The sequence below is a fragment of the Xiphophorus couchianus genome, chromosome 12 (assembly GCF_001444195.1).
Source record: "Xiphophorus couchianus chromosome 12, X_couchianus-1.0, whole genome shotgun sequence".
NCBI classification, from domain to species: domain Eukaryota; kingdom Metazoa; phylum Chordata; class Actinopteri; order Cyprinodontiformes; family Poeciliidae; genus Xiphophorus; species Xiphophorus couchianus.
This window is the reverse complement of record NC_040239.1, coordinates 14,504,910-14,556,388: the sequence shown is the minus strand read 5'-3', so window position 1 is coordinate 14,556,388 and position 51,479 is coordinate 14,504,910. Positions and strand designations below refer to the sequence as shown.

Sequence of the window (51,479 nt, the reverse complement as noted above, 5' to 3'; positions counted from 1 at the left end):
TTTTCTCATAAAAATAAAGACAGACAAGGGGAAGACAGACAAACACAAAACAAAGACAAACAAAAAGCAAAGACGCGTCTTTGGAGAGAGCCGATGCAAAAAGGCAAAATGGTGGCCGCTCTCTGCATTTTCTCTCCTGACACGAAATCTTATACTAAAGAGGTGTTTCTCTATTTAATTTATGCACTCAAGGCGTTCCTCCTGTTGACCAACTGGAAACTCCCTTAAGCACTCAGAGAAACTTGGAACTCCCCCTTTTCTACGCAAAGATCAAAAGGCCATCTGTCTTCGAGCGAGACAAAGAAGCAAACCGCTGCGCTCTGACCCCCGTGGCTCCCACGGTCATTCTGAGTACAGAACGATCCTGAGATAAGACCTCACAGATACCTGTGAAATCTAAAGTCTCTGTCTCCCAAGGAAAATGCTAATTTTATGGCCTCCTATGGCCCGGCCTCACAGCAGGGAGACTCCATTGAGTGATCTGCATTTTGGCCCCTGTTTGTCTGAATGCCTGCTCAATCCCAAATGCTCAACAGAAAACTGTTCCAAATAAGAGTGCTGAATATACCTTTTACACATGTCGTAAGATTAACTGTATTAAGCACTAAAAATAATATTTTTTCCTTAACAGTATCTATGTATGTATGTATGTATGTATGTATGTATGTATGTATGTATGTATGTATGTATGTATGTATGTATGTATGTATGTATGTATGTATCAAACCAGAAAAGTAATATAAATAAATCATTTTTATTTTTTATTTTGGTACTCATTCTCCACCTGCATCACATGTCAGCTTATTGTTTTATCTATTCTAATACCAATATTGTGCACTTTTTTTTCTCTAATCCTGATTAAGTTTTGTTTTGATTTCTCTACCAGTAATGGTCAGTGATAGGTTTATTTTAGGTCCTAACCTGCAAAGAATCAACCAGAGACACAAATTACTTTTCTGCAGAAGAGGAGAGCTGAGCCCGACGCGGATAGCCACCGTCAAACACCGTCTGGGATCAACTCTACCAGCTCTTTGTCTGCACTTCTCTTTTAATAGAAAAAACAAGGAAGGAGGTTGGGCTTTTTCACATAGTTACACAAAGAATTTGACCAATGACCTTTACTACAGGATGTTCTGGAACCTTCTGTGGACATGCCCTTACAATGGCACGAGGCTGACCACAACCAATCAGCCCCACAGAAAGCTGACAACACAGGAATGTGCAAACGTCTCTAGCCTCCTGGCAAACATACTAAAAATAGTTAATAAAGTACTACAAAAGAGAGAAGTCAAGTAAACAACAAACAGAATAATAATATGAAAACATAACCTTTCAAATAAACTCACAAGTAAATGAACTTAGATAATTTTTCTAACAGTCAGAATATTAATTTTATAACTTTAATGTTTTTTTTAAACAACTTAAATGCTTTTAGCACTATTAATAGTGATGACAGGATCATTTTAACACATGCAGCCTTGAGAGTCCTGATAAACAGTATAAGTAAATAGTAATTACTCCAGCTTTATATCTAATCTAAATCATAACATTAAACTATTAAGAAAGTATAGTTTCTTAATAGAAATTTAAACCTCCAATTTGTTGCAATGATTGCAAAACAAGGCAAATTAAAAGTTTAGTGAAAACTGTCCTGTCCTTATAAGATCAGGTATTAAAGTAGATATGATGAAAAAATGTGTAAGAGAGTTTTAAATGTAATGAGGATAGAAAGCATTGAAAGCAATATACACACGTTTAGTACGGTCTGTATTTGATTATGGCAGCATAGCTTTTGGATCAGCATCATCAAACATTACTCAAAAAATTAGATAATATTCAGTATCAAGCCTTGAGGTTACATACAGGTGCCATCAGAACAACTCCAACGTGACCTTTAGTAGAGATGGAGAGATGTCACTTCATCTCAGAAGATTACAGTTCATTTCAACTTACTGGTCTCATTTAAAGGGTCACAATGGAAATCATTCATGTCAAGAAATTTTAAAACCTACATGGGAAAAAGAAATTAAATTCTTTTAGGTTGGGCTATAGAAAACATTATAAAAGACGCTGACTTAACATAAATATCAATCAAGCAGTTCCTCTATAACCAGTTAATTCTTCTCTATTTCCTAATAGTATTGTTGATTTTACTTTGTTGGAGGAAAGGGAAAAAAAAAAGAAAACCTTTCAGATCCATATTCACTGCAATCATATTTAGATAAGAAGTACTATGTATATGTCCAGGTTTATACAGATGCTTCAAAAAACTCAAATGGCAATAATGGGGTGTCATTCATTGTTCCAGAATTCAGTTTTAAAACTGAATTACTGATGGAGTTTCAGTTTACACAGGACAGATGATGGGAATCATTCTAGCTCTAGATTGGATTGAGGAAGTTCATCCACTAAGAAGTGTGATATGTTCTGATTCGTTCATCATTATATTTATTGAAAAATAATTCTGTTAGCAGACTAGACCTTTTGTTACAGATTCAATTATTAATTTATAGAATTCAGCCAATGGGGTTGTTAGATATTTTTACATGGATGCCATCACATGTAGGAATAAAAGGAAATGAGTTGGTAGACAAATATGCAAGACAAGCAAAAAAAAAGAAGTTATATTTATACATTGGTATCATTCAGTAAAGGACAAATAAAATCAGTTATTACACAGAAGATTAAGGAAAGATGGCAAAAACAGTGGGAAGAAGAAGAAAGGTTGGTGAAATGAGGAGAACACGGTGAATTAGAAAGGCGGAAAAATTATACATCAATACGTTACTTGCCAACCGCCATAAAAAATGCGCGTAAATCGTAATTTTACGCTTAAAGCGTGTAAAATGACGCTCAGATGCGTCATTTTACGCGCCTGGGTGACGTCAGCTCCTGCGCCGCTATGTTTTGGAAAGCCGGTGGAGCTTCAGCTACTTCGTTATGACCGGTTTTATCCAGGTTTTTAGAACATTTCGGTTAAAAAGAGAAATGTGAAAATGCCAAAGTCTGCGAAAAAGCCCTGCACTACGCAGACCTCCATCAGCAGGTACTTTGGAGGACTGAGCAGCAGCAGCAGACCTCAGTCTGGGATTAAACCAAATCCGGCAGAGCATCGGCTCTCAAGAGGGAAGGTAAGACCTGCTACTTAAGTCATTGGATATCCGACATGTCATCTGTGGTTTGTTTAATGCAACTCTCCCAGAGTTCAGTTTCTCGGAAAGTATAATGTCACATGAAGAATGATTTAGACCACAGTTTTCATGGGCATTTTGTGACCTCTGCTCTATCAGCACTCAGTCATTGGAATCCTCCACTATTACGGTTTGAAAAAAGTCACAGCTAAAGGAATGATATATTGAATGTTCCAGTTATATTCCAGTGTCCAGTTATATTGAAAGTTGAGAGGAAGGAAGAAGTGTGGTAGGAAAAGATGCAAGTGCAACAGGGATAGTTGAACCCTTTATTGGAGGACTTTGAATCACAGTCCACAGGAGACCTTGATGTCTGAATATTGTACTTTATTCAGACATAAAGGTAACATCTGCAGAGCAGCCATTTGCAAGAATTTAAAAAAATATTTCATGTTTCCTTCTGCTGACAAACTTTATGGAGTTGCTGATTTAATTTTCCAACAAAACTTGGCATTTGTCCACAATGCTAAGGGAAAACTACCTGCTGGTGTTGCTCTTCTTTTATTGATCAGCAAACTGTCCTGACCTGTATCCAAGCAGGATATGATAGACACCAGACCCAACAGCGCTGATGAGCTGAAGGAAACCTGGATTAATTAATTAATGGATAGATTAATTCATCAAAACCTCAGCAAAGCAACAGGCTGCTTGCCTCCATTCTCTGATTCACAAATTCATGCAGAAAGGGTCCCAGCCAAGTACTGAAGGCTCATACTTTACAGTACAAGAACATACAGTACATTTCCATATATTTCTGCAGTTTTTTTATTGGTTTTAGGTAAAGTTATACTATTGTGATAAACCACATTTATGGCTTTCATAAGCACCAAGCTACAATCATCAAAATAAAAAACAAAAAACGATCGCTTTAAATATTTTACTCTGTGTGTCTACAAATCAAAATTTTTTAGTTTCTTGAATTAAATATTGAAGTTAATTAACTTTTAGTTACACACTAATTTATTGCACCTGTGATTATTTGGCTTCTGTACCTTAGTTGAAACTTTCCTCTGGTGATGAAGATGGGTTGCCATCAAAACGAACCAAACTGGCTGTGAAGGACCAACAGGTGGAAGACGTGCCGTGTGAGCCCAGACCTTCTCAGAGTGTTAAAGGTGAACACAAGCTTATCATCTAATTTCATTTCTTTTAAAAGTATTTTTTTACTGTTTGAAAACAGAATATTCTTGGTTTTTTTCTTCTCCCTAGAGGCAAAGCCAACATTGAGCCGAGGAGGAGGAGGAGGTCTCTGCTCCTCTACTTTGGAGAAGCTGAAAGGTTTCTCCTGCATGGCTGATCCGTTTCTAAGGGCCATCCAGGATGAAACAAAGATGGATGACCGCAGCGGCAAAAGCTCTAATACGAGGAGTTCTGTTTCGTCTTGTTTTACCGATTCTCATCAGCAAATCAGCAACATACTGCCTGGGATAGTGAAGGAGCGGGATTATGAAACACAGGATCGTAAAGAAGAGGATCCAGAGCTGGCTGCCACTAATCAGGTATGTTAAACAAATTCTTCTCTATGTGAAAAAGACATGAGAACATATTTAAACATATTTAAACATCATAGGTTGGTAGTTTAAGCCCTGAAGATAATATTTAGCTGCTTTCTGTAAATGTTCTGACTAGGGCTGCTCAATATATCACAAATATAACGTCATCATCATCAAAATATCAGTGTGCACAATATTCATATGACAGAGGACTATTTGGAGTGCGGTAATGGTTGGCTAATATATTTTACAAGTTCTGGAAGAGCCAGTTGGACATGCAGCAAAAGTTCAGACCTCTAACTCTTTCAGATGGGGTCAAGTAAAGCCAGGCTTGCGTCATCAAGCAAACAGTGATTGTTAAGTTTATTCTTCACATAACTCTGAAAAGATCACAAGGACATAAAGACTTGTCTTTAGCAAAAGGAGAGAAGCTTGTCAGACTTGGCTGTTTAGGCTAACTCCAACGAGAGCTTGCAAACCTTCAATATTTATTCTCTTCAAAGCATAGGCGTTCAACAGCACAGGCAAGTACAGGAAATGCATTCCATATATGGCAACTGCAAATACAGGCGTTTTACACAGGATGTCACAGTTCGCCTATATTTGTAAATGGCTGCGAAAGCGTCTGCATATTGTCTGGAAACTACTTTAACAGGAAAACACTTTTTGCAGACAGAAAAACACAGCAGATATAACAGTAAAAAGTGGTAAACAGTATCAACATTTCCATCAATGACATTACTCCAACTCTCTCTGATGCAGTGAGAATCCACTCAACAAGCTGAATATGTTACTCATAAGCATATTCTTTACTTTTGGATTAAACCTGACTCTAAATATTGCATAGCAAACAGTGCTTTGTTGTACAAAGATTGGGCACATTACTATAGTCATGATGATTAAATACTTTTTGTCACTTTGATCAACTTTGTTTTCTCTGTGCTTTTTTGATCTGAGGAGATAAATTTTAGAATAATTTGCCACATCCGTTGATAAACTTTGCAAATATTGCTCAGAAGGTACAAATGTTTCTTATTTCACTTCCTGTTTTTGGTTTAGTTTGTCCTTATTCCCTTTACCTGCTGTTTATTTTTCTTGTCATGTATTCTGTCTTGGCATTTCAGTCATACCATATCAAGAAGCTGGTTCCCAACATGTGTCGGAGCAGATTTGCTCCAAAAAAGGATATCTGAAGTTTGTGTCATAATTGCATGATTGACTTTATTAAATCAAGATTGCATCTTTGTGTTTTTATGTTATTCATTTATTGGGATATTCCTCAGTGACTGGAACCTGGAACAGCAGTTTGAGGGAATCAGTGAATCATTTACCTTTTTTGCCACTGAAATTTTACAGCTAATCTTTTTTAATGCATCACTGTTCACAGAGCTTAACCTCAACCTTGAGCACTGCTAATAAACTAAAAATAACCACATTTGAGCATATTTTCTTCCCCTGCAGGGATTTTGCTTGTCTAAGATCACAAAGTCAGGAGGAAGGGAGGGAGGCAAGGTTGCAGAGTCGCCATCGGATTCCAGCGCCCCCTGCAGACGCTCCAGAAGCACATACACCCCCCTGGAGCAGCAGGTCCTGGAGCTGAAACAGCAACAAAAGGATGTGCTGTTGGCAGTGGAATGTGGCTACAAATACAGGTTCTTTGGAGAAGATGCAGAGGTAAAAACCCGAACTTGCTTAAATAATCAGATGTAATCAAAACTCCAGTTTATCTGCTACTTTGCAAAAGAAAGAATTCTTATTGAAACTACACACTCCTCATTTCCTAGTACTGGGGGAGGAGAGAAAACATCTTTGCTCCAGATTTAGACCAAATAATAATTTAGAAACTTTTGCATTTGAACAGATTGCTGCAAAAGAGCTGAACATAACTTGTCACCTGGATCATAACTTCATGACGTGCAGCATCCCGACTCATCGCCTGTTTGTTCACGTCAGGCGCCTGGTGTCTCATGGACACAAGGTACCAGATGATTGTTAGATTCTGCTTCTCCTCTCCCTTCCACTCTGTTAGCAGAGACAGATATTGTCTTGTCACTTCTGTCTGTCATTTTTAGGTTGGTGTTGTGAAACAGACAGAAACATCTGCGCTGAAGGCATCAGGGACCAACAGAAACGCTCTGTTCAGCCGTCAGCTCAGTGCGTTGTACACCAAGTCCACTCTGGTGGGAGAGGGTATCCTTTCGGACATTTTCTGTCCTTACATGCCCCTAAAATAGCTTTTTCATCCTTTGATGTCCTTGACGAGGTATTATTTCCAGACGTAAACCCGGTCTGCAGAGTGGCAGACGTGGAGGAGGGGGGCTGTGCTGACGTGGTGTCGGACCCTCCTGACAGCTTCCTGCTGTGCATCAGTGAGAACTGGGACAAAGTGAAGAAGCAGCTCTCCGTGGGGGTGGTGGTGAGTCTGATAAACATAAACTACAGCTGAAACCAAGCAGCGTCGTATTCAGGTCAACAATATGAAGCACACCAATACTGAATGTATCTGAAATCTAGAAGATTTTAAGAAATTCCTAAAGGGAAATAGTTTTTTTTAGCTGTTATTCTGTATCTGAACCAGATAAACCATGAGAAGATCTGTAGTTATTTGTCAACAGGGTTGAGAGTGTCTGGCTGCCTCATGTTTTAAGACAATATTTTCCACCTAAAGAGGTTCTGTAGCTGATTACATCTTCTCCTCTGTTTAAGTGAGATATTTTCAGAACAAATTCATCTGTTAAAACTTATGTGAAAGTGTTGGTCAGTGCTGATATTTTATATTGGGTCTTTCTTGGCAGATGTTATTGATATTTGATCAAAATGATCAATGGTGCATGCACAGGTTTATGATGTGCAAAGTGTGAGATAAGTTTTCTAAAATATGAATTGTCATGTTTGTTATATTCAATCCATAACAGAGTATTAGGGCCATCATAGATTAAGATTAGGAATGAGTAAATATCTGCCAAAAACTTATTTAATATTCTTTGTTGTCAAAATATAATAAATTATCAAGATAAAACAAATTTTTTCCTTGATTAAAGGCATAACATTCCGATATGAGTACTGAAATATTCTCTGATGCCAGAAATTTGTAAGAAAAAAAATGTGAATATGTTTGAGAAAAATCTCTTATAGAAATATTTTTCATATGTTTGTCTGGATTAAGGAATAAATAAATTTACCATATTGTCATAAAGATTGTCAAGAAAATCCGAGCTCATCCCACTTCCCCATGCTGGAGATTTTAGTTTAACAGTAATAATAAATAAAGTTATCTTTAAAATGAATCACTCAAGTGACATCTAGGCCCAACAGTAGACTTAAGTGTCAATAAAATAAATCTAGTTGTGTGTGTTGTTTTTGTCTCATGCAAACTTTGCTTTAATTCTACTTTTTTCTATCTAATCATAAAAAATCATAGTCAGTCAGAGAGAGTCATTAAACAATTAATAAGTTATGGTTATAAAATCATAAATGAATGATAGATCAGAGAAGCTGAAGAAAATAAATGTGATATAAGTTATGGTTATAAAATTATAAATGAATGCTAAATCAGAGAAGCTAAAGAAAATAAATGTGATATAAATGTGATTTTGACATTAAACTTGAAATGGTGTAAGAAGGTGTAACTGCAATTAAACATCACTGATATGTTGGAGGTAGAGAGTAGGTGAAAGGTTGTGCAGGCAAGGGACACAGGAGGTTGAGCAACCCTGAGACATTGGCACAGACATCAGGAAATGTCTGTAAGACAGTGATGGATATGAGATCATCTGTCTAAGCAGACAGCCAATGAAAACGCACCAAAAGGGTGGATAAACCCTATAAAAGGTGGGTGCAAAAGAGGAACCTTTTGTTGGATCCTCCGGGCAGCTTCGAGCCAAGATCGAGATGGACAAAGAACTCTGCAGCTGAAGAAGAGCCGGGGCCACAGAGCCGAAGACTGTCCTGCACATGGAGACCAACCCGTCTGGCCCACAATCTGTGGCTTCGAATCGCACTTCTCTCATCGGCTGGGTTCAGACCCCAAAGACAAAGATGAAGACAAAGACAGGGAAGAAGAACTGGTGCCTTTTTTCCTGCCAGCACCAAGTCCTGTGTGACCTCAGCATCCATGCGGAGAAGAAGCTCATCGGACCTGCGGAGATCCTGGCCTTCGCCGATCAACATCTTCCTCCTGCTGCCACACCTTCTTCATCATCAAGCCAGGTCTGGGGTTCGAAACGCTAAACTCCGTCCGTCTCTCTCAAAGGTTCCCTTTTTTAGTTCTCAGTATCAGCAGTAGGGAAAGATGGACTAGATGATTGATTTTACTTATTTGATTATTTCTGCTACTGAATTAAGCTGTACTGACCCTTGCAAAAATGCCTTACTAATAAAATATTTAGCATAAAGAAAATCTAAAGATGTTGTGGACATTCAGTTAATGAGTCACCTTAAAGTTCTTTGATGGTTGTAAAATAGCTGTGATGTTTGATTCTGGAGAGGAAGAGGTGGAAAATGTTTTTAGGTTGCTGGTAGCCCATATGTAAAACAACATCCTTGGGACTCGCCCGAGTCACTAAAACCTACCTGGTTCAATAACAAATGCAAGTTGTAAAATAGAGAACGAGCGACCGTTAACAGGTGTGCTCTGTGAAACTAGTTGGCTGTAGGCTGCTCAGTCTGGCTAATTCACAGGGGGAAGAAGGGTGGGACACCTGGATGTAGGCCGTCAGATAACCAGGCGAATCGTTTCTCGAAACCAGCTTAAACAGAGTTTACTTCAGTTCTGGACAGGGTAAATCCCAGCAGATTTAGGAAACTCAACGGACCCGTTAGACGGAGAGCTGGTAGCACATCTCCCCTCTCAGAAGAGGAAGTACGAGAGTGAGAGAGTAGAGACAGAAAGGAGGGGGGGGGGTGTTGCGCAACAACAAGATAGATTTTAAAGACAACATTTTTAAAAAATAATTTCATCTTTGTTTAAACAAAGTTGGAAGGAGAATCATTAGTATGCACATTTAAAAATATTGCTGACTTTATTTGTAAAGTCAACAATCTAATGTGAACTGAGTGACCTAACTACCTCTTTACTCTCTAATCTTGTTTTCTCATTTTTCTGTTCCTGTGCTTGTATCTTGTGCATCAGGCGGTCCAGCCCAGCACTGGAGACGTGTTGCTGGACTGTTTTCCTGATGGTCCGTCTCGCTCCGAGCTGGAGAGCCGTATCCTGAGGATAAACCCAGTGGAGGTTCTGGTGCCTTCGGATCTTTCAGAACAAACCTCCAAACTGCTGCTCAGTATCGCTAATGCCAGGTAATCTGCTCTCACGCCACAAGGGGGCGACGTATTTTCATTTTTTTCACGGCAAACGTCTGTGCCGAGCTCATCTCTGCTTCGATAGAACTGAGTGTGTTTGCAGTTTGGTTCATTTGATTCTGAGGGATTGTGTTTAGATTTCCTCAGGCCGGCAGGCAGCCCTGCTGAGTGGAGCACTTTGGGCTTAGTGTGGCAGAGGAAATTGATACGGGCGCGCTGAGCGGTTATGAGATTGGGTCTTCAGCACAAGGCTCAGCAGGTCCACAAGATTCATTTGCTACTTAAGGTTGTAGATGGATTTTGCTCAAAAAATCCATCTACAATTGGATGGATTAGTTCACAAACTAAACTTCGCAGTTTAGTTTGTGAAGGTTTTTGGCTCAAAGTAAATAAAGATTTGATTTGGAAAGTCAATCATGTCATACTTTATGAGTCTCAAAAACACGGTTTGAACAAAGTTATTAGAAGAAAAATTACTGTTATGATTAATTTTCCAAATGCGGGTCACATTTACTGCATGATTATAAAAGTGATCAAAGGAGTTTATTGAGATAATTCATATTAGTTGTTTCTATAACTTTAATGTGTGTTAATCGGACAAAAAGAGCTTTATTTCCATGATTGACAGTTGGCAGATTTTTTACCTCATTTTGGTCAGAAAGAAATAAACAAACAATCTTTATATATATATATATATATATACTGTATATACACATACAGTACAGACCAAAAGTATGGACACACCTTTCTAATTCAATGGGTTTTCTTTATTTTCATGACTATTTATAAGGCAAGAAATCCCACTTATTAACCTGACAGGGCAACACTTATGAAGTGAAAACCATTTCAGGTGACGACCTCTTGAAGCTCATCAAGAAAATGCAGAGTGTGTGCAAAGCAGTAATCACAGCAAAAGGTTGCTACTTTGAAGAAACTAGAATATAAGGGGTATTTTCAGTTGTTTTACACTTTTTTGTTTAGTGCATATTTCCACATGTGTTATTCATAGTTTTGATGCCTTCAGTGTGAATCTACAATGTCAATAGTCATGAAAATAAAGGAAACTCATTGAATTAAAAGGTGTGTCCAAACTTTTGGTCTGTACTGTATATATACAGTATGTTCTGATACTGACCTGTAAAAATATTTATTTTTCCCCATAGGTACACAAATAGCATTGTTGCTCCTCCTGGTTAATATCTATATTACTATTGCATTAGCAAAAATTATTAACTTGTAAACAAAACGTTTTTGAGTTTTTGGGATTATTATTTTTATGTTTTTTACTTATTTTTCTTTTTTTTAATGGTAATTGGGGGCAGGATAAACTTTGGGTTCTTGTCCAGCCCATTGCTCTTACTGTAAATAATAAAAGTAATAAAATGTGTTTTGTCTAAATTCCTGCATTTTTAAGCATTTACTAAAAATAGCTGCTTTTTTGTATTTCTCACTCTGTTACGTCCTCATTCCTCATAGAGGAGTGTTGTGTTTCTCACAGTTTAACAGTGCTTCAGTATGTTGCAGTCATTGATCAGAGAAAGAAAGAAAGAAACATTTCAACTTGCTTGATGCAGGAGATTTCTTGTTCCAGTCATTTTCTGGCTTGATCAGCACAAATCTCCACTCTCCAATTTTACAATCTATTTATGACTTTGGTTTTGCAAGAGAGAGAAAACACAACTTCTTTTTAACATCAGGAAGATTTAGTTTCAACTGTGAGATCAAAAAGACAAAGAACTGAGATTTATGTTCGTCTGACTGACGACACGGCCAGCACCGCTGACGCTGAGCTGCTTTGTTGCGCCGTCCTTCATGTTCACATCGGCGCCAATGACGTCCTCTGTAGCCCGGCCATGACCACAAAATCCTGAGAAAATGAGACATGAGAAAGAGAGGGAGTGAAGAGCATTTGATTACAAGCCGTTAGTTGGATAAACAGGAGAAATGTCTGCCTCATTCTGCGTCTCTGCCCTTATAAAGCGAGATAGAGCAGATTTATTATCCTCTCTTGTACAATTCTTGCAACTATTTTCTTTCTTTTTTCAATTTTCAATCAGTTTCATTGATAATCACTGCTCCTCGGAGAGCTACCAATCAGAACCAAACTCCTCTTTGGCCTCTTGTGTCTCAGATAAATCTGTTACACGTCCGTAGCAAAGGGAGCTTAACGACAACATTTTCTTGCTGATTATTTTTTCACTGTTTTAATGACTGAACCTGAGAGAAATGATACATTGTGCATCAGTAATTCAGAGATAAATGTTTCAATGAGTACCAGTAATGAGGCTCTTTTAAAAGAGCAGCCCAGGAGAGCGTCTGAATCGAGGGATTTTCGTGGCTGCTGACGTCAGCGTGTCGGTGCTTCTGTCTCTGGGGTGGGCAGGCGAGACGGGACCCCTGGCAACGGACTCGTGTCCATGGAGTGGCTGGTAATGAGTCCCTCAGAGGTTGATTGTGACTGGGTGTGGTGTTGGTGGCTCTACTCATGCAGACAGAGAGGGAGTTTGCATTTTACCTGGAGGCTTAAGGTGGGGAATATTAAATGTTAAGATTAAATGCAAACATCCCAGAATAGATTCACTCCAGCTCATGCAAATTCACCAAAAAACAAACAACATGAGTGTTTACAATATATGTTTTTTGGGGGGAGGATTTAGTTTTCACCCTGCAGGAATGGTGCTAATTAAATATCTGAATTCACTGCAAACTCTAACGATTAATTTTTGAGTGTCAGTTTTTCTGATTTAACTCTAGTTGTGGCTCTGATTGATTGAGTGGCTCTCAACATTATTGTTTAAGAAAATGCTAATCTCCAAACCACTGAACAAGTCAATGGAGAAGAAGCATGGAGGAGAAACTTACGGGAATTATAATTAAGATAATGAATAATTATATGCATAGCTGAGATGCAAAATAATACATTTAATAAATAAAATTTGATGAATAAATAAATGACCAACTAACTGGGGAACTGGTGCCTCTCCAGTGGTCAGTAGGTGAGGACAGGTTGGGAGAAAAACAACACTTCTACCAAAGAAACGTCAAGTGTCTGAGTGACTTGTTTGGTATTTTTTTCATGTGGTATGACTTGTGTTTCTACATACCTCATACCTGGGGCAACCGTGGTTTTTAGGCCCATTTGATTATTTACTTATTTATTTTCTGGTAAAGGTTTTTTCAGCACTAGTGGCCTTTGTTCATTTGTAACTGGACAAGAAAAAGGGCAGCAGGAGAAAGTGAAGACATGCAGTAAATGATCCGGGGCTGGGAACTGAACCAGTGACAAAGACTGTAGCATTTCACATGTGGTGCAGCTGCTCTACCACTGAGCATTTTTATAGTGTCTATTCTCCTTTATTTATTTTTTTTCATCGACATTTTACATTTTTCTTGACTCTTTAAGAGGGATCTACTTCCTCCCCTTGCCATTTGGAAAACATTTTTTGCTCTTCTAGTTTGTGGTATTGTGGTATAATTTGCCATCACTGTTAAACTATCTTGAGTGCTAATGGCATAGGAGAATATTGGATTGTTTTTTAATCTGGCCATCGGGGTAAGCTCTACTTAAAAGTGTGAAAAATCCTTAATTTTTATTTATTTACTTTAATTTTTAAGTCATGCTGATGTAGAGGTAAAGACAGATATAGGAAGAAACATTTATTATCCGTAGATGATGCATTCTGATTGATATATACTGTAAATATATATACATATATGGCTCGATGCATTCTGTCTTTGTACTTAAGATGAGTCTGGATACTTATTTTCTACTTATCAGTTGCTCTTAGGTTTTATGGACAGTTAAAATATTAAAGCGATACTATTGGATGTATGAACTGACAGCCTGTTGAATTTATGTCAAATCCCTATTTTGCCTATAAGTCTCTAATACCTTTATATTTTGTATTTTATGGTTTTAGCTCAAAGTGTTAACTGTTCCAACACTGATCCTGTTTTCATTCTCTTTCATTTCTTTTTGCATGAACCTGAACCAGGATCAGTCTTGGCTGTCTAATATTTTAAGTCGGGCTGAGCTTAATGCAATCCTCACAACGCTCAGGCCCCATCAGGGTTTTGCAGAAATGCTCCTAAAACACCAACCGTGGATCAATAACCGCTTCAGTCGCAGTTCTTGTAAATGTCGTTATGTGGTGCAACTGACTGGCTCAGTGATTAATTGCTCCAGTTTAATTTCAAGCACAATGTGGGATCTATTGATTGTTTTTATATATTCTGAGCTCCTGGACGGACCATTTGCTGAACTGAAATATGATGATTGTGTGTTTGCGCATGGGTGCTGGAAAACGGAAGAACGAAAGTGCTTCAGCGCTGCGAAGAGAGCCATGGCAACAACACGCTAGACAAAGCAACAGAGTCCTTGAGAGGCGTGATGCCGAGAGAGTGGATGGAGCAAGAGGGAGATACGATGGTGCACCAGGGAGATGCAGAGGAAGATGTGGCTTTTGCATCTCTATAGTCTGCTTGAACACAATATGCAGCTGCATCTATATTTTTCTCAAGTAGATAACTGTGATCAAGCTGTGAAGTATCCAAGTTCAAACAGAGTGACGAGCAACACTGAGTCCGTGGATCGATATTAACATGTGGTTGTTGTAATAAATTAAGGTTATTGCTGTTGTTGTTCCCCTCCAGTGCTCAGACTGATGACCGAATCAGAGTTGAGAGAAGGGACAGCGCTGAATTTGAGTTCACCTCCGCAATGAACACAGTCGTCAAATTCTACTGTCACACCCCGGAGAAAGGTGGATTTTTATGTTCTGTCATTTTGTTCCGCTTAAAGCTTTTACTCTGAACGCATTTCTCTCTGTTTGGTTCCCGCTATTAATACCATGACAGCCACTCAGCGGTAACGCTGGATGTGTCTGACAAGGACTGAGCTATGACTCACGGCTGTGCTTTAGTGTTAAAAATCCGAACATGACTGCATGTTTTGTTTTCCTCCAGACTCGCGCTCTCTGTCGAGTGTGGCCTCCTTCGACAGCCCGGTCATCTGCTGCCTGGGGCCGCTCATTCAGTACCTCCAAGAATTCAATCTGGAGAAGGTTCTTAGAAATGAAAGGTACATGACACAGACATATCCTACATGATTAAAGTTGGGAAACATGGGAGAGATTATTGAGATAATGAATGTAATTCTTCCATATAGAGATAATAATTTAAAATTTTCTTTGGGTACAGCATTTACAAGAAAATGTTGCTTTTTTTCTTTGTTAAACATTACTGTAATGAATCTTTGCAATGTTTAAAATAACCAGGAACATGTGACAGGATATCTGATAGCCTGACACTTGTATTTATTATTACAAACATAAATTTTTTAAATTTATCTGCAACCTTTGAAATTAGAGAATAAAGGCCTTCTTATATATGCCAGTTGTTTCTTGTTGGGCTTGTGACAGTTTCTGTCATCTGATCTACACAACCAAACATTATAATTGTTCTAACAAGGGGAGGTAATGGTGTTTAAATAAGATTTTTCATTTTGTGCAGCTCATTTCAGCATCTGTCCAGTGAATCAGGGGGAATGAAGCTGAGTGCTGCCACTCTCAGGAACCTGGAAATCCTCAATAATCAGGTACATGCTCCTGTCATTTAGCTATTATGGCCAATTTTTGAGGAAAATAAGTTTGTATATGTGGAATTAATAAATGATTCATACTATGCCATGAAATATTTTAGGGTCACTCTTTGTATTTGCCTCTAACCCAAGCCTGTGCTGCAGGACATAATGCACTTTGTGTGGTTCTATAAAATGTACATGCTGCGCTGCTAAACGTTGTTTACTTTGGCTCTGTGTCAACAGCTCAAAATGTGACATTTGAGCATCTCAGCCTTCATTTATTTGTTAAATCATATGTTTTTATTTTTGTTGCCTAATGCGTCTGGAGTGTTGTGTTCTGCATGTCAGCCATAATGATCTACTCCTTGTGATTTCCATTTCAATAATTTTTATGTTCTTATCCTAAAGTGCTTTGCTGCTTGATGGTGCAAAGGTGAATTAATTATTTTTTTTTGTGCCTTTTCTTTGATTCATAGACAGATGGCAGTGTGAGGGGTAGTCTGTTGTGGGTGTTGGACCACACTCGCACTCCGTTTGGACGGAGACTGCTGAGGAAGTGGGTCAGCCAGCCGCTCACAGAGCCGCAGTGAGTACAGGTCACCTTTGACCCCAGGTTCATTCTCACTCACTGGGTTCTCAGTCAGCCTGTACAGTATCAGTAAAACATGTGACAATTATTGCTAAATGCCATAATAAGGATATGATTATTGAATTATGTGCATCATTTTACTTCTTTTTTTGTGTTTTGAACTATGTTTAGGTTTTTAAGCTCCGAGTTTGTGGAGCAATTTGTGATTTTTTCTTTTTTTATCTGTGAAAGGAGCTATACAAATAAAATGTACTTACTTACTCCAAAGCAACAGAGCAGGAGATTGATAGGTACAAGTCTGTCTGCAAGCTCATCTTTAAAAAGTCTTAAATCCATGTATCTAAAAATAAGGCCTTAGAATGTCTTCAATTCATTTAAATAATTGTAAGTTGACCTTAAATACTTTAATCACAGGACTTAAATGTTGTCTTGGCAGTATTAATTAATCGCGTATATTCAACATTTTATTTTCTTGTGGGACTTATACGTTTGGGTCTCGTTTTGCTCTATGAATCCCTTTTAACTTACCTTTGCTTACTTTCTGCAAAAACACACACCATTATGGGTAAGTGTCAATCTAATACAAGCTTGCTGGATAAAGTTTTTACATTTCTTTTGAGATTCTTCAGAATGGTTTTAAAAAGTCTTAAATTTGAGTTGTTGAATCCTGCAGAAACGCTGGTTTGGTGAAGAGAGATGGTGGCAGAAAATATTCTAGCTAAACCCTGAGTGAGCCAGGAATACCTTCTAATGGTAAAAACCAAACCAGTGACAGGCTAATGGTGTTAAATAATGTTACCACCAGTTGAGGAAGCCTGAGAGCCAACTGGGAGAAAACAAGAAACTCTGCTGCTTTCCAGTTCCTTCATATCCACTTTGCTTTTTGATATGGATCTTTAAGTAAAATGTCATGAAAACAAACTTTGAGAATGAAAAATGTTATTGTCATCTTTTCATCTTTATAATCTCCATAAATGAGCTCCAAGAAGAACTCCTATATTTTTTTGTTGCTTTAGTCTTGTTTGCCAATGAAACTGTGCAACATCCAAAATAAAAAACTCTGGTAAAGAATATATACAATACAAAGTCTATAATCTCAATATACATTGATTCCTCTACAGTTTACAGCAGAAGAAAGAATATATGTAAAGTTTGTTTAGAGTCAGCTGCTTAAAAAAACAGGGTTTTTCAGTCTAATTCTGCTTTTTATGCAGTCAAATTGCTAGTAATTTCTGTCTCTGAGGGCAGCCCTCTTTTCTTTCTGCACAGGGATTATGTTTGTGGATTGGGCACCGCTTTTCAGATTAAACGGATAACATCTCTGCAGAATTTAGACATGAATCTAATCCTGATTACACGCAGGCGGATTAATTCCTCGACACACTGCACATCAGCAAAAGGCACTAATGTTCTGGCCCAAAGCTAGACAATGCACCATGACTTTTTGTTCTGAGTAGGATGTTCAGGTCACAACTTCTCTAAATCTGCTCCAATCTGCTTGTTTGGGGGCTTTTTAATGGCCATACTCAGATGAACTCTCTGTGCTCTTCGGTGAATTGCTTTAATGGAGTTATTTGCAATTCAACATAAATACATTCTTTGATGTATTTTTACAATGATTTTTGTTTTATTCTGGAGTGAAATTCTTCATGTCTTCCCTGTCTGCAAAACCTCAGATTATTTTAAAATGAACAGCTTTTCAGAAATGGATCAAACATGAAGAGAAAGACCAAAAAGCTGAAAATAATATATTCTTTTTAATTAAACTGTGTTATTTATCTTAATTATAATAAAGTAAAAGCTATCTAAAACTGTCACCATTTTCAGGTGAATGAAGATCTTTAAACCCAGTATAAGAGGTTGGATTATGTCACTTTGAATGGTTGTACTGGAGTGTAATTTTTGGATTGCATTGGTGTTGCAGTCAAATAAATTCTCCCATCAAATGGTGACACAACCAGAAATATTAACATTAATTAAAATTTTTGAGATCTTACATTTTTGTTTCTCTTACCACATCTTCTAAAATAAAAGTGAAGTTACTGGAGTGAGACAACCACATGGAGTTTGGTGACTAATTTGCTTTTTAAAATATTTCCCCTTTTATTAAGAACTGAGAACAAAATTAAATCAACTACCCACTCAACAGAGTCTGACTGTTCAGCTTTACCACTTTTAAAACCAAAATTAATTGCCCACTTACAATTATTATTATTAACTAGATCTCATATCGTCTGACAGTTATTTTACTCAATCTTTTACTTACTCAGGTTTCGTGTGTTTTTCTTGTTCACATTTTGTGACGTTTCAGTCACAAATCATAATGTGTTTCATTCTCAATAAGATTTAGGGTCCGGACTTTGACTGGGCCATTCTAACAGATAAATATGCTTTGATCTAAACATTGTTGCTACTGCAGCTCTGGTGTTAAGGTCACAGTGGTATTAGAAGGTGAACATTTCTAAATTACAATTGAAACAAAAATGACTTTGTTTTAAAGCTTCGTGAATATGAAAACTGGGAGGTTTAGTTTGAGACAATAAAACATTTCTTAAACAGTTTTTTGAAAATTAGCATTTTTACATTTCAAGCTAACAAAGTCAAGCATGGGGATTAATTCGATTTTTTTTAATTGACATATTTCATAAACTCACAATAGAATATATTTTAGTTTATGTGACAAAATGTGATAAAGTTCAAGGGATATTAGTGACTCTGCAAGACATTTAACTGTAAGAATCAGCTCAGTTTCCCTCCTGCTTCCTGTCTGCTTTGCAGAGCTTCCACCTCAGAGTTTTTCCAGTTATGTGAATAAAGCTCAAACTGAGAATTTCCTGCAGTGTGCCACATGTGTGAAATGGAAACTGTAGGCAGAATCTGCAGTATAATTGCTTGGACCTTTTTCTGAGGTGTTCATGTGACAAAATATAAAACACTGCAGGAAGTCAGGCGGTTGTTTGGTACTTAAATGCAGCACTATAACTGCAATCAGCTGGGTTGCAATAATTCAAGAATCCAATTAGTGGCAATCATTTCAATCAGAAAGGATTCAGCTTTTCTAGGAACACATATATTTTGCTCCTTGCGTAGCTTGAACGTTTTGATGGCTTTAACTCCTTGCCTTTCAGCCCGTCTTTGTAATTCACACCTCTTCTCTTTCCTGCTGTCTCCTCCTTCCTCTCTCCTGCAGGTGTATAGCAGAAAGACAGGATGCTGTGCAGGAAATGATGGAGTCAGACTCAATAACTCTGAACTCCATCAGATCTCTTCTGTCACATTTGCCTGATCTGGAGAGAGGCATCTGCAGCATATATCATGGAAAGGTAATCAAAAGCACTTGGATGTATATTTTATTTAACTGTGTGTGCTATAAAGTTTTGTTATCCAGAGATGGTTATAAAGTACCTGACAATATGGTCTGACCCTCTCAAAGACAAAAAAAACATTTTCTTCTTCTTCCTCTCATCTCTATTGTTCTGTTTTTTATGGCAGACTTGATTAACAGAAGAGAGCAAGTCACCTCACTGTCACTTTCCTGATTGTCTAACAAAACCTCATTTCCCACCAGACCCATCTAAGAAGTGCCACATACCTTTCTTCTGTCTCCATATGCGTATTTGTGTGTGTTTGTCTGTGAAGCAGCACACTGGTGTATTGCTTCGTGCTCATCTTTCTGTCTCTTTCATTTAGGGTTAAAAGAAAATGATCTGATGTCTTCAAACGTGGACACACAGCGAGCACACGGCGCCAGGCCTTAATTGTCATGTTGCCCATCTGTAGCTAAATGGGTCTGTGTGAAATGGCCTGTGTCTCAATGGCTCCATTGACATAATGGCAGGGAGGGCATGCCTGTGGTCTTCTGCTGCTCTCTGTTTGTTTTTCATAAAAGTGCAACGTGGGGGCTGCAGACGTGGGGCAGCACTAAAACCGCAGCGAAGCCTTTAGTACCAAAACCCCCGGCGGCGTGACCGTCATTGATGTGAGGCTTCTGACTTGTTGCCATACAGTAATAATATTGGATATACTCTCTCTCATCAGAGCCATTCCCAGGGAAAAGATTGATTCATGCTTTATATTAACTTAATTTAATTGCCACAGCAATAGTGTTGACGGTAGAAAACAGGGGCTGCTGTTATTTAAGGTTGACTGGTTTTATATTTGTCATCATGTTTACTGGAACCGTTTCCCTTTAAACACAATTTAAAGCCTTTATCGCCATTTTTGAATCAAAGTTTTGACATGTGAAGGTGCAATATTTTTAATCTTTTAAAGGAACAGTATGATGCAAAAGACCTAAGTGTGGCTGTACATTACTGACAATAAGTGGGATGAATTCACATTTTCTCATTACTCTTTCTTTTGCACCATCATGAAGATCATGTCACCTGTCAGTTTGGGCAACACGACTAAAAGTCCATCCAACAGGACAAATTCAATGGAAAGCAAACATTTTACACTAAAAGACAGAACTTTTTTTTATCACTGTCTGACATTAATATTGGTCAGAAATGTTGCAGTTGGAACTCTAATCTACAATTTCATGTGTTTTTACAGCATTTGCTTTTATCGTGTATTATCTGCTGGAAATGGGTTTATTTTTATTTTTTTTACTGTAATATTGTAAAAGCTGGCAGGCTGTGGTTTATTACGAGTTATGTGCTATTTGTCTGACAGCTTTTTAAGCCTCAGTCACATTCAGGGCAGATTACTGATGTAATCTTTCTGTTTTTACAGTAACACACCATTCCATGCAAAAAAAAATAACTGAATAAATAACACATGGAGATACATGATGGTTAAAAAAAAGCAAGGACTTTTGCTACTGTATTTACTGTGGTGTAAAATAAATTGCACTTTTTGAGATTTATTCTGAATTTTTTGTTTCTCTTAAATCATTTAGATCATAGTGGGACTTGCTGTGTTGCACTTTGAGATTGTTAAGCCTACTTCATGTAGTCAGACAGGTTCTATTTAATACTGTTTTGGGTCTGTCTGTGGCTCACATTTACTCCTTGTGAAAAAGGGTTTACTCTGGATTTCTTCTTCTGATATTGGAATTAGTTTGATGATATGAACCATTTCAGTGTGATTAAAAAAGCAAAAACAGAAGAAATCTTTATTACAACATACGGCACCACTAAGCTGGTTGCTTTTCTCCATGTGTTGCAGTCTTCCACGCAGGAGTTTTTCCTCATCTGTAGCAGTCTTTCTCGCCTTGGGCTGGAACTGCAGGCTCTTCTTCCAGCTGTCCAGTCGCAGATCCGCTCCTCGTTGCTCCGGAGCCTCTTATTGGACACTCCTGACCTACTGGCTCCGGCCCATGGCTTCCTCAAGGTGCTGAATGAGAAAGCAGCAAAGTAAGTTAAACTAAAGACAAGAAAACCGTAGAAACTGTGCACTCTTTGACCGACTTTTAAATATTCTTCAAAATCACTCAAGAAAAATAAGATTAACTCCATTTATCCATCAAAGCATGTTTTGATGTATAAAGGAGTGAACAAATCTTTCTCTCTTGCTTGTTATGTCTATAGACCAAACAAGAGATTTTTAAACTTTTAATTCATGTAGTGTACAATTTTTTTAAATATTTTTCTTAATCCATCCTAATTTAAAAAATAAAATCTGCATATATTTGTTTTTTATTGACATAAATATTACCTAGACCCTGAAATGTTTTACACATTTTGATCATTTGATGTTTTTGTTCACTTCAGGTGTTCAATACAATTGAAATCAGAAGTTTACATACAATGAATAAAAAAACATATTCTTTTTAACTGTCTGAAATTAAATCAGACCAAATTTCTCTTAGGTCAGTTACAATTTCCAAAGTTATTTCTTTTCGCTAACTACCACAAAGATGAGAGAAAAAAATATGTCAGAGATTTATTAGAAACATCTTCAAAATCAGACGTTTATATTCAGAATGATTATTATCTGTTTAGACTCCCTGGCATGATGACATCCACAATAAAACTCCTGAAATCATGTAATACATATAGTAGTACATATAGTACATATATTTACATATACATATCTGCATTTTTTTTTTGAATCTTTGCAAGGACTGCTCTTAAGTTGCTTTTCATATTAACAGCATTTCATATTTTTACAATTTATAGACAACTACTACTCAGTGGTAGTTGTTATTGTGTCTTGTCTCTATGCTGTAACTGCGAAGTAATTTCCCTGCTGGGATGAATAAAGTACTTCTATTCTATTCTATAATCGATTTTTTATTTTTTTTTTTCTTCCTTCCCAAAAATATCAAATACCATGTGCCCAACCATTTGAACACTTTCTGAAAGTGCTGCTTTAAGCTGATTCTCCACACTGTTTCTGACAACTGGCATCAAGTGCCGCAGTTAGAGGCATCTGAGTGTTATATATTGACACTAGGATGTTTCTTTGTCTTGTGGTTCAGATTGTCAAACTGTGAACTCAAAGATTGGCACAGTGAGGTGTTTACCAGCAGCTGTCACCTTTAAATTGGTTGTTTCTGCAGGTCGGGGAATAAAACAGAGCTCTTCTCAGATTTGTCTGGCTTCCCGATGCTGCAGGAAAGGATGAGCCAAATCCAGTCTGTCCTCGCTGAAATTCAAGCCCACCGCAAAGAGGTCCGGTTGGTGCTTAAGGCCCCTGCGCTCGATTACGTCACTGTTTCTGGACAGGAGGTACGGCCTGTATCTGTGTGCGAGTCTGGGAGAGGGGAAGAAAGTGGGAGGAGGTCAACTGGCTATTTGGGTCGAAGTCCCAGCTGTTTGTGTTTGTCTGATTTGAGCAAAGCTGACACATTATTTTGCCTGTCTTCTCTGCTGTGATTTATCATCGTCCTTCTCTTCTGCTTTCAGTTTCTGATTGAGGTGAAGAACTCATTGTCATCAATCGTTCCACCTGACTGGGTCAAAATCAGCAGGTCAGCTCACTTACCAGTGAAACAATCAAACACTTTTTACAGGTTTTCCCATTTTAAAATTCCCGACCTAGAGACTTCAGTCTCTAGATTATTTTAATTTATTTCTATTCTGGACAAAACCCTGGAAATAGTTGTACTTAGACCATTTTGACCTAGATCAGGATCAGATTCAAATCCTTTAAAACACACTTTGCAATTTTATTTTAGGTTTTAATAAATATTAAAAACAATAGAGTAGTGTTGATGTTTATGTGGGATATAAACCAGAGCTATATAAGGAACTGAGACAAAAATAAGAAGAGGAAAAATTTAGCTTGTTTGTTCTTGAAACAATTAAAATTATAGGATTCTTTAAGGAAGGCTAATCTTTTTGAAACATGCCAAATAAAAGAGTTTCTACTTAAGACTTTATTGAGCCCAGAGGGAAATTCGTATTGTTATTCTTAAGTATACCAAATAAATGCAACAAAGAACATTGGTTTTACAACAGTTTTGTTTTTAGTATTGTGATAAGTGCTATAAAAATAATATCCCAGTTCAAACATTTTCCGACGCCCTATTGTCTTCATATTTTCCACTGTTATCAGACAAAGCTAAACACAGAAGCACTGGACTGGCATATCTTCTGTGATTCTTTGTAATTTTAAGAGAGACAGAAAAATTATGTTGAAATAAAATATGCATTAGGTTATTCAAACCCATAATCTGACAGTTAGGAGGACCTAAGCAGACTCTACTCCTTTCTGAGAAACATGCTGTCATGTCATTTGAAAAGGGAATTAAAAACAAACAAGGAAACAAGCAAATAAATAACCAAAGTTGGTGATTTATTTTTAACACATTGTTATTGATCCCATAAGTACAACTGGACCAATATTAAAAACCAATATTTATGACAACAGAAAATCATTCAAGGTAACAAAATAGCTCTTAACGGGAAATTTGGCCGTAACTAAAACAACTAAATAACACGAACAGATAAAGTTATGCAATCATCTTGAAATCAGAAGCCTGAAATCCATATATTGCTGTGACAGTCAGATTCTTGATTATTGTGTGTGTTTGCATAAATAAACATTTTTGCACTACCATTGCTGTTCAGATGATTCTCGGGAATGGTTTACTTAGCATGTAGAGGCGAGCTGTTTGCAAACCACCTCTCAGCATCAATTCGTTTCACCCACACAGCCGCACCTTGAATCATCACGTTTTGCTGCAGGAAAAGTTGGTTGTTGTTGAACTCTTTTCTTTTTCTCGTGAGGCGACTGGATTCCCAAAAGATTTGCAAGATAGCAACCAGAAAAAGCAATACATGCGTCTGCGCTTCTGGCTTTATCTCTGTGTTTGTTCAAATCGATGTCTTTGCTTGCTGATGTTACATATTTACACTCTGAGCATCAGCTCAATATCAGCTGAGTGGAAAGTAAATGCTCATTGTTGTTGCTGCAGTTTCTTTTCTGAAACCTGAAGACTATCTACATTCTAGCCCTTTGTTTTTATAACAAAAATTGTCAGTTTTAAAACTTTGCAAAAATGTTTTTAGTGTCTTGTAAAAATTTTAATAGTCTTTAATCTGTTCATGTTTAGTAACTTTTATTTTATTGAAAAATTATGATGTAGACTAACACTGACTTGTTCATAAGTGTGAATTGAAAGGAAAAGGACATTAAAAATCTGAAAAGGTTGCTTTGCATTTGTATTCAACCCTCTTTACTCTGAAACCTGTAAATAAAACCCACTGCAGTAGTAAGTGTACTGAAAATTTGAAAGGTTAAAACTGATAGTTAAGAACTAGAGTTTGGTAGTAAGTAGTTGCATTCACTCAATTACATTTACTATCATTTAGTAACTTTCTGGAAAAATGTGCTTGTAGTGGTATTTTACCTAAACTACTTTTTACTTGAGTAACTTTATTATGAATTATCAATACTCTTTTAATGCTTGTTCTCCTCCTCTTCCTCGCGGGTCCTCTGCAGCACGAAGACTGTCAGCAGGTATCACTCTCCTTTCCTGGTTGAACGGTACAAGAAGCTGCAGCAGCTCCGAGAGCAGCTGCTGCTAGACTGCCAGAGGGAGTGGACCCGATTTCTGGAGTACGACAGAGGCAACTCCACACACACACACACACACCCACACACACACACACACACACACACACGCCAACACACACAGTTCTTGTCAGGAATTCAAATAAAAAACAGTTAAAATACATAACAAGTCTGCGGTTCAGAGGTATGCGTCCACAGCTCTCTGCCTGCCAGAATTAGTCTGTTTAAGTCAAGCACCCTGTCAGTTGTCTGCTCTGAAACCTGTATTCACTAAGCTTAATTTACACTTGAAAATCATTTTTTCCTCTCTCTTTCTCTCTCTGTAGTCAGTTTGGGGAGCACTACCACACCATGAAAAGAGCTATTAGTCACCTAGCAACCACGGACTGCCTCCTTTCATTGGCTGAGGTGGCCAAACAAGGGAATTATTGCAGGTGATTTCCTCTTATGCTGACCATAAATATTGATGCATGTGCCGGATCATATATTTTGTGTGTGTGTTGGGGTATTGTTTATAATTCTCTGTGTGGATGGGTGTGTGTATGACTGTGTGTGTGGTGGTGGGGAGGGGGGTGGTCGTCCTCTGTCGTGTCCTATAGACTCCGACAGGCTGTATGTGGGTGTATGCACCGGGCTGAGCACTGTGCTCTGCCAGAATACCAACATCTCTCCCACTCACACACAACCATCTTTATAGTGTCTATTTCTGCACGTTAGATTTCAGCTTTTTCCTCCATCCACATCGTAGTACTGAATGCGTTCTTTCATGCAGCTTCCTTTTAACCTCAGCTCACTGTAAATTTCTCACTTTGGCTGTTTTAAATGTTGCATTCAGCTACAATAGCTGAAAGTCTGTGCTTGCAGTGTTCTGGAGCAGGAAAAGAAAGATGATCTGCAAGCCTGTCAAAGAGAATTTAGCCTCATGGATGGGGAAAAGGAAGACGTCTCATGAGACAACCCAACTTTTGCAGGGCATAAAGCTCTTAATTCACCTCTTCGTCTGTGCTTTGACCCTGGGGCTATGGTTATAAGATCCTGACCAGAACATCCTGCATTCAAGTGGCCGAAATGAACATTCTGTGTAGGGTGGCTGAAATAAGCCTAAGGCTATGTTCACACAGAAAGTCTTAATGCTCAAATCCAATTTATTTTTTTGCTAAAATCCATTTTTTGCCTGGTCATTCATGCTACTTATTGAAACCGACTGCAATGAGACTTTAGTGTGAACAGTCTGCGCCCCAAAACTGACGTCACTCAGAGGTGCAATGTTTAAGGAAGTAATAATGATGGAGCCGTTTATATATGATTTTAGTTTATTCAGGGAGCCATCACTCCCTGAATAAATCGCAAGATCATTACAAGATCAAAGGAAGCTAATAAAAAGAAAGGACAACTAATAGAAGCGGCCTTTTGTGGAGCACTGACCGCAACTTGAGTAGGGAAGTCTGTTTGGATGTGTAGTCGGAGCCAGAAGTGGTGGGATCGTGATGTGATTCATGATCCCATCACTTCTTTTATAATTCTTTAAAAATTTCATAATCATCATTTTCAACCATTGTTTATGTCCTAATTTACCATGACTGGCTTCTTATGGTGCAAAATTATGATGCATGTCTCACATAAAAGACATAAAACCCGGATAAAATGTGACATGATCATTCAGATCGCAGACTCTTTGAAAGCAATCAGATACGTATCAGATTCAGTGCAACATATGAAATCGATTGGATTTTTTGGTGGGGATGAAATAATTAAAATTGGGCTGTTCAGACTGCAGTGAAAAAGCCAGATATGGGTTGCATTTGCCTTAGAGGAGGAGCTAAATTATTTTGGTGTAAAGTTGTTGCTGCTCTGCATAAAAATGAGTCAGGTGAGATGGTTCTCTTGGAATGATGCCTTCTGGATCATTTCCTTTTGAGGGTTTTCCAGTCATGTTCCACTGGGAATAGACAGAGTAAACCAAGACAACAGCAAAGAAATTATAAATCTCTGCTGGACTGGAAGCAATGAGGAGCTCATTCCTGCGCCGCAGAATGAGCAGGAAAGGGATGTCTGAGTTTCAGCCCTGATTCCCGTTCAGGAGAACTTGGAAAATGGATGAATGGTCTGAGCTCTAATTTTAAAATTAGACATAAAATGGTCATTTTCATGCTTTTTTTCTACATTCACATTTACCTCTTTTCTTTTTCAAAAATGTCCCATTGAATCACTTTCAATCCCAGCAGTTAAAACCACTGCTGCTCACTCTGTTGTTTAGATGTCAATATTTTCAGGGATATCACTGTCAGAATTATTTTCCTTGCTGTTAATACTTTGTACAACCCGTTTGCAAACAGGAGAGCATTTTCTCTTCTGTTACATCTCACATGGTAGGATAATATATAGAAGGAATCTTTTATCATTATATTGATAGATTGTCTAGATTCCTTGGTCCTCCTTTAGGTTCTCTTCTCCACACAATAGAAAATCTTTCATCTTGATCTGAAGCCGTTTCACTTCTTTTCTTTTTTGCATGTACTCCCAATTTTCAATATCCACTTGAATATTTAAAAGAATAAAAATTAAGAATCAGTTGCCCTTTTTATTCTTGTTTCAGATTTAGGGCATCTATTGTTGTTTTTTAAAATATTTTTACAGTTTTTAAAATATTTCACCAGAAATTCACCAGCTCCTAAACCTCAAACTGCCACTGTTTTATCGGAAAACAATCAAACTTTGGTTTAAAAATTAACATTATCTCTTTGAGTTTTGTTTCTACTGTGTGTTCATGTCTTTAACCGACTTCTCTCTATTCAGGCCAAAGGTGTGTGAAAATAATCACCAGATAATGATCACTGATGGCAGACATCCTGCAATAGATTTATTGATGGGAGAGCACAGCCAGTATGTTCCCAACCACACTGTATTACAGGTACAAACACACACGCGCATGCACATATTCAAATAACTCTGAGACAAAGAGCTTTGCACGACACACGCTCACACACACGCATACCCACACACTGACTTCCTCGCTTGGCGCTCGAGTGGGTGTAGGTTAATCTTGCAACAGAAGCACAAGGCTGTGGGAAGAGAAGCCAAGCTTTTTCAGTCCACCCACCTCCTCAGCTGTGCGTGCATGCATGCAAATATCTCATTCTAGTCACAGTTGGTGTCTTCTTCTCCTCTTTCTGTTTGTTTTAGCGTGACTGCAAGAGAACGATGATAATCACAGGGCCCAATATGGGAGGCAAGAGCTCCTACATCCGCCAGGTCGCCCTTATTTGTGTTATGGCCCAGATAGGCTCGTACGTCCCGGCGTGTGAGGCCTGTCTGGGCGTACTGGACGGTATTTACACCAGGTAGGCCTCAAACTCACACACATTTAGGGTTCTGCTTGCAAGGTGTTGGACATTCCTGCATTGAGTTGTTTAATACAAGCCAGAAATTGCTAACTTGAAAGAAACTCCCTGATATCTTAACTTGTAGCAAATCACTCATGAATGAAAAAAAAATACTACAAAAGATTATTGAATATATGTCTATAAAAAAATAGATGAATTCTTTGGAGAGACCCTATCCGCATGCTGCAACATCTTGAATTACTAAAAAGTTCCCATACGGACTTGCAAAAGTTCCTCGTCTTCCAATAATCCTAGAGATTTTCATTCATAGTTAGTTTTTTTACTGCATCCCAAAACTGGAAGCCATTCTTGTGTTGATTTGGTTGTAAGCTTGGACTCATAGTGATGCTGACACCAGTCCGCTTTCTAGGCGTTAGCTGACTGGCGTCTGGTACTGTTCATGTTTCAACCCACTGTAACTTACATAGACCCAGTTCTAATTGAAGGAAAGCTGCCTCACAGAACTTTGGTTTTTGCCATATTGCACCATTACAAACTGAAAATGTTGGACATTTCTTATTTTTGCTCACAATCGTGACAGCAATGCTAATTCAGATTCCAACTGGCTTTTTGTCCAATTATATATTTTTATTCGTCCGTTTTTTATTAAATACTTCCCCCCAACGTCCCCCTTTTTTTTGTTGCATTTTTTACTTTTACCAGTTGTTTTATGTGTTGTCCACTTCCCTTTGATCTCTTTGTACTGTATGTGTGATTTGTTTTATTTGTTGCTGATGTGTGGTGTATATTTTATTCCATTAGGAAAAACGTAGACGTCTTTCTTAATTCCCCTGCTCTATATGCAATGCTGTCAAATGTGTTTTTATTCCTTTTCTCCTGACTGATGCCTTTGTTAGATGAGATTAGTTTGATCCTTTGCAACCTCTCTGCAATGACTTTAGCTAATCTATGCAGATGAGCAGATGTCAAACAAAGACTCACTATAATTGATTGTAAGTGTGAACACATGAAAATTGAATGGTGAAATTGAATGGAGAGATACTGCTGCACATGCTGTGGGTTTCGCTTTCCAGTGTGGCTGAATATCTACGATAGAGCCTTGGGTTTGTTTCAATGCATTTGATGCTTGATTAGATAAAAAACTGTAGAAGTTTGAGGTTAACTTGTTCTTTCTCAGGTTCTCTGAGGATTAATGAGCAGTTTTGCTGTGAGGTAAAGCTGTGTTTTAGCAAAAGCTGCTGGAGACCTTTACCATGGAGATTCCACTTGAATTATATATAAGGGACTAAAGTGTATCATGCATTTTAGTTAACAGTTCATTTATTGAGGCTTCCTACACAAGTCCAGAAAAGCATGGGATTTCATTTCAGTATTTTCCAAGTCTGGAGGAGAATGGAAAAAGAAAATAAAAGTATAAAATAATTATTTCCTGTCTTTACCCAAATAACATCATCCTGTTATTAACGGATACTACACAAAGTTCAGTCAGGCTTAAGCTCAGAAGACTTTTTGTAAATATGTGACTTATATTTTTTATTCCATTTGTTTTATTTAATTTTTAAATATGGACCTATTTGTCTTTAATAAAAGTGATGCAGATAATGATATTCCCATTATTTTGTCTGTTGAATTAACGGTGGTCATACTTGAGCAACTATGTTTGTCAAATAAAAGGTCTCAAGCTGCATTATTAAGATTTAATTATGTGATTTTCTCTTGCTTTCTCAATAAACAGTAAACATGCCCAAGCTTAATAACTCACTCCTTCACTACTAAGCGTTCTTTATTGGTTCATTATTAGGCAATCGTTTATAACGACATTGGTGAAGAAGAAGACGTCTCTCCGCCTGAACGTCTCATAAAACTAATCTCACTTTCCCTGCCTGTGACACCATTAAGTTTATTTTTAGGTCTGACTCTCAGACAAATCCCATTTAATCCATTTTGTTGCTTACCTCAAAGAAGGTGTGCAACAGGACGAAAAAAATGAACAATAGTCGTTCGACACAGCTGACTTTATTGTTCCATCTTGGTTCGATACGCCTCGATTCATCTCTCTCTGCCAGACAAACTCTCAGACAATAAGGCTTTGTTGCTTCAAGCTTTTTTCTATTTTATCATTATTCTTATTATGATGAGAGTTACTATAAGCCCTCCAGTTCTCCCTGCATATTGGTATAGAGTGGAGACCAATATATGGTCTCCTTTATTCTCCTGCTGCAGCAGTCTGTGATTAGACCTAAAGGCTTGCAGATGTGTGCAATTGTCTTTTTTGTGGGTTTAAGCATGTTCCCATGTAATAGCCTAGTGGGAGCCTGAGATTGTCAGCAGTATGTGTTCAAAGTCAAGTTTTAAAAGAAACATTCTGGGATTTGGGTTGCAAGTTTGGATCTTTAACCTGTACCAGCAGCTTCTGGGGTCTGTAAATATAGAGGCGGAAGGTGTGGAGTTAACTTTGAGAACTGAAGAAAAAGCTTGGGTATGTAAAGTTAACGTGAAACTATGACTGTACACGAATTACATTTCTCTCAAAGTGAAATTGAGAATACACAGGATACAAAACTGTGCAAGGCAGTCTCGTTTTCCACAGGGATACTGTGGCTTCACACACCATCAGTGTGTAAATGTGTGACTGACTGATTGTAGTGTAAAGTGCTTTGGAGTCCTCAGACTTGATAAAGCACAATCTACACAAGGTTATTTACCGTTGGTTGTTTATGTGAGTAAAATTTGTAATCTTTGTTTATATAGCAATCTGTTTATAAGTCCAAAACCACAGAGGTGTTTTACAATAAAAGCAGGCATGACAAATTTAAAGATAAACCATAAAAGATGAGATAAAACAGTATGTGTATAACATCACAGCATCTTTTCCCTTTGCAAATAATTAGCTTGCAGTAGAATATCTTAAAATATACACAACATTGTCAGGTTCTGCCAGGTTATGATTATCATGTATTTTTTACGTTAATTTATATTGACCTTTGATATATATCTTACACATTTCAACACCTTGTCACTTCAATGAACATTTCTTGGAGGAACGTAAAATGGCAGCGAGCTTTACACTCTGTTGCTTTTTCACTCTCTCTCCCTTTCTCTCAGTCTGTCGCTCTTGGTTGCTCACACACTCACTTGCTCACTGTCTTTATTTGGACTTTTCTTCAAATGCAAAAATAATATTAATTTAAATTGGGGTTACAGTTCATTCTCATTTTTTACAGGGCTTTGGAAGTAAATAGTTTTAAGTTGGGGTTTATTACATTTTAATAATTTTTTAAAAGTTAAATCAGCCCAGAGAAATCCCTGTTGTTCCTGTGTTTTCCTGTGATGTTCCTGTTTTTTTGCCTTTGTTTTTTAGCTCACTTTTTAATTTGCAATATAGATGTTAAAACTGTCTATCTCAGAAATGAATAATTAATTTCCAGAGGCGAAACACACCCACATCATGTATCTGCTGTTGTCTCCTCTCCTTCTCTGTTGCTTCACTCATCCTGTCAGTGTCTAATTAGACTATTTATCGTCTTCCCATCAGAGGTTATGATGCTGGGGCAAATCTGTCTCGATAAACGCTCAATCAGCTCCTACTGCTGTGTCAGCCATAATAAACGCAGCAGTTGGAATTGCCTCGTCACAGGAGAGAGGGGAAAATGTAAATTAGAGCTTGGCAGGTGATTTTTAAGGGGAATGATCAGATTTTTTTGGATTTGGAGTAATGGGAGGGTGCATTGATGTTAAATCCTATCTGGGCTGATCCAGATGACTGATTATAAATGAGGACAAAGAGAATAATCTGGATTAAAATTCTGTCCTGCCTTGCAGAGTCTTATCATTTTTCTGCCCTCTCCACTATCAAGCAGTAATATGTCTGTTATGGCTGATGGTGTGTGTGTGTTGTTTCATATTGGCTGACAGATGCATATTTCTATGTGGATGCATGCAGCTGCTGTTCTCGCTTGTCAGTATTGAGTCCTGAAGGTTACAGAGCACATTCTTCCATGGCTCCATGGTTGTTATGGAAACAGCAAGGGGAAGCAGGATGTAAAACTGTTTTAAAACGACCTTTAATTGACAACGCGTTCAGAGCTGTGATTAGACCTTCTGCTGAAATCTCTTCCTTGCATTTAGAAAGTGACTCGTTTCTTGTTTCGGAGTTCAAAAGACACGGTCAGTCTCCAGGAAAGTGAAAACACCAAATAAATATCGGTCTGTGCTCTGCTGCCAAGACGTCTGTGGGTAACACAAACACCTAATGGGGCAGATGGGTGTTGGAAGCATGTGGAGAAAGGTATTTATTCTCCACTCACTGATTCATTTGTGAGTTTTTATCTAGCTGTAGTTTTACTCTGGCTGTGCTTTCTTGCAGGTGGTGTGAGGGGATTCTTTGGCCTTTTTCGTTTTATGTGTAACTCATACTGATGGTTTTATTTCAACTATATATTTTTTAAACCCCAAGGCATTAAACTTTGTGCATGAATCAGAATATTGGCGCAAAGATTTTAGAATAAGGGATGTAAAGTGCTACCTTATTTATAGTCCACAGATATGGAAATCCACAGATGTAAATGCTAATGATTAAATCTATTTAAGTTTTAAATATTGTTTTATTTCTTGATATTGGGCCTCATATGGTGAGAGGTTTTGGAAAACATAATTTGTCTGCATGATAAAAAGGTGAAATTGGTGTTGTGATGGGGTTTCAGTAGCTATATGGTGCTTTGAAAAAGGACTAAAATACTAATTGCCCTCTAAACTTCACATTTTATCAGGTTAAAGTTGCAAACTTTAACCTTTTATCAGGATTTTATTTCATAGACTATCACTACCTGCTGTACAGTAGGATTTGACAAGTTATATGTATTTTGCATACTTTTGGTGTAATGAGAGGTTACTGTAGCCATTTTTCCATCTCGAATATGACTATTCTCTTATTTGTGACTCAAGCATACATACGGTTTCTAAACAATAGTTGTATTTTCTTGTCATTTGGACCAGTCACTGTGAGCTGGTGAAGTGGTTGTCATTTATGTATAAAATATGGAAATATTTTAGAGCATTTTATACAAAGATAAAGTGAAATTTGGCACAAAAAAAGAGAAAAAGAGGTGTGAAATGTTGACTAATGGAGCCTATTTTGAGAATCTGAGTTTCTGTCAGGGACTCATTCAAATCATCAGGGCACCCAGCTGTTGCTGCGTTTTCTCTTCAGTAGACGAACTCTGGCGTCAGATTCTGTTTATCCGTTCTGCCTCTCAGTATGGATCTGCCATCGGTCAGCTTTTAGACACAAAACATGAGAATGAAATGCAGCAGCACGCCTGCCACGCCTCTTTCCTGTAAGGCATGTGTAGTGTAACCATGGTTACGGCCGTTTGTGGTTCATTCACAGGAATGGATGAAAGTCGGTTCAGAAAAAGACTGATTTGGAAAGAAGAAGCACTGACTGGAAAAGAGCTTCGGTCAGGCGTTTGTGTCGGATGGAGGAAAATACAGACTTCTAGTTTGCTTTCAAAAATCCAGATGAGTGTTCAGAAAGGTTTTTACGCCTGGAAAGATATCAGTATATTCGTGTTGCAGCAGTAATCTGAAAACAGTTGATAGATTTTATATAGCCCTCGGATCCATATAAAATCAGTAATTATATACATGTACGTCTAAAAAAAGTGGATGTTGTGAAAAAGTTGAATATTGCCATCAGGAAATAGTAGGTAACTTCTTGCTTTCTTTTAACAACCTTTATTGAGATGCAACCTTTATTTTGCCTCCGTGCGACACTGCATTGCTGCAGTAATTCATGCAAAAGGAGCCCCAACCAACTATTGAGCGCATATAAAGAATACACTTTCCAGAAGCTTGATGTTTCTGTTTAAAATATTGCTATTATTGATATTTAATATTCTAATTTTCTGAGACAAAAAGTGGTTGGTTTTTATTATCTGTAAACCTGTAAACCAACTATCTGTAAACCAACTATGAAAAATATAAGAAATAAATATTAGTCTGCATTTTGTTCTTTTCGTCTTTTGTTTGTTGCAATCATTGCTCAGATTGTAGCTTGGTCTGTCCACTGAAGGCATGTGGAGAAGATAAGACTGAAGACAGATAAGACTGATTGCTGTTTTTTGTGTTAACAGGAGTAACACGTGTATTTGTACTTATCCACTCTACGTTAAGAGTGTGAATACTCTCACCGACGGTCTTCCAGCTGTTGGCTACATGGAAGCAGTTTGGTACATTCTGTTCCTATATGAATCTCCTCCAGAGAGAGAGTGTGTGTGTGGATATTTTCTGTGCTAGATTGTTGAATTATTTTACAATCATGTATCACCTGCAAAAGCATACGGTGTCTGGAGTGCTCTGAAATGCACTCACCCCCTTATGAAATTCTTCTGTTTTTGATTTTTTTTTTGTCAATGTAAAACAAACTCTTTGACAACCATCAAGGTTATACAGATATCAGAATTAGCTTTATTCACCAAGATTATACTCACAAGCAATGAATTTAACTTTATTCCCCTTTTCTCTTATAATAATGTAAATGTTTAAATCATGTTCTTTTGTAAATATGTATATATTAAGTGTTTTTGCACAAGAGGTGCAAAAACACAAGGTCAATGTAGTGGAATATGCATGTCATCGATCTGGACCGATTTTTGCTAATAACGGTCTGTTACCTGAAGGCAAAAGTCTAAACATTTTGTGTCCAGTATATGTGAGGTGTGCAGATATGCGAGTTGTTCTATTTCTGACCCTAAGCATGCATTTGTTTCCATTAATCATTGTAATTAATCAAATAATCTTTGTCTGATATCAAAATTAGTTTAATTGTTTTTTTCAGAGAACTGTAAATTATCAAGACAGAATTTATTTCCTGGGGCTAATTTCTTGCTTTATTCTGGTAAAAATGTCCTGTTGTTGGAGGAAAAAGTTAATCAAAGCAGCTGGGATGCCTCAAGTACGGAATGGGCAACATCTTGTTATAATTTTTTTTTTTTTTTACTTTTTCCCCACAGTTTTGACATAAGTAACAATAAACTCTTTGAAATTTAATTTAATTTTTATCAACACTTTTTAATTTCATTCAATAATTCCATCAATGCAGTGAATGAGGATTGTTTTAATGTTGAGGCCAGTAAACATTTTTGTAGTTTGTTGACAGATGTAAACATTTAGCTTTTTATTTCTATCAGGAGTAAATGGTGAAATCATAGTCTGAATACCTGGAAACTGGACAGACTTTTGTCTGAGTTGGGCTGGTTTGTCGTAAACTTTATTTTCTTTTGCCTGATATTCAGGATGGGGGCTTCAGACAACATCTTCAAAGGCCGCAGCACGTTCATGGAAGAGTTGACGGAGGCCTCAGAGATCATATCTCAAGCAACAGAACGCTCGTTGGTCATCCTCGATGAACTTGGACGGGGCACAAGCACACATGACGGGATTGCCATTGCCTACGCTACCCTGGAATACTTCATCAAAGATGTAAGTTGGTTTTTATCTGTGCTTATGACTGGGAAAAGCATAACGGTTGACTATCTCAGTTAATCACTGGGCTAACCGACCTCTTGATGTAATTTGTGCCAACAATTTCATTGTAGACACGAATTAAGCCCCTGAAAGCACTTTAACAACTGAGGCCCACAATAAGCAGACATGCAGAGAAGAATAAGCAACAAAAATGCTAAGACAGAAAGATGTCACAGAAAAGAAAACACATAAAGGTGATCCCTTAATATCCAAATAGATAAATCCTGTATATAATATTGTTTCGGCTTCTTTTAAATCCTATGCTGCTCATGATGAAATGTATTCATCATTACACACATACTCTATAATAATTTGTTATTTTATAACAATTAATAGCTCATAGAAATCGATGAGCCAAAAAACAGATAAAAAGGGAGAATTATTGATACTGACTGCCCTTGACAGAAAATCATTGACATAATCATTGGCCACCGTCAAGCATGCTGGGAATTAGGAATCCAGATTTGGTCTTATTGATTGTTTATGAAATATTTCCTGCTTCTTTTTGTCATATTTTATCACATCAATAAGTGCAGAGTAGATCTTCACAATATAAGGAAAGTGCTACTGGAGCGATGACATCTACTAGCGTACATTTTTCTTGCTCTTCTCTTTCGTCACTATCAGCTGTGCCAGGTGTAAACTGCCCTTTGTATAACTAATATTGCCCACACTGGTGCTGTAAGGATAATAACTTTGTGGTAAAGGTTACCATGAAATCTTGTAATATTAAAATGCCACAATGTCTCTCATCAAAGCAAAGTCTGTCTCCTGAAGTACTACAAATGTGCTGTGAGCATGTGACTTTATCTGGTGAAATAAGTCTAAATGTGCGATTCCACAACAAGAACCTCTTCTAGGAACGTAGGTAGTTTTCTGGGATTGGGGGTGCTAAGCATTTGCTGGCATCTCATTTACCTTACATTTTATTGTGCTTATATTCAAATGCTTAAAAAACAGCTTTCCTTAGTGGACAATAAGTTCAAATTTTCAGTTTCCCCAAGAAAGTATAGACTCAATACAGAGCCCTGTTGAGAAAAATTGTTCAAATGTTTTGCAAAATTTACTTCTAAGATACAAATTCAATTTGTCACAACTGTACAGGATTATGGCTTATTAACTAATTTTAGGTTTGAATGGCGCAGGCATGTTGCTGCAGTTGCTTCATGCATGTTTCTTTAGGATCCATCTCACAGGCTTAAATTGTGATATATCTGTGGATTATTACGATGACAATTGTAAACTTTTTAACAAGTTTAATTTTGGAAACTTGTCAAATTCAACTTTATGGCTCAGAGCAATATGGATAGAGCAGCCAGTAACCAGTGGATAACGTTACTGGTTATGCATCGATATTAGGTGATATTGGTTTATATTGAGAGACTGGTTATGTGTAAGTTGTCTTTAAAAATACTTGGAAATTTAGTGAAATGTCAAGAAACTTAAAATACTCTAGCTTGCATACTCCTGATGTTTTGTGGTGTTTGGTACTGAAAACTAGAGAGTCTGTGTGTGGTATTACTTTCCTCTATGCTGCAGCCGCTCTTGGGGAAAGGGATTTACTACGTATATCAGATTACCAAACATGACTTGAGTGAGTTTGCATTTAATTTGGGTTTGAAACATTTGTTTTTTTTAACTGCTGTGATGAAGAATATTACTGTTTTAGCTGATTCTGTTTAGATTGGTTTTGTCATCAGGGCAGTAATAGTGCATAAAAATTTTGTGCAAGGTTCTAAAAGCCCTGAAAATTCTTACATTTGATAATCTTAGCTTTAGGTTTTAAAAAGTCTTAAATAAATTCAGTTCTCACTAGAGCTTAGATTACATTGGATGTCTTAAAGTTGTAGGTTCAGTCATGCATTCTTTCATGTGCTTTTTTCCATTTTAAAAGAAATGCACATGCTGCAATTGTTCTGTGATTTGTTGTGCTGACGGATAAATTCAGATTTTATCATGCTGTGACAAAAATACAAACCCAAAGGTTAAGGGAAGCAAACAGCTCTCTTAGAAGATTTTATCCCCAGATAATCAGCTTTTCTAGCAAACTTGCAAAAGAATCCCTCTTGTAAAATTGCCTTTTTGTACATCTAAGAAAAATAACAAAAATAAAACTTGACTTTTCCACTACCAACTCTTCCCATGAGGGAAAGTATATATTTACTATATACTTACTAGAAAATGTTAGAAGTTGTTTTAGTGTTATGACTAGGGCACATAACACTCAAGTCACATGCCGAAGGCAACATTGTCCAATTTAATTGCCAAAATTAAGTTTAACTTAGGTAAGCTGTTCAGTAAGATATATATGTAATTTGTCAGAATTTATATATTTAAATCACTATATTACTTAAAGGTCTTTCAAATCAATTGCCTTTTCTTCCTGGAATATATTTGGTTTGTAAATATATTAATTTATGTTTATGTGAATGCCGGATTTTAATGACTAGTTTGATGGTCAAACAGCAATAATGAACCTAACATTAAAAAATAACACAAAACGCACATCTCTTAAATATAGGCTAAATGAACAAAGCAGAAAGAAAATAAAGTCTGATCATGCTAAACATTTGTAGAAAAGTCCACAGCATGATTTATGCAAATGCTCTGTCTGCGCTGGCGAAGATTCACTCACGTCTCAATGTTGGGTGCTTGAAATCGATACTGACCTTTTCGCTGATTAATTTGGTTGTGATAGGGAATTTAAATGTCAATTCCAGGTGATCAGTGGCTTTCTACAGACTGAGAAAAATTATGAGATGGTGATAACAGCAAACACAACGTAGCCTGTCCTGAGGCCATTGAACAATGTGAATTCTACGTCCTTGACCTCGATACACACACACTAATCAAAACAGGAGCACCTCAAAGTGATAAACATAATCCTCTTCATTTCCCCACCTTTAGGCTTTTGATTTTCAGTAAGAAAACATACATGGTTCCATGGGAGATGACTGACACCAGCTATTACCAGCCTTGCTAAGCAAATAGGATTTAATGGCTGCAAATTCTGTTTTGGGAAACAACCTTTCAAACTTTGCTCTTTTCATTCATATACTAAATGATTAGTTTGGCTTAAACGTCTTGAAGCTTTGTTATGTCTGCGTCAGTGTTTTTGTAGTGTAAATAAATAGAAGGGGCTTAAAAATGGACTTAAAGCCTCAGAGTGCAGTGATTGCTTTATTCTACAGCTGCAGCTGCTTTTCATTGGTTTCATGAGTTTGACTTTACTTCTGGTTAATGTGTAATCGAAACTGAACAGCTGGATAAAATTTGGGAGCTCTGGTATTTTATTGTGGGTTAATTCTGCTTTCTAAGATCCTATTCCAACAGGTTTCGGTTGCTATGTATAAATATGGAGGAGTAAGGATGCATCTTTAAAAACTTCCCTCCAGTTTTTACGTTTTGCCAGTTTTGCATTAATCTTGGATGGAATCATGGGAGTTATGTAATTCTGCAGGAGACCATGGAATGAAATGTGTCGGTAGTCATTTATGCAGCAGGGATCTTTTATTGGCTGGAGGAGGACGCTCTCTACCTTGCATAACGGCATTGATTTATAAGAAAACGTCTCGCTATTAAAAGAAAAGAAAACAAAAGGGCAGTAAAGAAGTTATGTGAGATGGGAAGAAGCCTCTTTTCAATTCTGGCTTCCTGCTTGGGTCTTTCATGCTGTCTCCTTGACTTCCCACTCCTCCCCCTCCTGTTCCCTGCTATGCAGACGCTAAATGTTAATGTCAAAAGCCGGACTACTCCTCCTTGATCTCAGTTGTTATAGAAACACACCTTTCCATCTGAGAATAGTTAAGAGTATGGATGGATTTCACAACACGTCTCAATAATAGAGACAGCCTTGAAGCATTGTTGAGTAGGGAGGAGAGGTTCTCTAAAATTAAAAAGATCTGGTGAAAGTTGCTCTATTACTGGCATGATGCCAGCTCTTTATATGTTTATTTGATTCCATCCTCTTCTTTTTTGAAGAAGCTCACATTGTTCTCTGGGATGTACGTTGGGTCCAGGGTCATCTGGACCTAATTCTATGACTCGGCATTTGCATGTGAAAGAACTACTTTTTCAAAGAGGGAATTATGTCCTTGGAAACAAAAAGACCTAGAGCTTCACACTAATGGATAAATATCTTGTGTAGGCCTGTCACGATATCAAATTTTGCTGAACGATTAATTGTCTCAAAAAACTATTGCGATAGACGATAGTATTGTCTGAAGACCTTTTTACACTGATTTAATGGAAATGACGAAATAATGCATGCGATTTCTTGCCAAAGATGTATATCCTTTATTTTCAAAAGAACACTCAACACTGGTTGTACCAGGACTCGTCTGATGGCTGGGAGTTGCTCCAACACCCTCTCGATCATCTTCTGTTTAGTGCCCCATCGTGTGACAACATCCTGTGGAATATTGAAAAGGTTTTTATTAGAAAAACATATAGAATTATTATGTTACTCATTTAAGGCAAAGCTTCACCAGTGACGAGTAAAATATTACACCCCTTGTGCTGACAAGTAGAAATAACACCAAAATGGCTCTAGCAAAAGACATTAATACTATATTAGAACCATACTATTTTTTATTAGTTAATTTATTTCAACTTGTTTAAAGAAATGATACTAATTCTCCTTAACAATTTGTGTTGTTATATGTAAAATTATTGCCAGACAACGGTCTTAATTAGATTCTACAGGTCTACATGCTACAAAAATAAAAAATAAATAAACATGGCTCTGAATATTTTGAATAAATGAATTTAAAAACTCACCAGAATGAGATTGTGCTGAGGGAGATTAGCTTCATTCTGTGCCTTCCTCAGATCTCTCTTTTTAAAGAAGCTCAGGTTGAAAGTGTTGACCAAACTTTTACAGAGTCCTATGGCACGTGCTGTACGTTCTTTGTCACTGTCTAGACCATGGGAAACAGCAAGGTGGAGGTTGTGGCCAAAGCAGTTGAGCCATGGCCAGCCAAGATTTCTTATTGCAGCGACAATGTTAGGGCCATTGTCTGTTGTAATGCAGACCAGCTTGTCCTCATCCAGTCCCCAGTCTGCTAAAGCAGATTTCAGGTTTTCTCCCAGGGTGTTAGCAGTATGGTTATCTGGGACATACCTGGTCTCTAAACATTTAGAGTGCAGGGTCCAGTCAGCAGCTATATAGTGAATGGTCAAGCTCATATAAGGAGTCATATTTGAACTTGACCACATATCCGACGTAGCAGAGTAAAATGAAATGTCTTTTATCTCCTTCAGTATGTCCTCTTTAATACTGCTGTAAAGTTGTGGAATTGCCGTTTGTGATATGTATGTTTTTCCGGGGATTTCGTACCGTCTATCAAAAGTTTGCAACATTTTTCGAAATCCCGGCTTTTCAACAATATTAAATGGGAGCATCTCTTTAGCAATTAAGCGAACTACGCTGTCTGTGAGCGCGCACCACTTTGCGCCGTCCTTTTTGTATGCTTCCTGTCGATGAAATGTTTCAATGACGGTGGACTGTCGCGAACTTGAAGACGAAGACGGGCCACCGGTTGTACTTTTCCTCCTCAGCTGGAAAAACTTTACTGGATGGTTGTGCTTTAGGTGCACGTACAAGTTGGTTGTATTGCTACCCTTAGTTGCTACTATTTTATGACAAATGCGACATACCGGCTCGCAAAGGTTCAGCGGTTCGCCTCGGTCATTTGGTTTGAATCCAAAATACTCCCACACTGCGGCAGTTGCGTTCGGCTTTGAAACGAGTTCCATTTCGAGTCCCTCCTCCCCCAATATGAGATAGTGTTTCTTTACCTTGCTAACTCCTCACGGGGCTCTAAAGCTGCAGCAGTACAAAATGATGTGCGCGCTGACTACCTGACGTAATAGTCCCCTCCTCCTCCCTTCTCATTTTTCCCTTCCTAAAAAATGAGGAAGGGAGGGGTCAGTGGATAGCGCCGGAGTTGAGCCTACACATCCAGCGTCATCAATAGAAAGAGAAAAATACAAGCAGAGACGATATGGACGATAAATTAAATGACGTCGATAGGTTTTTTTTATCGTACGATTAATCGATTTACGGTTTATCGCGACAGGCCTAATCTTGTGCAACAAATCCCTGCATGTGGGAGTAAATGTTCTGATGTGTTCATGCTGATGCACAGAACTCCAACCACATTTTCTTCTAAGCTCTCTGCACTTGTTTCTGCCTTCAGTACACTCATGCACATGGGTTAAATGCTGTTATTTTGTGCTTTTTTTTATGCCGCTTTAGATTTTTCCAAATGTCTTAAAGTTCCGACTTTGTTGAAAAAACTGGTGTGGAGGTTTTTGAGTGAAAGCACAGCTTTTGTGGTTCAACACCATAAAAGTGAATCTAAAGGTAAAAAGTAAGAAGAAAAAGTTATGCATGGGAAATAAAAAAAAAATCTTATTCTTATGTTTTTCAAGTTCTGAGTATTTTACCACCACTTTAAGTTTAAATATCCCGTAGATAAAAAAAAAACAAAAAAAAAAAAACACAAGTACGTAACATTACCATAATGAAGTAAACTTATGGCACATTTTGCATTGTCTAATAATGACAAACCAAGTGAGCTGGGTTTCTTTACACACATTTTCCAAAGAGTTCACACTTTGAATCTCAAATGACCAATTAAATATTTTGTAATCCATGTGCTTTGTTGTCTTCGACTTTCCCATTTGGGCTTGCTGTGAAAACCTTAAGTTGAAGTTATGCAGTTCAAAGAACTCCATCAATGAAACCATAATAATAGTATCAAGTCAGTCTTTTTTTAAAGCATTTTATTAAAACCCATCATATTTTTTGCCCTTTGTAATAATCAGCCACTCAAGGTCTTATATGCTTCATGACGAATGAACACATTTATGACCCGTCTCTTTTTTTCTTTTTTTGGCATCTGTTTCCATTATTGTTCTTGTGCCACTTTTTGGTTGGTATAAGTTGCAGGATTGTGTCTGAAATAAATTTCAATATAAATTAAAAAATCATGTTTTAATATGCTCCCTAAACCAGGCGGTATGCTTTTCAGAGTTAATGGACAGTCAGGTAGCCTACATGGAAACTTTTGTTTTTTACAGTGCAGAAATGATCAGCGTATGGCTGTGAAAGTTTAGCGTTGTGTCAGATATTTTATTCAAAGCAACAAAGTGTGAACTCTGGACTTTCTCTCTCACGCAGCAAGGATTCCTCTTTTTTGTTTATAAACATAGCAGATATGGGTTTACATTAATTGTGCTGATTTGTATATATGTAGATTTGCAATGTTAAAATCTCATCTTATTGAAATATTAACTGTTGTCCTTTTTCAGTTTCTTGTGAGACAAATACTCAAGTAAACAGGTAACCATTGAACTTAAATGTGATGAGACAATTGTTTTATTAATGAAATTCTGCATTAATGAATCTTTTAATCATTGTCTAATCGATTAATTGTTTCAACACTAATGTGATCAGATTATTGCTCTGTGGAGTCGAGCTCTCGGGGCAACCTGAGGTTCTCTGGTAATGAGCTATCATTAGAACCCAATTAGATTATTATTCAAAGCAGGATTTCCAGCCTCCATCTGGAAATCCTGCTTTGTTTGTAGCCTTTAGTGCAAGAGAAGACTTTTCTATTTGTGCATGTTGATTATTGATTTGTTCTTGTTGAATCTTAACAGGGTAGGAGGCAAGCACGTGGGAGTGAAACCACATCTGTTGATAGACCCAAATCATTTCTTTTCTGCTCCATGTCCATAAGAATGATGATTAAAGAAACATAAGAGAAAACAGGAGATTATGAAATATTTGCTCAAGTATTAAGACACGCTATCTTTATTATGCTTTGTATATTTTGGAATGTGTAAACTTTCTATTTGGGGGTCTTTGACAAAGATTGTGCCACTACCATTCATAACAGGTGGTATTCTTGTGTTTAAAAGCCTTAGCATGACTTTTCTAAATATTCTTCTTGTAATAATGGGCCAACAGTTCAGCAAGTCTCTTCTCAACCTAAAGCTTTTTTCAAGAGGGAATTTAGTTTGGCGATGTAGACCGTTACAATTTTTAACTATGTCAAAAGTTTCAGTTTGCATTTCTTTTTTTTTCTTCTGCTCTTTGGATGCTTTTTACAGTCAAGTTACTTGGTTTCATTTGCTCAATTTTGTCCCTGACTCATCGTATTGGTCCTTACAGGGATACTGTTGTCTCCAGTTTGAAGGGCTTAAGTGTTGATGGTTCTTGTATTGTTCCTGAACCTCAAAATCAACATCTATTCCTCTGAGGGTGAGGGTCTGGATCAAATGGCTGAAACTTGGAGATCACTGAATGTTTTAACAAAACAATATCACTTACTTGAAGTTCCAAACTTCACCTTATTGAATTTATAAACTGTGTCAGGAAGCCAGCAATTCAACAATTCTTCCATTAAAGTTGTCCCATGTCCAGCCAGAATTGCAAGTTTTATGTCTATGATATCACAATTTTGTCAGGTTTGTTCTGCTTTTACATCTTTATCTCCACACAGCTTTAAGTTGTACTGCATTGGCTGTATGACTTTAACAACAAATGCTCATCAGCTGTAGACTTTAATATTCTGTTCAATGCAATATTAACCAACACAGTCTGTGACCACAAAACTAAGTGGGAAACGGGTTTTGAAATAAATGCCCTGAAGCAGCAATGCTAAAGATTTGCTTCTAAAATCTATTTTCCAATTACTGAGGAAAGGAACCACAATGACCTCCTTGTGGAGCTGAGATGCAACAGTGGATTTAGTACCTGATTATTTTTTTATAAGTTTGACCAGTTCATCTGTCGGGTGTCTACTTGGAAAAAGATAATTGCATTTCCCTGGCTAAAATACAGATGAGTTAAAATTATGTATTTGATGAAACTAGGTGTCAAGAGTTCACATTTTAATATAAATCAAATGCAAATAAAACCTTTTTAAGAACAGAAAAAAAACAGGTGCAATCTTTGTCACTATGAAAAACATTTATATCATTTAGACCTAAAAAAAATGTATGTAAATGTTGCAAATGTCTATTTTACCGAGTATTAAAAGCACTGCATTTAAAACTATGTGTGCCAATAATGACTTGGTTTCAACAATTCCTAAAATGTGAGAGAGGATTTCTCTAACAGTATCTTTGTACTTTATTTTCCATTTGCTTGATTACCTCACTAATGTGAGCAGAAAAAGGTAATGCATCTGTTTTACTAAAAAGCTTTTAGAAACCGTCTTCAGAGAGATGCACTAACCAGTGAAATGTTTCTTCAGATGTCTGAAGCGGCCTGAGTAAGTGACTGACTGTGTGCACCACTTGCTTTGTGGTTTTCATGTGGCACCATTAATTCCAGGGTTCAATCATGTTGCCTCTCTGTATCTTTCACCTCTGGCCGAGGTGAAGAGCTCCTCTCACTTTGGTCAGTTTTTTTCAGAGCCTGAAAAGCTGAGTTTAGTGTCTGCACCTAAAGGCAGGAAAATTAGAGAGGCTGAATGCGGAGGATATTGAGTGATAAAACAAAATAAGTGAGAACACTGTAAGGGAGAAAATAAATAAGCAGTGAGTGTACAGGTTATTATTTCAAAATGCTGGTTGCAGGGTACAAAGACAGAGAATAAAAACAATGGTAATGTTGATGCTACATTTTTGTTTTGTAGCTGCATTGTGGATAGTTTTCTCAAGCTGTTATATCTCCCTTTTGTTGTGTTTTGTGTAACAGTAAATACACTATACAGAGACCCAAGAGAGGAAATTTTGCTTTTAGACATCATCAGTTAACGTTTAGCTAAATAAAGGTGGCATACTTCAAATGCACAGCTAAAAGAGAAATCGACAGTACGCCTTAGTTGTATCATCCTAAAGACTTTTTATTGCATTCACTTGGAAAAGGCTGTTATTGTTTTGAAATGTTAGGGTTTCAGTGTTGCTAAATTTTCCATCATGTCATTCCTATCCTGTCGTTATATTTATAGCATTTCATGGGATGAAGATAAGGACTGGTGTGGAAGTGACTGGAGCATTTTCACCCTATATCCGACCGATTGTTTCCACACTGTTGTGTTGATTCTGGTATCAACTTCTCGTCAGGTAGCTGAAGTTTCTGTTTGTTGTGATACTAAGCATGTATATCGAACTACTTATCAGTTTAGCTAAATATCTTCTTTTTTGTCTGCTTCTTCAGTCACGCAAAGTTCACATATTTGTTATGCCGTTTTAATCTCTTGAGCCCCAACCTTTGGCTTCAACAAGTCTGTGTGTTGAACACACACCCAAAGTGAAATTAGATGTTTACTCTGATTGGTAGTTCAGTTTCAAGACAAAAGTGGCTATTTTGTGTTTGTATCTTTCTCTTTGTCACATAAAGCCCACATAGAAATTTTCTTTGTTTTTTAGATTCATTGATTACCAACAAAAACAAATTTTACAAACATTTTAATTACATTAGGAACAAATCAGCAGCCTGAACACAATTTACCCAACATTAAGATTGTTGTATTTTATTAACATCATGAGTCTAACAGACATCAGAAACAAGGGTTTCTCTTTAATGCAAATGTATTAATGTACATTTTTGTTTTGAAACGGTAAACAGTGGTGTCCTTGTTTATCTACTACATGACCTTTTGTCCTATTTCCCTTAAGATGTTTTAGGAAGTTTAAGACAACTGTCTTACTGTGTCCAACCAGCAAAGGCAAATCTCAAAAACTGTCAAGTTCAGAGACAGAAAACCTTTTTGCCATTGCCATCAGGGATCATGAGAGCATGAATGGCTTACAGAGAATTACATTAAAGTCAGATTTATGCGCAAATTTAATCTTTTGATCAGCTGATGAACATGCTGTTTGAATTAAAGTGCAGTTTTAATTTGAATAAAGGATATTTATTTTCTTTCCTTCTGATTCGTCTTGCACTTTGAGGCTCCACTTCCAACCAGGTTACCATCCTCAAGCATGAAATGTGACTACTTCCTTCCAGGTCTAAAGATTTTTATAAGGAATGTTTTGCAGTTTGAGGTAAAAAAAAAAAAAAAAACGGCCTCATTTCATTGAAACCTCTCGAAAAACCCAACTCCACTCATTTGAACTTGATTGTGCAGAACACTGACCTTAACTTTGGTGGTTCTGCTGAGTGGACCATCCTGGATAGTAATCCTATACTTTCTCCTCTCTCACAGGTGAAGTCCTTCACCTTGTTTGTGACCCATTATCCTCCTCTGTGTGAGTTGGAGCAGGTGTATCCTCAACATGTGTCCAACTTTCACATGGCTTTCTTACTTAATGAGCCTGACGTCACAACTGACGCTGATGGTACGTTTCCACTTTTATGCTAACGTTGCTGTAATACCACAGACCTGTTGCTAGATTGTGCAAAACATAGACATGGTTGTTTATATCAGGATTCCTTTTTGCACTTTAAAGGGGATTAATGATGCAAAATACACACTGTGCACATTTTTGTACTTCCATTTGGTTCTCTACTGCTTCTCAAAACAGTTCAAGCATTAAACAAAAAACACCCAGTCGGTTTTTAGCAGACGAAAACTGCATTATGTATGTATGATTTTGTGCAAAAAATGTAATGAACATGTTTTGTATAGTCCTAACCTAATCTGTTCAGGGAAACATAATAGGTAATCTCTAAGATTTTATGCCACTGGGTTTGTTGTCAGATGGAGAGGTTCAGCCAGAGTTCATCACCTTCCTCTATCAGTTAACCGAAGGAGCTGCTGGGCGAAGCTACGGCCTGAATGTGGCCCGACTGGCTGACATTCCTGACCCGATACTACACACCGCCTCTCGTAAAGCCCGAGAGCTAGAGCTCATGGTCAATGCCAGGAGGTAATGCACACATAACCACCCTGACATTTTCTTCAAGGAGACGCTTAGTGTGCATGTCAAGTCAGTCTGTATTTTCATGGTGTGTATACTGTGAGCTCCTTGTGTTCTCTTTACCTTTCTGAGAGTGATGCATGAAATCTTATGAGCTCAGTATAAATCCCAGTTCCCAAATGATTTAAATATTTTAAAGCTCAAATGCAAGATTGACACTCAAAGATGCGACTCTGTCATAATGTTATAGACATAAACAAAATCTAATGTTTATTTAAGCTTCAACACTCAAATGCACTTGATTTCATTCTTGAGTTCACACATTTGAACCGGAAAATGTGCCACTCTTCCTGGAAAACAGGGAGTGATGCAAATGACACAAGATTATAGAAGAAAGATTTGTCATTATGAGATGCTTAAATATCCCCTTAAGTAACTGTAGCAGGTGTTAATGAAGCAGCTTTGTTTTGAATGGTTATACTTAAAGTAACACATGCATTTCAAAGTGAAATGGCAGCAGCAGTCGCTGTAATTGAGTTTTTTGTTCTAATGTGTCTAAATATCTGGAACCAAATAAAATAAATTGGTTTCTTTTGTCATGCCTAATTTTTAATGAATGTTTCTTGACCGTGTATAAGCTGCAGTGAATTTTTATGCTGAGTTATGACTTGTATATTATTAAGCTTTGCACAAATATGCAGATCTGTGAAAAGATGTAACTAAAAAGCATATTACAGATTTCTTTCATTTTTGGCTGATTTGTCACACTTACATGTTTTAGATCATCAATCACATTTTAATAAGGCAAAGCTACTCTGAAATATGCTAGAAATAGTTTTCATTTCAACATATGATTTCATTTCAAAATATTTAAAAAAACCAACACGACTCAATGTGAAAAAGTATTCACATTGAGTCACCTGCTTGATTTTTTTCATCATGGGGGAATTTTAACACATTCTTCTTTTCATAATTGTTTTATGCAATTATTCAAGATGACACCACCACACCTCAATCAGATTTGAGTTCAGTCTTTGACTAGGCCACTTCAAAACCTTTATTTTGGCTTTTATGAGCCATTCAGAGGTGGTCTAGTTAGGAACAGCTTTGTGACTCAAGTGTGCTTGAGTTTAAGTTGGTTGAATGTTCTCCTTCAGAATGAATGGGAGTCACATCTTCCACAAAGTTCAATTTGCTTTTCTTTGTTTTTCCACTAAATATTTTCTTAGAAGTGTCTCTAGAGACTTTGTGTTCTGCGTAGTTTGCAGTGGTTTTGGCTTTGAAACTCTTCATTGTGTTTCCCATTTCTGACCAGTTTCTAATTCTTGTGACATGATCACTTGCAGTGCAATAAAATAAAACAGAATAGAAATATCCTTTACTGTCCCGCAGTTTGGAAATTCAAGTTTACCAACAGCAAATGGAAGAATGCATATTCAAACTACGATAAAAACTATAAAAACAGAAAAATAACAGGTAAAGAAAAAAACATAAGAAAAAAATGCTATACAGTTATTAAGAATAGCATACTTTTGAATTCTGTAACTGAGTATGGTTGTTTAGAAATGCATAAAATGTGTTTGTGCATAAACACCTGGATGTTGTTCTGGGTTACTTTGTGACTTCCTGGGAGAGTCATTGAATATTGGCTACTGCAGGAAGGTTTCCAAATTGTTGGATGTTTTTTCCATTTGTGGCTCTGAAATTGGATCACTGATGTCCCAAGACCCTGGAAAGGGCTTTGGAACTATTCCCTGATGGATGTCAAATACTTTGGTTCTTTAATGTTCTTGATTTACATTTAAATCAAGTACATTTGGTGTTTCTTTTTGAGCATTTTTTAGCCTACCTTTTGTTGTTAGAAAGGGTTATTGAAGTGGATCTTGTGATTTTGCAGGTTTATTAGTAATCAGGACTCAGTGTGGTTAGTAATGATTAGTGACAAAGTGATATTTAACTCAACTTTTTGAATATGTTTTTTCTTTTAATGAATGAAAACATTTGAAAAGTGCATTGTGTTCACTTAGTTTTCTCTTGAGAATCAAATCTGGTTGATTTGAAACATTAAGATGTGACAAAATAGCCAAAAATATAAGAAATTTGAGGTGACGTTTTCATACCACTGTATTTTTCTGTATATTACTATCATATATACTCAAAGTTGAGAAGTGGAATATATATTTTTTACAAATTTTAGTTCTGATTATTAAAAAACACATTTTTATCTATGCAGTCACAAAGGTATTTGCAGTTTATTTTTTGAGGGAAGTAAATTTTACTCCCTAAAAGAGGCCTACATTAATAATAATAAAGTATTATTAGAGTTTTAATAATTTGCGTTGCCATTTGGTTGGATTTGCACTCTTGAAGCTGAAGACAACATATTCTGTCCTCAAAGCCACTGGAGTCCACAGTCATTTTAGCTGGATGAACATGGGAGGTGCTGATATCAGCTTTCTGACGGAAAGGCTTCTCTGTGAAGAAGCTGAAGTGCAAAAAAATGTTCTGAATGACTTTGGACACATTCACTGAGTTTGTATATTAAATTTAAAATCCATCTGTTTGATGCTGACGCAGAAGGCTTCTCTGTTTACCTCACTAACACACAATTCCTATATGGCTCAAATTCAGCTTATTGCTGAGTGATGAGATGGAGGACTGGATAATTGTTGGTGTTTTACCAATAAATCAGCATATTGCTGTATATGTCATTCTCTGTGTATAACATACAGACTGCTGCATGGCTGTTTATCCTCTAACCTCTCCACCACATAAAACAAATGTCAGCACACACACACATAGGCCTGCGCACGCCCACACACACCCCCACACACAGAGAGACAGCCACTCGATCAGAATAATCCTTCTTATATTAAATGTGTTTGTTAGATGCGTATGTCCAACAAAAAAACAGAGAGGAGTTGAGTGTAGATTTCATTTTATTTCTACATAAATGTTTGAGACTGCAGCATTTTTGTTTCCATAATATTTAAAGGAAACACAATATTTTGTAGTCCAGGATGGTTAACGTTTTGGTGCGTTTCTGTGTCTCTGCAGGAAGTATCAGAAACTTCTCTCAGCTCTTTGGAGCATCTGCGACAAATCCTCCCTCGAAAAGTGGCTGCAGTCAAACTCTTGATGTCTCAACAGCCACAACCATCGAACTGAAAACACTTCTAAGAAATAAATCGTGCCATCAATGACTGAACATTTTTAATGCTCACACAAGAGGTTATTTTCTCTCTAAAGGAGCTTGTTGATTATGCAGTTTCAAGCCCCTCAGGTTCTGGTAGCTGTCACAATAGTTGATACTAAAGGGTCACATTTTACCTACAACTGTGTGGTGTCCATGTATTCAACGATCAAATAAAGACAAATGCCATACCTGTCTTATTTTATTACCTTTAAACTGGAGTTCTTTTGGTCAATATTGAAATCATAATCATTATATTCGATTCATTGCTGAGACTTTGGAAACCCATTATTCTTTAAAAAACAGGAGTGTGCAAGTAAAGTGGAACGCATTCAAATAATCCTAATGTTTAAATTTAATTTCCTTGTTTTTGTTTTGAGCTAAATTGAAACAAAATGCATTTATTGGAGGTTTTCACTTATTGTTGAACCGTTCTGGACTCGTGTAGCATTTTAATAACATACCCCTAT

The 51,479-nt window shown here is 37.2% G+C and overlaps 1 protein-coding gene across 5 annotated transcripts; it reads left to right on the top strand.

Annotated features, from left to right (window-relative positions):
- Nucleotides 1-2,859: 2,859 nt before the first annotated feature.
- msh3 (mutS homolog 3 (E. coli)) lies at nucleotides 2,860-51,214 on the top strand. Of its 5 annotated transcripts, XM_028032917.1 has the most exons (24): nucleotides 2,862-3,131; nucleotides 4,189-4,306; nucleotides 4,401-4,690; nucleotides 6,146-6,358; nucleotides 6,546-6,662; nucleotides 6,757-6,874; nucleotides 6,961-7,100; nucleotides 9,816-9,982; nucleotides 14,639-14,748; nucleotides 14,951-15,065; nucleotides 15,497-15,581; nucleotides 16,043-16,152; nucleotides 19,346-19,478; nucleotides 21,325-21,512; nucleotides 22,661-22,829; nucleotides 23,007-23,071; nucleotides 25,048-25,164; nucleotides 25,446-25,553; nucleotides 27,916-28,030; nucleotides 28,303-28,460; nucleotides 35,759-35,945; nucleotides 47,162-47,294; nucleotides 47,657-47,825; nucleotides 50,874-51,214. In XM_028032917.1, the coding sequence occupies exons 1-24, from the start codon at nucleotides 2,997-2,999 to the stop codon at nucleotides 50,953-50,955; spliced, it is 3,342 nt and encodes a 1,113-aa protein (XP_027888718.1). In that variant the 5' UTR covers nucleotides 2,862-2,996; the 3' UTR covers nucleotides 50,956-51,214. The 5 variants fall into 5 exon arrangements, 2 of the variants coding, with proteins under 2 accessions (XP_027888718.1, XP_027888719.1); XR_003597491.1 differs by lacking the exons at nucleotides 47,657-47,825; nucleotides 50,874-51,214 and adding an exon at nucleotides 45,959-46,073 and having other exon boundaries at nucleotides 2,861-3,131; XM_028032918.1 differs by lacking the exons at nucleotides 4,189-4,306; nucleotides 4,401-4,690.
- Nucleotides 51,215-51,479: the final 265 nt, after the last annotated feature.

What these genes read in the sequence shown, in the direction of transcription:
- msh3 (XM_028032917.1), top strand. Translation starts at nt 2,997, where the DNA reads ATGCCAAAGTCTGCGAAAAAGCCCTGCACTACGCAGACCTCCATCAGC. An exon ending in AAACAAGGGAATTATTGCAG is followed by an intron (nt 25,554 to 27,915) that starts GTGATTTCCTCT and finishes CTCTCTATTCAG; the next exon opens with GCCAAAGGTGTGTGAAAATA. An exon ending in TGGAATACTTCATCAAAGAT is followed by an intron (nt 35,946 to 47,161) that starts GTAAGTTGGTTT and finishes CCTCTCTCACAG; the next exon opens with GTGAAGTCCTTCACCTTGTT.